The following is a 60948-nucleotide window of genomic DNA, read 5'->3' on the forward strand; positions in this document are numbered from 1 at the left end:
TTGCCAGCGATCCCTTAAGCGCATTGGGAGCGGCTTGAAAGTGCAGGGGATTTACAAGATTATGCATGGGATAGAGAAGGCAGAGAAAGAAGTCCTTTTCTCCCTTTCTCACAACGCAAGAACGCACGGATGCTCAATGAAATTGCTAAGCAGTCGGGGTGGAATGGATAAAGGGATGTGCTTCTTCACCCAAAGGGTGATTAACATGTGGAATTCACTGCCCCAGGAGGTGGTGGCAGTTATAAGCGTAGATGACGTCAAGAGGGGATTGGATAAGCATATGGAGCAGAGGTCCACCAGTGGCTATTAGCCACAGCGTATTGTTGGAACTCTCTGTCTGGGGCAGAGATGCTCTGTATTCTTGGTGCTTGGGGGGGCAAGAGTGGGAGGGCTTCTAGTGTTTTGGCCCCACTCGTGGACCTTCTGAGGGCAGCTGGGTTTTGGCCACTGTGTGACACAAAAGTGTTGGACTTGATCCAACATGGCTTCTCTTGGGTTTTTATGCATGTCTGAAAGGGCCGGACACCACACTGATGGGGAATAGAATACGAGGTTTGTAGGAGAATGAGGGGAATTTGGGATAAAGTCTGAACCACATCTGTTTTTCAATCAGCAGAATTGTATTTCAAAGGTGGAGCTATTACAGAGAACAAGAATTAAGTCTTGTGAGTGATTGTGTCCAATCCCCCTTGAGCTCATCCTGCAGGCAAAAGCTTGTATTATGGGATGTGTGAATTATTTGCTGGAAACCTGTCAACCTGTCTCAGTTGGGATCAGCTACTAACCAGGTTTAATATACTGAAATCCAAGAGAGATTTGTGAAAACAAAGAGCAGCTTACAGTCGGGGTGTGTGTGTGACATAGACACTGGCCTGATCCAACATGGCTTCTCTTATGTTCTTATGTGACAAAGAGTATTGAACTGGATAAGAACGTAAAAACATAAGAGAAGCCATGTTGGATCATGCCAATGGCCCATCCAGTCCAACATTCTGTGTCATACAGTGGCCAAATACACACAAACACACACACACTGTGGCTAATAGCCACTGATGGACCTCTGCTCCTTATTTTTATCTAACCCCCTCTTGAAGCTGTCTATTCTTGTAGCCGCCAGCACCTCCTGTGGCAGTGAATTCCACATGTTAATCACCCTTTGGATGAAGAAGTACTTCCTTTTCTCCGTTTTAACCTGACTGCTCAGCAATTTCATTGAATGCCCACGAGTTCTTGTATGGGCCATTGGCCTGATCCAACATGGCTTCTCTTATGTTCTTATGTGACACAGAGTGTTGGACTGGATGGGCCATTGGCCTGATCCAACGTGGCTTCTCTTATGTTCTTATGTGACACAGAGTGTTGGACTGGATGGGCCATTGGCCTAATCCAACGTGGCTTCTCTTATGTTCTTCTGTGACACAGAGTGTTGGACTGGATGGGCCACTGGCCTGATCCAACATGGCTTCTCTTATGTTCTTCTGTGACACAGAGTGTTGGACTGGATGGGCCATTGGCCTGATCCAACATGGCTTCTCTTATGTTCTTATGTGACAGAGTGTTGGACTGGATGGGCCACTGGCCTGATCCAACATGGCTTCTCTTATGTTCTTCTGTGACACAGAGTGTTGGACTGGATGGGCCACTGGCCTGATCCAACATGGCTTCTCTTATGTTCTTCTGTGACACAGAGTGTTGGACTGGATGGGCCACTGGCCTGATCCAACATGGCTTCTCTTATGTTCTTATGTGACAGAGTGTTGGACTGGTTGGGCCACTGGCCTGATCCAACGTGGCTTCTCTTATGTTCTTCTGCGACACAGAGTGTTGGACTGGATGGGCCACTGGCCTGATCCAACATGGCTTCTCTTATGTTCTTATGTGACACAGAGTGTTGGACTGGAGGGGCCATTGGCCTGATCCAACATGGCTTCTCTTACGTTCTTATGTGGCACAGAGTGTTGGACTGGAGGGGCCATTGGCCTGATACAACATGGCTTCTCTTATGTTCTTATGTGTGTGTGTGTGTGTGTGTGTGTGTGTGTGTGTGTGTGTGAGGGGGTCTCAGGAAAAACTGATAAAGCCAGTCCCGTTACAAGAGAAAAAGAAAAGATACTTACACCTGCTTTTCTCCATGATGGGGACCTAAAGTGACTCACAACGTGGTTCTTCTCTTCTCCATTTTATCTTCACAACAACCCTGTGAGGTAGGTTAGGCCGAGAGAGTGTGACTTGCCCAAGGTCACCCAGTGAGTTGTCACGGCAGAGTAGGGATTTGAACCTGGGTCTCCCAGATCCTAATAATTTATAGTCTTAGTTAAAGCTTCATTGAGTGTCTCCTAGAAATCTGTTGTGAAATCAGATATGAATTAAATTCTTTTAACCGTGTTATTTAAAACGTGAAAATCCTTGTGGTATTTTCATGGGTGGACTCCAGTTTGAAATTATCCTTTCTTTCCCCCTCAGGTCTTTCCCTTTGCACTTCGATGAAAATTCATTGTTTACCGGAAGCCGGAGAGAGGCCGTCAAGTTAAAGGTAAATTTTTCTTCAGAGGCCTTTTTCTGACAAACTGAAAGCATTTTTCCCCATTTGTAGAACAGGCATACCACCTGTCTGGTGTTTTTAGGACAAACGAAATTTTCTTTAGCAATTGGCCAAAGTTTGAAGGATGTTATCAGCGTCCCCAAATGTTCCAGCTGTTCAAGGGTCAAAGCTCGGAAGCATGTTTGTAGTCCGTCTTCTGTGAGGAAAATGGTCAATCTGGCTAGGCTTAAAGCCTCAGGTAGGCCTTACAGAAGGAGGAGCTGTGAGGGGGTAAGCCTGAGGTGTGGAAAGTTGTCCAGGAAAGTAGAAACTGAAATGGCAGAAATCTTCGTGGCAGTGCGGAGGGGCCGGGGTGGTGGTGGTGGTGGTGTTTAAAGTTGGCAGCAGATAAGAAGCAAAAACCCGAAGGAAAGACAAGGCAAAGGAATGAGAGACCTCAGGGAAATTTAGAAATCCAAATGTAGGAGAGACCAGAGGGAAATGCAGGAATCCAAAGAGTGAGGCCAGGCTGTTTAATGAAGCAACCTGAGGTGGTTACCTCAGGTATCAAATTTGGAGGGGAGCAACTTCCTTCCCCATACGTTGCCAGCCATCGGTCCCTATCTATGGCTTTTGCCTGGGACATGGAGGAAATTTTCAATTCTGCTTTTTCCAGACCACTTTAAAAGCTAGTACAGCAATCCGTGTGGGCCAGTTCCCAAGCTAGATTTATTCCTCACAGCCAGATTCCTTCACCACATATAGTTTCCTGTCGCTAGGGCAAGCAAAATGGTGGCCGAGAGGGTGGAATCTGGGGAGAGTTTAGGAAGGCCAGATGCTGCTTGCTGTTCGGTTTCTGAAGAGCAAAAATATCAATACTGTGCACTATAAATACATATAGGGTTGTCCTATAGAGGATGATGTGGAATTGTTTTCTGTGGCCCCGGAAGGTGGGACCAGAACCAGTGGGTTGAAATTAAATCAAAAGAGTTTCCGGCTCAACATTAGGAAGAACTTCCTGACCGTTACAGCGGTTCCTCAGTGGAACAGGCTTCCTCGGGAGGTGGTGGACTCTCCTTCCTTGGAGGTTTTTAAAGAGAGGCTAGATGGCCATCTGACAGCAACGAAGATCCTGTGAATTTAGGGGGAGGTGTCTGTGAGTTTCCTACATTGTGCAGGGGGTTGGATTAGATGACCCTAGAGGTCCCTTACAACTCTATGATTCTATGATATATGACAAAAAGTGACGGACTCTGTGTCAAATGTTAGACCATTCTGAGATACCAAATTACGCAGTAAAAAAGTCTCTTGCACAAGGGGTGGTTCCACTACAGAAAAGAGCAGCCCTTAACGTCCACGTTCCCAAAAAAAAAAAAATCTTAACACATCCAAATATTCTGTGTGGAAATCCAACACTCCTGTTAAATGATAAAGACTCCAAAGGAAGCAGAACTTCTGAAGAAGTATTCTACTTTCCTTTGGAGCCTCCATGACACAGAGTCTATACATTTTTGTTATATATTTATTTCTTGTACGCAGTATTGATATTTTTGCTGTCCACTGTGTAGCCACTTGCTTTTCTTCAGTTTCATGAAGACAGCAGGGTTATCTGTCCCTGGGCCTTGGCAAGAATATATGAGATGATGGATAGTAACAACCGCGACTGATGATTGTGCGCTGTAAACTTGGCTATAAACTTAGCGCTGTGGTTTTTAGGTTAAGGACACAAACATTCATCGCAGCATATAATTGTGGCATGTAATACCATAGAGCCCACCCTCCAAAGCGGCCATGTTGCCCAGGGGAACCAATCTCTTGTCACCTGGAGATCAGTTGTAATCCCAGGAGATCTCCAGCCGGCACCTGTAGGTTGAGCGAAACGTGAGGAGGCTGTGACGCAATATACTTTGTAAACCATAATTACAACTAGTAGTTCACAGCTTAATTTAGAAGAAGAAGAAGATATTGGATATATATCCCGCCCTCCACTCCGAAGAGTCTCAGAGCGGCTCACAATCTCCTTTCCCTTCCTCCCCCACAACAGACACCCTGTGAGGTAGATGAAGATATTGGATTTATATCCCGCCCTCCACTCCGAAGAGTCTCAGAGCGGCTCACAATCTCCTTTCCCTTCCTCCCCCACAACAGACACTCTGTGAGGTAGATGAAGATATTGGATTTATACCCCGCCCTCCACTCCGAAGAGTCTCAGAGCGGCTCACAATCTCCTTTCCCTTCCTCCCCCACAACAGACACCCTGTGAGGTAGATGAAGATATTGGATTTATATCCCGCCCTCCACTCCGAAGAGTCTCAGAGCGGCTCACAATCTCCTTTCTCTTCCTCCCCCACAACAGACACCCTGTGAGGTAGATGAAGATATTGGATTTATATCCCGCCCTCCACTCCGAAGAGTCTCAGAGCGGCTCACAATCTCCTTTCTCTTCCTCCCCCACAACAGACACCCTGTGAGGTAGATGAAGATATTGGATTTATATCCCGCCCTCCACTCCGAAGAGTCTCAGAGCGGCTCACAATCTCCTTTCCCTTCCTCCCCCACAACAGACACCCTGTGAGGTAGATGAAGATATTGGATTTATATCCCGCCCTCCACTCCGAAGAGTCTCAGAGCGGCTCACAATCTCCTTTCTCTTCCTCCCCCACAACAGACACCCTGTGAGGTAGATGAAGATATTGGATATATATCCCGCCCTTCACTCCGAAAAGTCTCAGAGCGGCTCACAATCTCCTTTACCTTCCTTCCCCACAACAGGCACCCTGTGAGGTAGATGAAGATATTGGATTTATATCCCGCCCTCCACTCCAAAGAGTCTCAGAGCGGCTCACAATCTCCTTTCCCTTCCTCCCCCACAACAGACACCCTGTGAGGTAGATGAAGATATTGGATTTATATCCCGCCCTCCACTCCGAAGAGTCTCAGAGCGGCTCACAATCTCCTTTCTCTTCCTCCCCCACAACAGACACCCTGTGAGGTAGATGAAGATATTGGATTTATATCCCGCCCTCCACTCCGAAGAGTCTCAGAGCGGCTCACAATCTCCTTTCCCTTCCTCCCCCACAACAGACACCCTGTGAGGTAGATGAAGATATTGGATTTATATCCCGCCCTCCACTCCGAAGAGTCTCAGAGCGGCTCACAATCTCCTTTCCCTTCCTCCCCCACAACAGACACTCTGTGAGGTAGATGAAGATATTGGATTTATACCCCGCCCTCCACTCCGAAGAGTCTCAGAGCGGCTCACAATCTCCTTTCCCTTCCTCCCCCACAACAGACACTCTGTGAGGTAGATGAAGATATTGGATTTATACCCCGCCCTCCACTCCGAAGAGTCTCAGAGCGGCTCACAATCTCCTTTCCCTTCCTCCCCCACAACAGACACCCTGTGAGGTAGATGAAGATATTGGATTTATATCCCGCCCTCCACTCCGAAGAGTCTCAGAGCGGCTCACAATCTCCTTTCTCTTCCTCCCCCACAACAGACACCCTGTGAAGTAGATGAAGATATTGGATTTATATCCCGCCCTCCACTCCGAAGAGTCTCAGAGCGGCTCACAATCTCCTTTCCCTTCCTCCCCCACAACAGACACCCTGTGAGGTAGATGAAGATATTGGATTTATATCCCGCCCTCCACTCCGAAGAGTCTCAGAGCGGCTCACAATCTCCTTTCCCTTCCTCCCCCACAACAGACACCCTGTGAGGTAGATGAAGATATTGGATTTATATCCCGCCCTCCACTCCGAAGAGTCTCAGAGCGGCTCACAATCTCCTTTCTCTTCCTCCCCCACAACAGACACCCTGTGAGGTAGATGAAGATATTGGATATATATCCCGCCCTTCACTCCGAAAAGTCTCAGAGCGGCTCACAATCTCCTTTACCTTCCTTCCCCACAACAGGCACCCTGTGAGGTAGATGAAGATATTGGATTTATATCCCACCCTCCACTCCGAAGAGTCTCAGAGCGGCTCACAATCTCCTTTCCCTTCCTCCCCCACAACAGACACCCTGTGAGGTAGATGAAGATATTGGATTTATATCCCGCCCTCCACTCCGAAGAGTCTCAGAGCGGCTCACAATCTCCTTTCCCTTCCTCCCCCACAACAGACACCCTGTGAGGTAGATGAAGATATTGGATTTATATCCCGCCCTCCACTCCGAAGAGTCTCAGAGCGGCTCACAATCTCCTTTCTCTTCCTCCCCCACAACAGACACCCTGTGAGGTAGATGAAGATATTGGATATATATCCCGCCCTTCACTCCGAAAAGTCTCAGAGCGGCTCACAATCTCCTTTACCTTCTTTCCCCACAACAGGCACCCTGTGAGGTAGATGAAGATATTGGATTTATATCCCGCCCTCCACTCCAAAGAGTCTCAGAGCTGCTCACAATCTCCTTTCCCTTCCTCCCCCACAACAGACACCCTGTGAGGTAGATGAAGATATTGGATTTATATCCCGCCCTCCACTCCAAAGAGTCTCAGAGCGGCTCACAATCTCCTTTCCCTTCCTCCCCCACAACAGACACCCTGTGAGGTAGATGAAGATATTGGATTTATATCTCGCTCTCCACTCCGAAGAGTCTCAGAGTGGCTCACAATCTCCTTTACCTTCCTTCCCCACAACAGGCACCCTGTGAGGTAGATGAAGATATTGGATTTATATCCCGCCCTCCACTCCAAAGAGTCTCAGAGTGGCCTACAATCTCCTTTTCCTTCCTCCCCCACAACAGGCACCCTGTGAGGTAGATGGATTTATATCCCGCCCTCCACTCTGAAGAGTCTCAGAGTGGCTCAGAATCTCCTTTCCCTTCCTCCCCCACAACAGGCACCCTGTGAGGTGGGTGGGGCTGAGAGAGCTCTCACAGCAGCTGCCCTTTCAAGGACAGAATGTCCGAGTGGTCTGCAATCTCCTTTCCCTTCCTCCCCCACAACAGACACCCTGTGAGGTAGATGAAGATATTGGATTTATATCCCGCCCTCCACTCCGAAGAGTCTCAGAGCGGCTCACAATCTCCTTTTCCTTCCTCCCCCACAACAGACACCCTGTGAGGTGGGTGGGGCTGAGAGGGCTTTCACAGCAGCTGCCCTTTCAAGGACAACCTCTGCCAGAGCTATGGCTGACCCAAGGCCATTCCAGCAGCTGCAAGTGGAGGAGTGGGGAATCAAACCCAGTTCTCCCAGATAAGAGAGCTCTGGCTAATCCAAGGCCATTCCAGCAGGTGCAAGTGGAGGAGGGGGGAATCAAACCCGGTTCTCCCAGATAAGAGTCCACACACTTACCCACTACACCAAACTGACTCTCCTTACACACACACTGAAATTACACACACTCCAAAAGCATTATATCGGTGCTTAACCGCACAATAAACGGCATTTAAAGAGAAAGCGCCGCCATCAGCTTTTTAATAACAATTACTTCTGAGTTCAACATGCAAAGTTTACCGAGTTTTGGACAGCAGTTACTTCTGCGTTCCACAAGCAAGGTTTGCAGTATACGCGACCGACAAAGACAGCAGTTCTTGAATTGAATGTAGTCTTAGAAGAATGAATCAAGTTGTTTTTCTGTCGATTATCATGTGTATATATTTAGAAACGTGGCAATGCACTTCCTAGGTTCCTGCCTTTGTGTGTTTCGAATGTCGTCTTCTTTCACCATGCAATTATGTCTCTGGAACCAAGGTTCATAGCATTATATGGAAATCAGTTCCAGCATTTACACAGGCAAAATGGTTCTGCTTGTAGGTTGGCCGTCCTACTTGGCGACAAGAAGCAGAAAGGGCTGTTGTGGTAAAAAAAAGGCTGCCATCTAAGCAGGGCTGGGAAAATCCAAACTTTCCCAGCCACAGGGCGACCGCTCGGACTTTCCTAAGATCGCCTTCAAAACTTTGGATTGCAGCAGGATTGGGAAAAATTGGAGAAAAGCCAGGGGGGACCCCGGGTCATGAACGAATGCACCACAAATCTGTGAGGAAGCAGGGAAGAAAACCCACACACTTTCTAACAGCATTGAGAATGGGGCAAGTAACCCATGAGGAAACACCCCAAGACACTGCTCTGTAACCTGCTCTATCTCTCGTACATCTCAACAGCCCATTCGTTAGCTTTCAGTAATAAAGAAGCAGTCCTCTTTCTCACGAACTTTTTTCATCCCCCCCCCCTTCCAGGAGGAGTTTAGGCTCCATTTTAAGAACATTTCAAGGATTATGGACTGCGTGGGATGCATAAAATGTCGCCTCTGGGGGAAGCTACAAGTAAGGAAACTGTTTGGTCTTTTCAAGCAGGGAAGTGGCCAAGTTTGCAGATGACACTAAATTGTTCAGGGTGGTGAGAACCAGAGAGGATTGTGAGGCGCTCCAAAGGGATCTGCTGAGGCTGGGTGAGTGGGCGTCAACGTGGCAGATGAGGTTCAATATGGCCAAGTGCAAAGTAATGCACATTGGGGCCAAAAATCCTAGCTACAAATACAAGTTGATGGGGTGTGAACTGGCAGAGACTGACCAAGAGAGAGATCTTGGGGTCGGGATAGATAACTCACTGAATATGTCAAGACAGTGTGCGATTGCAATAAAAAAGGCCAATGCCATGCTGGGAATTATTAGGAAGGGAACTGAAAACAAATCAGCCAGTATCATAATGCCCCTGTATAAATCAATGGTGTGGTCTCATTTGAAGTACTGTGTACAATTCTGGTCACTGCACCTCAAAAAGCATATTATAGCATTAGAAAAAAGGGCAGAAAAGGGTAACTAGAATGATTAAAGGTTTGGAACACTTTCCCTATGAAGAAAGGTTAAAACGCTTGGGGCTCTTTAGCTTGGAGAAACGTCGACTATGGGGTGACATGATAGAGGTTTACAAGATTATGCATGGGATGGAGAAAGTAGAGAAAGAAGTACTTTTCTCCCTTTCTCACAATACAAGAACTCATGGGCATTCAATGAATTTGCTGAGCAGTCAGGTTAAAATGGATAGAAGGAAGTATTTCTTCACCCAAAGGGTGATTAACATGTGGAATTCACTGCCACAGAAGGTGGTGGCAGCTACAAGCATAGCCAGCTTCAAGAGGGGGTTAGATAAAAATATGGAGCAGAAGTCCATCAGTGGCTATTATCCACAGTGTGTGTGTGTGTATATATATATATATTTGGCCACTGTGTAACACAGAGTGTTGGACTGGATGGGCCATTGGCCTGATCCAACATGGCTTCTCTACCATTCTTAAGTGACACAGAGTGTTGGACTGGATGGGCCACTGGCCTGATCCAACATGGCTTCTCTGATGTTCTTATGTGACACAGAGTGTTGGACTGGATGGGCCATTGGCCTGATCCAACATGGCTTCTCTTATGTTCTTATGTGACACAGAGTGTTGGACTGGATGGGCCACTGGCCTGATCCAACATGGCTTCTCTTATGTTCTTATGTGACACAGAGTGTTGGACTGGATGGGCCACTGGCCTGATCCAACAGGGCTTCTCTTATGTTCTTATGTGACACAGAGTGTTGGACTGGAGGGGCCACTGGCCTGATCCAACAGGGCTTCTCTTATGTTCTTATGTGACACAGAGTGTTGGACTGGAGGGGCCATTGGCCTGATCCAACGTGGCTTCTCTTATGTTCTTATGTGACACAGAGTGTTGGACTGGATGGGCCACTGGCCTGATCCAACATGGCTTCTCTGATGTTCTTATGTGACACAGAGTGTTGGACTGGATGGGCCATTGGCCTGATCCAACATGGCTTCTCTTATGTGACACAGAGTGTTGGACTGGAGGGGCCATTGGCCTGATCCAACATGGCTTCTCTTATGTTCTTATGTGACACAGAGTGTGGGACTGGATGGGCCACTGGCCTGATCCAACAGGGCTTCTCTTATGTTCTTATGTGACACAGAGTGTTGGACTGCAGGGGCCACTGGCCTGATCCAACAGGGCTTCTCTTATGTTCTTATGTGACACAGAGTGTTGGACTGGAGGGGCCACTGGCCTGATCCAACATGGCTTCTCTTATGTTCTTATGTGACACAGAGTGTTGGACTGGATGGGCCACTGGCCTGATCCAACATGGCTTCTCTGATGTTCTTATGTGACACAGAGTGTTGTACTGGATGGGCCATTGGCCTGATCCAACATGGCTTCTCTTATGTTCTTATGTGACACAGAGTGTTGGACTGGATGGGCCATTGGCCTGATCCAACAGGGCTTCTCTTATGTTCTTATGTGACACAGAGTGTTGGACTGGATGGGCCATTGGCCTGATCCAACATGGCTTCTCTTATGTTCTTATGTGACACAGAGTGTTGGGCTGGATGGGCCATTGGCCTGATCCAACAGGGCTTCTCTTATGTTCTTATGTGACACAGAGTGTTGGACTGGATGGGCCATTGGCCTGATCCAACAGGGCTTCTCTTATGTTCTTATGTTATCACTGCAAGGATTTTTGTAGAGCTGGCTGTATGTGAGTCTTGAACACTCTTCACCCGAACCTGGTTGATGAAAAAAAATAATGTTTAGCTGTGTAGAAAAAGGCTTGAGTTTATGAATCAATTTGAATGTCTTCCTGGTCTGATATATGAGGGCGCCCCACCACCTCCACTGCAACCCCCCCGCCCACCCCCCCAAGATGCTAGTTAATATGGGGGTTAGTCCACCAGAAAGGTCTACTGCACAGACCTTGGTGAACTGCCGTGCATTTGCTTGTACAGTTCTCAGGCATTTTCAGGAGGTGTTAAAAAGTCCCCCACTGGCAGCTGGGCATGTCATGCAGCATGCTGGTTTGAGAGCCAGTTTCGTGTAGCGGTGAAGTGTGCGGGCTCTTATCTGGGAGAACTGGGTTTGATTCCCCACTCCTCCACTTGCAGCTGCTGTGCAGTTGTCCTTGAAAGGGCAGCTTCTGTCAGAGCTCTCTCAGCCCCACCCACCTCACAAGGGTGTCTGTTGTGGGGGAGGAAGGGAAAGGAGGTTATAAGACACTCTGAGACTCTTCGGAGTGGAGGGCGGGATATAAATCCAATATCTTCATCTACCTCACAGGGTGTCTGTTGTGGGGGAGGAAGGGAAAGGAGATTGTGAGCCGCTCTGAGACTCTTCGGAGTGGAGGGTGGGATATAAATCCAATATCTTCATCTACCTCACAGAGTGTCTGTTGTGGGGGAGGAAGGGAAAGGAGATTGTGAGCCGCTCTGAGACTCTTCGGAGTGCAGGGCAGGATATAAATCCAATATCTTCATCTACCTCACAGGGTGTCTGTTGTGGGGGAGGAAGGTGAAGGAGATTGTGAGCCGGTCTGAGACTCTTCGGAGTGGAGGGTGGGATATAAATCCAATATCTTCATCTACCTCACAGGGTGTCTGTTGTGGGGGAGGAAGGGAAAGGAGATTGTAAGATGCTCTGAGACTCTTGAGTGGAGGGTGAGATATAAATCCAATTTCTTCTTCTTTTGCCTGAGCAAAGAAGAGCTGTAGCTTGGCGCCTCAATGCCAATAGGGTGGGCACTGGGTGGGTCTCAAGGGGAAAAGATGATGATATTGGATTTATATCCCACCCTTCACTCTGAATCTCAGAGCCATCTACAATCTCCTTTGCCTTCCTTCTCCGCAACAGACACCCTGTGAGGTGGGTGTTGCTGAAAGAGCTCTGACACAAGCTGCCCTTTCAAGGACAGCTCTGCGAGAGCTATAGCTAAATCAAGGCCGTTTGAGCAGCTGCAAGTGGAGGAGTGGGGGAATCAAGCCCCAAAGGGCATTCCAAATTCTTTTGGGAATCACCGTGTGCGGGTAGACTTAAAGCTGCATTTTGTCTATGCTGCCTGTAGACCCAGGGTTTGGGAACCGCGCTGAAGATCCTGTTTTCCGAACGCCAAATTGAAAACATGCCTGAGAGAGGCCCTTCTCCCGCGTTCCATCTAACAAGACAGGAAATCGTAGCCCTCTTCAATGCTTTCGGAAGGTGAGTCGTAGTTTTCTCTCTAGTCAGATGTATTTTTAGGCATTGCTTTCCTCCTCATACTTAAGACTCAGTTCAGGCATTAAACCAAACCATAGTTTGTGTTAACTATACACTGGAACTCAAACTGTGGATGCGGCAGAGTTCCCTCTAAGCTGAGTGGGCGGGAGCTAGCTCACAGATTTTTAGCCTCCAGCTCACATATTTTTGTCTTAGCTCAGGAAGGATGACCCCAGAGCACACTAATTTATGCAGGAGTTCAGAACTTTAATGCCAGTATCTCATATGAACATCTGAAGCTGCCTTATACTGAATCAGACCCTGGGTCCATCAAAGTCAGTATTGTCTTCTCAGACTGGCAGCAGCTCTCCAGGGTCTCAAGCTGAGGTTTTTCACACCTATTTGCCTGGACCCTTTTTTTGGAGATGCCAGGGATTGAAGCTGGGACCTTCTGCTTCCCAAGCAGATGCTCTACCACTGAGCCACCGTCCCTCCCAGTAGCAGTCTGATGTCTTCCAGGCCCAGCTTCCAGAGAGAAGAGACCCCTGCTCTTCAGAGCAAGTGCTTTTACTAATCCTTTGACTCCACCCACTTTACATGACTCTCCACCCCTTGTTACCTGGTCCTATTCTCCCCAGGAAGCCTTTCTTCTGGTAGGCATTCTGGGGAACCCCCCAAGCATTTTGGGAAATCTCCAGCTCATTCCTGGAGATAGTCTCTGGGGCTGGTCTGCCATTGCCTCACAACTTTCATGCCAGTAGCTCACAAAATAGAATCTTTGCTCACAAGACTTTGCAGCTTAGAGGGAACCTTGACCACAGGTAAACCTGTGGTGTAGACCGGGGTAGCCGACCTTGTGGGTTGGGAGCCACGTGTGGCTTTTTCGCCCGTTTTGTGGGGCTTTCGAAGCCCCCACGGTCCCATTGGCCGGCTTTGGAAAAGGCATTTGTCTCTAAATCACTGCAGTACGGTGGTCCGAACTCTCTGCTCACGACCTGAGTTCAATTCCGGCGGAAGCTGGATTCAGGTAGCCGGCCCAAGGTTGACTCAGCCTTCCATCCTTCCGAGGTCGGTTAAATGAGTACCCAGCTTGCTGGGGGGGAAAGTGTAAAAAGACTGGGGAAGGCAATGGCAAACCACCCCGTCAAAAGTCTGCCGTTAAAACGTTATGAAAGCAATGGCACCCCAGAGTCGGGAACGACTGGTGCTTGCACAGGGGACCTTTCCTTTTAGCAGCCCCGTGGTGCAGAGTGGTAAAGCTGCAGTAGTGCAGTCCGAACCCCCTGCTCACGACCTGAGTTCGATTCCGTCAGAAACTGGATTCAGGTAGCCGGCTCGAGGTCGACTCATCCTTCCATCCTTCCGAGGTGGGTAAAATGAGTCCCCAGCTTGCTGGGGGGAAAGCGTAGATGACCGGGGAAGGCAATGGCAAACCACCCCGTAAAAAGTCTGCCGTTAAAAGGTTGTGAAAGCAAGGTCACCCCAGAGTCGGAAACGACTGGTGCTTGCACAGGGGACCTTTCCTTTCCTTTTCCTAAGATTAAAAGAGCCCCGTGGCGCAGAGTGGTAAAGCTGCAGTCAGAACTCTCTGCTCACAACCTGAGTTCGATCCCCGGCGGAAGCTGGGTTTTCAGCTCACCAGCTCGAGGTTGACTCAGCCTTCCATCCTTCTGAGGTCGGTAAAATGTGTACTCAGTTTGCTGGGGGTGGTGGTGGAAGCGTAGAGGGCTGGGGAAGGCAATGGCAAACCACCCCGTCAAAAGTCTGCCGTGAAAACGTTGTGAGAGCAACGTCACCCCAGAGTCGGAAACCACTGGGGCTTGCCCAGGGGACCTTTCCTTTTCCTTTCCACTTCTCCAAGCCGAGCCAGCTGGAGGATTGAAAAATACAACTCGCTTAATGTAAGAGCCATATTGAATAAGATGCTTGGGGGCCGCAAGGAAGGAAGGAAGGAAGGCGGGCATATAAATGGGTGGGGAGGGGGGAGAGGTGGAAAGAAAGCAACCACTTGCCTCTCGCAAATCCTCTTTCTGTTTCCTCCCCTACCCCCTTTCCGACGCAGGATTTCAACCAGCGTTAAAGAGCTGGAAAACTTCAGGGATCTCTTGCAAAGCCTGCAGTGAGGATGACGCTCAGGGCGGTTTGTGCTGCTTCAACCACCATGGACACGCAGCAAGATTCGCATTCTGGGACCGCAACGCCTGGCATGGGATGCTGACCTCCGTGTGGGGCGTGGAGATCCCTCCCCCCCCGGAACAGTGTTTGATTCCCAGCCTACAGGAATCCGAGCCCTAGGAGGAAATGGCTGCTTTGGAGGGTGGACTCTGTGCCGTTGGCGGGAACAAGCTTCCTCCCTAAATCTCCCCCCTCCCCCTCCAAATCTGCAGAAATTTTCTACACCAGCCAAGTGCATAGGGGTGTGGGGGGGGGCGGTTTAGGGACTGTCTTCGTGTGCGCACGGCAATGACGTCGCTCACAAGTGACGTCACCGGGGTCGCACGCCGGTCGCTCTAGGTGCTTCCAGGGAAAAAAAAACCTCTATGGTTTTCCCAGACGCGCTTAACAATTTGGGAGGGAAAACTCTACGGTACAATAGGAACCATAGAGTTTCCCCTCCCCAATTGCTAGAGAGGCTGGGGAAACCATAGAGTTTTCCCGGAAGCTCCTAGAGCGGCTGGAGCTTGATGTCGCCGACACGATGCCGTCACTGCGAATGATGTCATCGGGCCAGCGGGTTGGGAACCTCCGGGGCGGGGGAAATCCCGCCCGGCCCAGGAACTTGGCAACCTGGGGGAGGGAGGGGGGTGTTCCATCCTGCTTAATGCCTTTATTGAACTGCAGAAGGGTCTTGCTGGATCCAAACAAGAATGCAAGGAACCAGCAGGTACGAGGGAGGCGGGACCCAGCGGTAGACCACCCTCTGTTCTAGGAGGTGCTGGAGTGTCCTGAAGGGACTGCGGATCAGTTCTTTTGTCAAAGACCAATTGCTTCCCCCCCCCCCCCCCACATTCGTCCCTCCTTGGGAATTGCAACTCAGGTGTGCCTTCAAGGGCAAAGGAAGCCCAGGGATCACAAACAACTCTGAAACATGGACTGGTCTTGGGATTGGTGGTGGCCCCTGCAGAAGGAACATTGGCTCGTGTCCCAGCATTTGAGAACCTTTTTCCAGTTGCCACTCGGGGGACAAGCAATGAGACGGGGCCAGTTCTCTGCCCCGGCCACCCAAGAGTGGCACGGAGAAGATGTTGCTGACATCCTGTAAGAACTCGGTTTGTGCCTGCGGCTCAGGAGGCCATTAGCTTGCCTTTCCAGGCTTGCCGTGGGGCTGCTTTGACCTACCCAGGCCCTTCCGGAAGGGTAGTTTGGCTGCTTTCTTCTGCCGTTCCTTTCAGTTTCCAAATCTGCCTTGACCACTTGTGATTTGTGGCTGCACGGCCCTTTAGTCTGGATTCTTTTTTTGTTGTTCAGTCGCACAGTCGAGTCCGACTCTTTGCGACCCCACGGACAAAGCCATACCAGGCCCTCCTGTCTTCCACCATCCTCCGAAGTCTGCTCAAATTCGTGTTTGTTACATCAGTAACGCTGTCCAGCCATCTACTCTTTTGCTGTCCCCTTCTTCTTTTGCCTTCTGTCTTTCCCAGCATCAGGGTCTTCTCCAGGGAGGGCTCCCTTCTCATTGGGTGGCCAAACCCCTACCACTTTCTGCCTGTTTTTCAGCGATTTATAAGTCTCAGAACCAGTTTGGTGTGGTGGTTAAGTGTGCGGAATCTTATCTGGGAGAACCGGGTTTGATTCCCCACTCCTCCATTTGCAGCTGCTGGAATGGCCTTGGGTCTGCCATAGCTCTGGCAGAGGTTGTCCTTGAAAGGGCAGCTGCTGGGAGAGCCCTCTCCAGCCCCACCCACCTCACAGGGTGTCTGTTGTGGGGGAGGAAGGGAAAGGAGATTGTAGGCCGCTCTGAGACTCTGTCCTTGAAAGGGCAGCTGCTGGGAGAGCCCTCTCCAGCCCCACCCACCTCACAGGGTGTCTGTTGTGGGGGAGGAAGGGAAAGGAGATTGTAGGCCGCTCTGAGCCTCTGTCCTTGAAAGGGCAGCTGCTGGGAGAGCCCTCTCTAGCCCCACCCACCTCACAGGGTGCCTGTTGTGGGGGAGGAAGGGAAAGGAGATTGTAGGCCGCTCTGAGACTCTGTCCTTGAAAGAGCAGCTGCTGTGAGAGCCCTCTCAGCCCCACCCACCTCACAGGGTGTCTGTTGTGGGGGAGGAAGGGAAAGGAGATTGTGAGCCGCTCTGAGTCTCTGATTCAGAGAGAAGGGCACGGTATAAATCTGCAGTCTTCTTCTTGCAGAGATTTAGCCTGCGCACCTGCCATGTCTCAGCATGGGAAGCTTGCAGAGGTATCTTTGAACGACAAAAATTCACACACATGTCTGTAAAAAATCAGATCTCTGTAAGGTCACCAGGAAGGAGCACTGTCCAGACACTGGTTTTGATTTAAACTTGATCTTTCTAAAAAAAAAACACAATTCCAAACATTTGCAATGTTTTCTTCCTCCCTGTCCCCTCCCTTCCCAGTTGAAAGATTCTGGCTTGTGCCCTCCCCCCACAATAGAAACTGAGTCTTTTCTAGCACAAAACCCTTGCATTTCACACAACCAGGGCAAAAAGCTTCTCTTCCTTTCCCAACCTCGTCTTGCCAGAGAGCCAGTTGGTGTCGCGGATTAAGTGTGCGGTCACTTATCTGGGAGAACCGGGTTTGATTCCCCACTCCTCCACTTGCACCTGCTGGAATGGCCTTGGGTCAGCCATTGCTATGGCGGAGGTTATCCTTGAAAGGGCAGCTGCTGGGAGAGCTCTCTCAGCCCCACCCACCTCACAGGGTGTCTGTTGTAGGGGAGGTGGGTAAAGGAGATTGTGAGCCACTCTGAGAATCTGATTCAGAGAGAAGGGTGGGGTATAAATCTACAGTCTTTTCCTGTTGTTCTGAAGGACCAGAAAAGGGGAGGAGCCAGTTTGGTGTGGTGGTTAAGTGTGTGGACTCTTATCTGGGACAACCAGGTTTGATTCCCCACTCCTCCACTTGCAGCTGCTGGAATGGCCTTGGGTCAGCCATAGCTCTGGCAGAGGTTGAAAGGGCAGCTGCTGTGAGAGCCCTCTCCAGCCCCACCCACCTCACAGGGTGTCTGTTGTGGGGGAGGAAGGGAAAGGAGATTGTAGGCTGCTCTGAGACTGTCCTTGAAAGGGCAGCTTCTGGGCAAGCTCTCTCAGCCCCGCCCGCCTCACAGGGTGTCTGTTGTGGGGGAGGAAGGGAAAGGAGATTGTGAGCCGCTCTGAGACTCTGTCCTTGGAAGGGCAGCTGCTGTGAGAGCCCTCTCTGCCCCACCCACCTCACAGGGTGTCTGTTGTGGGGGAGGAAGGGAAAGGAGATTGTGAGCCGCTCTGAGACTCTGTCCTTGGAAGGGCAGCTGCTGGGAGAGCCCTCTGCAGCCCCACCCACCTCACAGGGTGTCTGTTGTGGGGGAGGAAGGGAAAGGAGATTGTAGGCTGCTCTGAGACTCTGTCCTTGGAAGGGCAGCTGCTGTGAGAGCCCTCTCCAGCCCCACCCACCTCACAGGGTGTCTGTTGTGGGGGAGGAAGGGAAGGAGATTGTAGGCCACTCTGAGACTCTGTCCTTGGAAGGGCAGCTGCTGTGAGAGCCCTCTCCAGCCCCACCCACCTCACAGGGTGTCTGTTGTGGGGGAGGAAGGGAAAGGAGATTGTAGGCTGCTCTGAGACTCTGTCCTTGGAAGGGCAGCTGCTGTGAGAGCCCTCTCCAGCCCCACCCACCTCACAGGGTGTCTGTTGTGGGGGAGGAAGGGAAAGGAGATTGTAGGCTGCTCTGAGACTCCGTCCTTGAAAGGGCAGCTTCTGGGAGAGCTCTCTCAGCCCCGCCCGCCTCACAGGGTATCTGTTGTGGAGGAAGAAGATAAAGGAGATTGTGAGCCGTTCTGAGACTCTGATTCAGAGAGAAGGGCGGGATATAAATCTAAGGTCATCATCTTCAGAGCAGCATTTATTGGAAGATCAGTTTTCTGTCCTGTTAGCCAAAAAACATTTTGTCTGTGTTGAAAAACTGGCAAGTTACTTGAGGAATACACATAGGAGGGGGCCCAGGTTAAATCCCACCATTCTGTTGCAAGACATTCTTGTCCAGTGGACGGGAGAAGCCTGTAGGATTTTTGGAAAGCTGAGTTTGTTCAACACTTCGAATATTCTTCAGGGCACCGTTCAGATAGAATTCCAGCAGGGTTCGGAATTAACTTGAGTTATGGACTCAGCGTTGCCAAATACACAAGGGGTACACTTTGGAATCAACCTGTCTCCTTGCAGTTAGGGCTTTTATATGCCACAGTCGTACACAACACGCTTCTCACCTCAGTTACACCTGCCCCTAAGGGGTGGAGTGGAAATTTGCTGACAGGCCGCAGTGGACTTATTTTTCATTTATCTATTTAAAACATTAACTGCGCGTCTCCCTTAAGGATCCCAAGACAGTTTTGCTCTCCCCCTCTCTATATACACAGTATGCCACAGAAGTGAGTACACCCCCTCACATTTTGTAAATATTTAAGTATATTTTTTTCATGTGACAACACTGAAGAAATGACACTTGGCTACAATGTAAAGGAGAGAGTCTATGGCTTGTATAACAGTGTAAATGTGCTGTCCCCTCAAAATTACGCAACACGCAGCCATTGATGTCTAAACTGGCAACAAAAGCGAGCACACCCCTAAGTGATAATGTCCAAATGGGGCCCAAAGCGTCAATATTTTGTGTGGCCATTATTTTCCAGCCCTGCCTTAACCCTCTTGGGCACAGACTTCACAAGAGCTTCACAGATTGTTTTTTTTTTAATTTGATTTATATCCCGCCCTACCGCACCGAAGCAGGCTCAGGGCGGCTCACAGCATAAAAGTTCTAACAATAAAATTCAGAATTAAAATACAATAATAAATTACATAGTTAAAACATTAGTATCCATATTAGTGCTATCTATAGATTTCCTTCAGTGTTTTGGTGCCGGTGAGGATTGTCTTACAGGCCCTGCGGAACTGTCCAATATCCCGCAGGGCCCTGACCTCTTCCGGTAACTGGTTCCACTAGCAAGGGGCTGTGATTGAGAAGGCCCTGTCCCTGCTTGACTTCAACCGGGCCTCCTTTGGCCCGGGGATTACAAGCAGATTTCTAGAGCTAGATCGCAGTACTCTCTGGGGGACATATGGGAAGAGACGGTCCCTAAGGTAGGCAGCTCCTAGGCCATATAGGGCTTTAAAGGTAATAACCAGCACCTTGTACCTGACTGGGTATATTATTGGCATCCAGTGCAGTCCCTGGAGGCCCAGCTGAATGTGCTCCCGTCTAGGAAGCCCTAATAACAGCCGAGCAGCAGCGTTCTGCACTAGCTGCAACTTCCGGGTTCGGCACAGGGGCAGCCCCATGTAGAGGGCATTACAGTAATCCAACCTTGAGGTGACCGTTGCATGGATCACTGTTGCCAGATCGTCCTGCTCCAGGAAGGGAGCCAACTGCCAAAGCCGCCTAAGGTTGCCACTGGAGCCCTGTTTAGTGTAGTGGTTAGGTGTGTGGACTCTTATCTGGGAGAACTGGGTTTGATTCCCCACTCCTCCACTTGCAGCTGCTGGAATGGCCATGGGTCACCCATAGCTCTGGCACAGGTTGTCCTTGAAAGGGCAGCTGCTGTGAGAGCCGTCTCCAGCCCCACCCACCTCACAGGGTGTCTGTTGTGGGGGAGGAAGGGAAAGGAGATTGTAGGCCGCTCTGAGCCTCTGTCCTTGAAAGGGCAGCTGCTGGGAGAGCCCTCTCAGCCCCACCCACCTCACAGGGTGTCTGTTGTGGGGGAGGAGGGTAAAAGGAGATTGTGAGCCGCTCTGAGACTCTTCGGAGTGGAGGGTGGGATATAAATCCAATATCTTCATCTACCTCACAGGGTGTCTGTTGTGGGAGGAGGAAGGGAAAGGAGATTGTGAGCCGCTCTGAGACTGTCCTTGAAAGGGCAGCTGCTGGGAGAGCCCTCTCCAGCCTCACCCACCTCACAGGGTGTCTGTTGTGGGAGAGGAAGGGAAAGGAGATTGTAGGCCGCTCTGAGACTCTGTCCTTGAAAGGGCAGCTGCTGTGAGAGCCCTCTCCAGCCCCACTCACCTCACAGGGTGTCTGTTGTGGGGGAGGAAGGGAAAGGAGATTGTGAGCCACTCTGAGACTCTTCGGAGTGGAGGGTGGGATATAAATCCAATATCTTCATCTACCTCACAGGGTGTCTGTTGTGGGGGAGGAAGGGAAAGGAGATTGTGAGCCGCTCTGAGACTCTTCGGAGTGTAGGGCGGGATATAAATCCAATATCTTCATCTACCTCACAGGGGGTCTGTTGTGGGGGAGGAAGGTAAAAGAGATTGTGAGCTGCTCTGAGACTCTTAGGAGTGGAGGGCGGGATATAAATCCAATATCATCATCTTCCACTCCTCATGATGACGTCACGTAGCTGGTGGATGTTAGAGACCTGCGGACCTCCACCTTCATTTCAGGATGCCCCACACATGCTCAATAGGGTTTAGGTCTGGAAACATGCTTGGCCAGTCCATCACCTTTACCCTCAGCTTCTTTAGCCTGATCCAACATGGATTCTCTTATGTTAAGCTGCTCCCCCTTCACACCTGATACCTTGTGCCACTTACAAGTCACATGACACCAGGGAGGGAAAACGGCTACTTCGGCCCCATTTGGACATTATCACTTAGGGGTGTACTCGCTTTTGTTGCCAGCAGTTTAGACATTAATGGCTGCGTGTTGCGTAATTTTGAGTGGACAGCACATTTACACAGTTATACAAGCTGTAGACGCACTCCTTTACATTGTAGCCAAGTGTCATTTCTTCAGGGTTGTCACATGAAAAGATATACTTAAAATATTTACAAATGCGTGGGGGTGTACTCACTTCTGTGACATACTGTAGGTAAAGGAAGTCCCCTGTGAAAGCATCAGTCACTTCTGACTCTGGGATGACATTGCGCACAAGCGCGCGCACACACACACACACATGCTCTGAAATAATAAAAACAAGAGATTGGATAAGCATCTGGAGCAGAGGTCCATCAGCGGCTATTAGCCACAGCGTATTGTTGGAACTCTCTGGGGTAGGGATGCTCTGTATTCTTGGTGGTTTTTTTTGGGGGGGGGAGCAAAGTGGGAGGGCTTCTAACCTCACTGGTGGACCTCCTGATAGCACTTGGGATTTTTTGGCCTCTGTGACACAGTGTTGTGGGCCATTGGCCTGGTCCATCATGGCTTCTCTTATGTTCTTCTGTGACACAGTGTTGGATCGGATGGGCCATTGGCCTGATCCAACATGGCTTCTCTTATGTTCTTAACAGTCCCTGCTGGCTTGGTGTCAGGGGTGTGTGGTGTAATACACAAACGTATTCCTGCTGGGCTTTTAGGAAAGGAAAGGTCCCCTGTGAAAGCACCAGTCGTTTCCGACTCCGGGGTGACGTTGCTTTCACAATGTTTTCCCGGCAGACTTTTATACGGGGTGGTTTGCCCTTGCCTTCCCCTTTCTCACAATACAAGAACTCGTGGGCATTCGATGAAATTGCTGAGCAGACAGGTTAAAACGGATAAAAGGAAGTACTTCTTCACCCAAAGGGTGATTAACATGTGGAATTCACTGCCACAGGAGGTGGTGGTGGCCACAAGCATAGCCACCTTCAAGAGGGGTTTAGATAAAAATATGGAGCAGAGGTCCATCAGTGGTTATTAGCCACAGTGTGTGTGTATATATATATATAAAATTTTTTGCCACTGTGTGACACAGAATATTGGACTGGATAGGCCATTGGCCTGATCTAACATGGCTTCTCTTATGTTCTTATCTATGCTTTCCCCCCAGCAAGCTGGGGACTCCTTTGACCGACCTCGGAAGGATGGAAGGCTGAGTCAACCTGGAGCTGGCTTTTAAGGACCCCCCCCCCCCCCCGGCTAACTTTATAAGCCCTTTATACTTACTAAGTTCTGGCTGGCAGCCTTACAGAAGGGAGACGGCGAAGGCATCCTTTTCAAAACCAGGTCCCCACAAACTCCCGTCTCGCCAGATAAAAAACAAACCTCTTTTATTTTCAAAGCTTTTAAAAGTCATTTTGTTACAATTCCAGTGAAGGCCGACAACTCGGGTACATTCGGCAATTGAGGCATAGAAAAGCCTTTCAGGTACAAGCCTTTTCAATAAAATACAGGCCTCGGCTGCCTTTAGTACAGCTGGCAGTTTGGAATTCGGTGGCTGCCCAGACGAAGGCAGTGGGGACATTTTGATGCCAGGGGCTCCCTCGCTTGAGGCGATTCCAGAAGCTGCAATCGATTCTGGAGCATCTGGAAGGAACCTGGCGTCCACGCAGGTCAGCGCAACAACGGGACCAGACGCCCCTGCAGCCCTTTTTGCAACACCCCCCCTCCCCCAGCTTCCCCTCCTCAAAAACAAAAACTTAAAGTGCTTCAAGTGCATTGTGGAATATTCATAAGCAAGAAACCAGACAGCCAAAAGTGTGGGGAAGGGGAGGGCGGGGAGGAAGGGAGAGAGAAGAAAAATAAGCTTGTCTTTGGTGCTTTATGGGCAAAAAGGAAGGCAAGGGGTTAAAGGGAGAGGCAGATCATACTAGGAAAGGACTTTGGCAGGGGAGGCCAACGGTAGCTCGCCAGATGTTTTTTGCCTACAACTCCCATCAGCCCCAGCCAGCATGGCCATGCTGGCTGGGGCTGATGGGAGTTGTAGGCAAAAAAAACATCTGGGGAGCTACCGTTGGCCACCCCCGGACTATGGGGGTTGGGCGTCAGCTAATTTTGCAAGGAGTCCAGGAGTGATCTAGGGTGCCAGCCTCCAGGTGGGGCCTGGAGATCTGGCTTCCAGCTGGCGGAGATCAGCTCCTCTGGGGAAAATGGCCGCTTGGAAGGGTGAATTCTGTGGTGTTGCACCACGCTGAAACCCTGCTCCAAACCCCGTTTCCCAGATCCACCTCCAGAGTCTCCCAGGTATTTTGCAACACAGACCTGCCAACCTTAAAGTAATCAAGGCAAATTGGGGAAGGGGAAGGAGGGAGACTGTTCATATGAACAAGAGTGCTTGTTCTAGCTTGGGTGCCAATTAGCTTTGCCAGGAATCCAGGAGTGATCAAGGGAAACGGAGGCAAATCTCACACCATAGCTCCCGCTTGAAAAGGCAAATACACTTTTACAGGTAGATCCAACTGGGCAGCTGTGTTGGTCTGAAGCAGTAGTACAAAGTAGGAGTCAAGTCGCACCTTTAAGACCAACAAATTTTTATTCAGAACGGAAGCTTTCGTGTGCTCAAAGCACGCTTCATTGGACAAGGAATCGGGTCCAGTGAGCAGAGCTACATATAGAAGATGATATTGGATTTATATCCCGCCCTCCACTCCGAAGAGTCTCAGAGCGGCTCACAATCTCCTTTCCCTTCCTCCCCCACAACAGACACCCTGTGAGGTGGGTGGGGCTGAGAGGGCTCTCACAGCAGCTGCCCTTTCAAGAACAACTTCTGCCAGAGCTCTGGCTGACCCAAGGCCATTCCAGCAGGTGCAAGTGGAGGAGTGGGGAATCAAACCCGGTTCTCCCAGATAAGAGTCCGCACACTACACCAAACTGGCTCGTAGGCAGTGGTTTAGGATGCAAAATGGTACAAATTTTAGCTCCATGACAGAATAGTACAATTTAACAGCATAGTAAAATTAACAGAGCAAACCTTTGATCTGGGTAACGTGAGTGTGAGAAACCAATAAAACAGTAACATGTTTTATTCTCAAAATGTGAGAATGTTAATCACTCGATTGTTATAAGAAAGTCTGGGCCAAATGGAGAGCATTCCTTTCTCAGATTTTCTATTTGGCCCAGGCTTGCTTATAGAGTGATTCACATTTTGACAAGTTACTGTTTTATTGGTTTCTCATGCTACCCAGATCAAAGGTTTGCTGAGTTTGTTAATTTTACCATTCTGTCATTGGATCTTAAATTTTGTAACATTTTGCATCCTAGACCACTGCCTACCAGCTATATGCAGCTCGGCTCACTGCACCCGATTCCTCGTCTGGTGAAGTGTGCTTGGAGCACACGAAAGCTTCTGTTCTGAGTATAACTTTGTTGGTCTTGAAGTTGCAACTTGACTCTTACTTGGCTCTACACTTTTATAGGACGCATCCCCGGATTTGGTGATGGCGATTCACACGGAAGCTACCAAAACTCGCAAACGGTCCAAGATGGGTAAGCGAAACCGGTGGGTCTTTGCGCTGACGCATCCTCAGCACCTCTAACATTCACTGTAAATGGATTTGGGACTTAGTACATGCAGGTTGTGTGTGTGTTTCCTTGCCATCTCCGCCTAGCAATCTTGTGGAGGCTGGCTACTGACCGGGGTTGCAGAGGTGAGAACAGCGCACCCCTGTGGCTGAAAAACAGAATTAGCTAGACGCTGCAAAAGGAAACAGCTCCGTAAGCAAGACAGCGTTTGCCTTCTCAATGACCGATTTCGGTGCATCCGGCTTTTGAGAAAAGAGGAGGTATGACCAGAACCAGTGGGAACTCAAATGAGCACAGAAGGAGACCCTTTAAGACATCTACCAAATGGGAGGCCTACAGATGGGGAAATGCTCTCTGTGGCCCCTGAGAAGAGCCCTCCAGCTATAACCCACCACATTACAGGCGTTCCACACCTATACGTGGAAGGAGGTGCATATTTGGGGCCAAAAATCCTAGCTATAAAGACAAGTTGATGGGGTGTGAACTGGCAGAGACTGACCAAGAGAGAGATCTTGGGGTCGTGGTAGATAACTCACTGAAAATGTCAAGGCAGTGTGCGATTGCACTAAAAAAGGCCAACGCCATGCTGGGAATTATTAGGAAGGGAACTGAACACAAATCAGCCAGTATCATAATGCCCTTGTATAAATCGATGGTGTGGTCTCATTTGGAGTATTGTGTATAATTCTGGTCACCGCACCTCAAAAAGGATATTATAGCATTGGGAAAAGGGCAGAAAAGGGCAACTAGAATGATTCAAGGTTGGAGGACTTTCCCTATGAAGAAAGGCTAAAATGCTTGGGGCTCTTTAGCTTGGAGAAATGTTGACTGCTGGGGTGACATGATAGAGCTTTACAAGATTATGCATGGGATAGAGAAGGTAAAGAAAGAAGTCCTTTTCTCCCTTTCTCACAATGCAAGAACTTGTGGACATTCAGTGAAATTGCTAAGCAGTTGCGCTAGAATGGATAAAAGGAAGTACTTCTTCACCCAAAGGGTGATTAACACGTGGAATTCATTGCCAGAAGAGGTGGCGGTGGCTACAAATACAGACAGTTTCAAGAGGGGATTGGATCAGCATCTGGAGCAGAGGTCCATCAGTGGTTATTAGCCACAGCATATTGGGGCAAGTGATGCTCTGTATTCTTGGTGCTTGCGGGGGTGGGGCAGAGTGGGAGGGCTTCTAGTGTCCTGGCCCCACTGCTGGACCTGCTGATGGCATCTGGGTTTTGTTGGGCACTGTGTGACGCAGTGTTGGACTGAATGAGCCATTGGCCTGATCCAACATGGCTTCTCTTATATTCTTAATGTCTGGGACAGTGATGCTCGGTATTCTGGGTGCTTGGGGTGGGGGCACATTGGGAGGGCTTCTAGTGTCCTGGCCCCACTGGTGGACCTCCTGATGGCACTTGGTTTTTTTGGCCACTGTGTGACACAGAGTGTTGGACTGGATGGCCTGATCCAACATGGCTTCCCTTATGTTCTTATGTGACACAGAGTGTTGGACTGGAGGGGCCACTGGCCTGATCCATCATGGCTTCTCTTATGTTCTTCTGTGACACAGAGTGTTGGACTGGATGGGGCATTGGCCTGATCCAACATGGCTCCTCTTATGTTCTTCTGTGACACAGAGTGTTGGACTGGATGAGCTATTGGCCTGATCCAACATGGCTTCTCTTATGTCCTCTTATTTGGAGCTTTGTGTGCGTGTAATACATGTCAGGAGAGGAGGATAGCCGGCATATCAGATGTCTGACAGCCGCAAGAGATGAACATCGGATGTTTTGAGAGCCACAAGGAAGGAAGGAAACAGACGGGAAGGAGAGGTGGAAAGAAAGCAACTTTCAATGTGTTCTCCAAGCCGCCGGCTGGCTTGGAAAAGTGATTTAAAGAGACAAATTGCCTACTCCAAACCAGCGAACAGGGCAGAGGGGGGCTTCGAGAGCCACAGGATGTGTGTGAAAGAGCCACCTGTGGCTCCCAAGCTGCAGTTTGGCCATCCCTGGTCCAGAGGAACAAGAACCTCTGTGGCCACTGACCCGATCAAGCGGTGCTTCATTCCCTCCAGAACATGCCAGTAACTTACCCCTCTGGATGCACTGTCTCCGGAAGATACTACCGGACTGCAGGTCGTCGTTAATAAACCAGAAAACCGGGTGCCAGAAACGGGCCAGGAAAAGAGTCATGCAAGAACTAGGGTTTGTCCCCACCCCCCATGACCACAGAATGAAGTTCTGATGGAGAGCAAGGTTTACCTCGTGGGAATATGGCACTCCAGCGTATCAGCATGTTCTCTCCCCTCCCGCCCCGGTTAAAAGTACAAAGCAAAAAAGCAGAGAGAGACCCGCCCCCCAGCAACTCTGAGAAACGAAGTTCTGCCGTTAAATACGCAGAGGCGATCCAGTCCTTGTGAGGAAGACCAAGCGCCTTTCCCGGCTGCGGGCGTGCAATCGGAAGCGGTCCACCGAACGGCAGGTCCCGTCGCAGAGAAGGAAAAGGCTCGAAGGTGGGGGGGGGGGAGCTTTTTATTCCTTGGAAAGGCTCGGTTTAAAAAGTGCAAAATAGCCATCAGGGAGGCACGGTCCTTCAAAAGCTGTTCAGCCGCCTTTTGCTGTCCCGCTCGGCCCACGCCGACAAGCGGGTCTAGAAACGTCTGCACCGGCACTGCTTTCCAGTACTAGAGGACAGCGACTGACCCGGGTGTTCTCAAGAGCGGAGTCCTCTATCTCTGGTCCCAGATTTTAAAACTTGTGGGCCCCCAAGCAGGGGCTAACTTCCTTCTGCTCCTGCCGGAGTCCCCCGGCGAGAGGCACGTTGGCATCAGTTCTGGGGCGTCAGATGAAAATGGTGCTGGTTCGTCGGCTCCGCGCCTCCGTGTGCGAAGAGGAGGGGGGCCGCATCTGCCGCAGATGTGCTCAAGGGAGGGACCACGGCGCCGTTGTCGCTCTCCATCAGGGAACCGTACCAGCCGGGGTTTTGGGGAGCAGTCAAGCTAGGGAGAGAGAGAGAAGAAAAAAATAAATAAAGTGGGCCACAGTGCTAGAAGCTTTCCCTGGCAAAGGAAACACATCGCTAACGAGGTTCCCCTCTAAGCCAGGCATGTCAAACATGCCCGATCAGGCCTACAAGCGACTGGATGTCGTCTGCTTCCTTCTCCCTCACTCTTGCTTCCTTCTGCATCTTAAGAACATAAGAACGTAAGAGAAGCCATGTTGGATCAGGCCAATGGTCCATCCAGTCCAACACTCTGTGTCACATAAGAACGTAAGAGAAGCCATGTTGGATCAGGCCAATGGCCCATCCAGTTCAACACTCTGTGTCACATAAGAACATAAGACAAGCCATGTTGGATCAGGCCAATGGCCCCTCCAGTCCAACACTCTGTGTCACATAAGAACATAAGAGAAGCCCTGTTGGATCAGGCCAATGGCCCCTCCAGTCCAACACTCTGTGTCACATAAGAACATAAGAGAAGCCATGTTGGATCAGGCCAATGGCCCCTCCAGTCCAACACTCTGTGTCACATAAGAACATAAGAGAAGCCCTGTTGGATCAGGCCAATGGCCCCTCCAGTCCAACACTCTGTGTCACATAAGAACATAAGAGAAGCCCTGTTGGATCAGGCCAATGGCCCCTCCAGTTCAACACTCTGTGTCACATAAGAACATAAGACAAGCCATGTTGGATCAGGCCAATGGCCCCTCCAGTCCAACACTCTGTGTCACATAAGAACATAAGAGAAGCCCTGTTGGATCAGGCCAATGGCCCCTCCAGTCCAACACTCTGTGTCACATAAGAACATAAGAGAAGCCATGTTGGATCAGGCCAATGGCCCCTCCAGTCCAACACTCTGTGTCACATAAGAACATAAGAGAAGCCATGTTGGATCAGGCCAATGGCCCATCCAGTCCAACACTCTGTGTCACATAAGAACATGAGAGGCCCTGCTGGATCAGGCCAATGGCCCATCCAGTCCAACACTCTGTGTCACATAAGAACATGAGAGGCCCTGCTGGATCAGGCCAGTGGCCCCTCCAGTCCAACACTCTGTGTCACATAAGAACATCAGAGAAGCCCTGTTCGATCAGGCCAATGGCCCATCCAGTCCAACACTCTGTGTCACATAAGAACATAAGAGAAGCCATGTTGGATCAGGCCAATGGCCCTTCCAGTCCAACACTCTGTATCACATAAGAACCTAAGAGAAGCCATGTTGGATCAGGCCAATGGTCCATCCAGTCCAACACTCTGTGTCACATAAGAACGTAAGAGAAGCCATGTTGGATCAGGCCAATGGCCAGTCCAGTCCAACACTCTGTGTCACATAAGAACGTAAGAGAAGCCATGTTGGATCAGGCCAATGGCCCCTCCAGTCCAACACTCTGTGTCACATAAGAACATAAGAGAAGCCCTGTTGGATCAGGCCAATGGCCCCTCCAGTCCAACACTCTGTGTCACATAAGAACATAAGAGAAGCCATGTTGGATCAGGCCAATGGCCCCTCCAGTTCAACACTCTGTGTCACATAAGAACATAAGAGAAGCCATGTTGGATCAGGCCAATGGCCCCTCCTCCAGTCCAACACTCTGTGTCACATAAGAACATCAGAGAAGCCCTGTTCGATCAGGCCAATGGCCCATCCAGTCCAACACTCTGTGTCACATAAGAACATAAGAGAAGCCATGTTGGATCAGGCCAATGGCCCTTCCAGTCCAACACTCTGTGTCACATAAGAACATAAGAGAAGCCATGTTGGATCAGGCCAATGGCCCCTCCAGTTCAACACTCTGTGTCACATAAGAACATAAGACAAGCCATGTTGGATCAGGCCAATGGCCCCTCCTCCAGTCCAACACTCTGTGTCACATAAGAACATCAGAGAAGCCCTGTTCGATCAGGCCAATGGCCCCTCCAGTCCAACACTCTGTGTCACATAAGAACATAAGAGAAGCCATGTTGGATCAGGCCAATGGCCCCTCCAGTTCAACACTCTGTGTCACATAAGAACATAAGACAAGCCATGTTGGATCAGGCCAATAGCCCATCCAGTCCAACACTCTGTGTCAAATAAGAGAAGCCATGTTGGATCAGGCCAATGGCCCCTCCAGTCCAACACTCTGTGTCACATAAGAACAGAAGAGAAGCCGTGTTGGATCAGGCCAATAGCCCATCTAGTCCAACACTCTGTGTCACATAAGAACATAAGAGAAGCCATGTTGGGTCAGGCCAATGGCCCATTTAGTCCAACGGCCCATTCAGTCCAACACTGTGTCAAATAAGAGAAGCCATATTGGATCAGGCCAATGGCCCCTCCAGTCCAACACTCTGTGTCACATAAGAACATAAGAGAAGCCCTGTTGGATCAGGCCAATGGCCCCTCCAGTCCAACACTCTGTGTCACATAAGAACATAAGAGAAGTCATGTTGGATCAGGCCAATGGCCCCTCCAGTTCAACACTCTGTGTCACATAAGAACATAAGAGAAGCCATGTTGGATCAGGCCAATGGCCCCTCCTCCAGTCCAACACTCTGTGTCACATAAGAACATCAGAGAAGCCCTGTTCGATCAGGCCAATGGCCCATCCAGTCCAACACTCTGTGTCACATAAGAACATAAGAGAAGCCATGTTGGATCAGGCCAATGGCCCTTCCAGTCCAACACTCTGTGTCACATAAGAACATAAGAGAAGCCATGTTGGATCAGGCCAATGGCCCCTCCAGTTCAACACTCTGTGTCACATAAGAACATAAGACAAGCCATGTTGGATCAGGCCAATGGCCCCTCCTCCAGTCCAACACTCTGTGTCACATAAGAACATCAGAGAAGCCCTGTTCGATCAGGCCAATGGCCCCTCCAGTCCAACACTCTGTGTCACATAAGAACATAAGAGAAGCCATGTTGGATCAGGCCAATGGCCCCTCCAGTTCAACACTCTGTGTCACATAAGAACATAAGACAAGCCATGTTGGATCAGGCCAATAGCCCATCCAGTCCAACACTCTGTGTCAAATAAGAGAAGCCATGTTGGATCAGGCCAATGGCCCCTCCAGTCCAACACTCTGTGTCACATAAGAACAGAAGAGAAGCCGTGTTGGATCAGGCCAATAGCCCATCTAGTCCAACACTCTGTGTCACATAAGAACATAAGAGAAGCCATGTTGGGTCAGGCCAATGGCCCATTTAGTCCAACGGCCCATTCAGTCCAACACTGTGTCAAATAAGAGAAGCCATATTGGATCAGGCCAATGGCCCATCCAATCCAACACTCTGTGTCACACAGTGGACAATATGTGTGTGTGTGTGCACACACACACACATATATATATGCTGTGGACCTCTGCTCCATATTTTTATCTAATCCCCTCTTGAAGCTGGCTATGCTTGTAGCCGCCACCACCTGCTGTGGCAGTGAATTCCACGTGTTAATCACCCTTTGGGTGAAGAAGTGTTTCCTTTATCTTGAATAATTTTCTACTGATGAGTTGGTTGAATTTTTGTATAAACCAAGGCATCGTTGATTAAATTAATAATTGGAATGACTAAAGATCTGAAACATTATTTTTTGTATGGTAAGCATTTGGGAAGAACTTCTATTTCCCTTCTTTGACAAAGGGATTTGAAACGGCGCGGCAAGAGTCAACTCCGTCGGAGGTGGACCTGTGGAGTCTTCTTGAAATGGACTTTTAACAATTATTATACAAGCACTTTTCTGCACTTAGCACTTCATTATGTGAATTGTATTTCTCTTGAAAATATGTGCTCAGTTGCTATGATTGGCTTTATATGGCTTCGTAGGAATTACTGACATTATGAGATTGTATTTATTGTGAAGATATCACCACGTTTAACGATTTTTTGACTTAATTGCTGACAATGACTTCAGTTGTTTTCGTAATTTCATCACGGTGTTTTTTCTGGTTGCTATCTCCCCGTGATTCGCCTTTGTTATACTGTTTTCCTTCTGCATCACAGCTTGCTTGGCTTGGAGTGGGGAAGTGTGCGGACTCTTATCTGGGAGAACCGGGTTTGATTCCCCACTCCTCCACTTGCAGCTGCTGGGATGGCCTTGGGTCAGCCATAGCTCTGGCAGAGGTTGTCCTTGAAAGGGCAGCTGCTGTGAGAGCCCTCTCCAGCCCCACGCACCTCACAGGGTGTCTGTTGTGGGGGGGAGAAGATATAGGAGATTGCAAGCCGCTCTATGTCTCTGATTCAGAGAGAAGGGCGGGGTATAAATCTGCAGTCGTCTTCTTCTTGGCTTGCTCAACTGCACAGGAGCTACAGAGCACAGCCTCTATTTCTCAATTGGCTGAGGCTCCTCCCTTAGGGAGGAAGGAGAGCTCGCTTTGCCAGGCTCTCTCAATCGCACAGCAGAGCTACTGAGCCAAGCCTCTCTTCCTTCTATTGGCTGAGGCTCCTCCTAGTCCCCTGGAGAAGGAAGGAAAGAGCCAGAGCTTCCTTTGCCTAGTTCCCTGGATCACACATGGCTGGACAGTGTTACTGATGTAAATAACATGAATTTGAGCAGACTTCGGAGGATGGTGGAAGACAGGAGGGCCTGGCGTGACTTGGTCCATGGGGTCGCAAAGAGTCGGACTCGACTGCAACTCAACAACAACAAATGGATCGTACGGGAGAGATACAAAGAAAACACCTTTAAGACCGCCACCTGCTGATGTTATTAATCCATGTTTTATTTTAAGTTTTTAAAAAATCTTTCATTGTGTTTGTCTTTGTCCTTTATAAAGTTTATTTCTCTGCTACCCGGCATTGCATTTTATGACACACACAGCCTGGCAAATAATAGAGAAATAATTTTGGTATATACAAAATTATTCAAGATAAAGGAAGCACTTCTTCACCCAAAGGGTGATGAACATGTGGAATTCACTGCCACAGGAGGTGGTGGCGGCTACAAGCATAGACAGCTTCAAGAGGGGATTGGAGAAACATATGGAGCAGAGGTCCATCAGTGGCGGTTAGCCAGTGTTTTGCTGGAACTCTCTGTCTGGGACAGTGATGCTCTGTCTTCTTGGTGCTCGGGGGGGGGGGGCAATAGCGGGAGGGCTTCTAGTGTCCTGGCCCCACTGAAGGATCCCCTGATGGCACGTGGGGTTTTTGGCCACTGTGTGACACAGTGTTGGACTGAATGGGCCATTGGCCTGATCCAACATGGCTTCTCTTATGTTCTTACCTGGTTTTTTGGCCACCGTATGACAGAGTGTTGGACTGGATGGGCCACTGGCCTGATCCAACATGGCTTCTCTTATGTTCTTACCTGGTTTTTTGGCCACCGTATGACAGAGTGTTGGACTGGATGGGCCATTGGCCTGATCCAACATGGCTTCTCTTATGTTGGAAGGAAGGAAGGAAGGAAGGAAGGAAGGAAGGAAGGAAGGAAGGAAGGAAGGAAGGAAGGAAGGAAGGAAGGAAGGAAGGAAGGAAGGAAGGAAGGAAGGAAGGAAGGAAGGAAGGAAGGAAGGAAGGAAGGAAGGAAGGAAGGAAGGAAGGAAGGAAGGAAGGCACTATGACACAGAGTGTTGGGCTGGATGGGACATTGGCCTGATCCAACATGGCTTCTGTTATGCTCTCTTTTGACCACTACAGAAGATGTCCTACCGAACAAGACATCCTTCCCCACCAGCTGCCTACCTTCCTCCTTCTCCTTTTCCTCCTCCTAGCCTGGGCAAATCGTCATCGCTGTCGTACCGCCGGGGATTGTCGAAGAAGTACGCCCGGGAGCTGAAGCTGTGGCTGTTGATCATGCCAGCAGGCGCCTGACAGGTTGAGAGACGGAGAGAGAGGCTGGCTTATTTGAAGAAAGAACACTGAGATCTTTGGGAACGACTGGGCCCTGGGGGGAGCGGGCAGATCTTTCCAATCTCCTCCTCCAGGATGCCACAAACGCCTTCCTCACCCCAGCATAGGGTCCCGCCAACACCTTTCTTGGCACCTGTCAAGCATTTTTAGAAAGTGGGAGGGACCAGTGGGGGGGGCGGGGTTGCCCAGGGCTGTATTTGCAGCAGAAATGCCACTGCATATTAGGCCCCACGTCCCTGGTGTAGAGGGGCTGAAAGAGCTCCGAGAGAACTGCTCTCGAGAGAACTTGTGGTTGACCCCAGGTCACCCAGCAACTGCATCCGGAGGGGGAGTGGGGAATCGAACCCGGTTCTCCCAGATTACAAGTCCTCTGCTCTTAACCGCTACACCGAACTGGGAATTAGATCCCGGATCAAGAAAACGGTCTCCTGCAAGGAGTTCGAGGGGCAACACCCCTGCCCAAAGGCCAGCACCATGGCCACAAGCAGAGAAGCCTCTGGCAGCAGTAGAATGTGCCACCATGGGTAGAAGTCGAAGTCAGGGGTAGAATTCCAGCAGGGGTTCCTTTGCATATTAGGCCACACACCCCTGGTGTAGCCAATCCTCCGAGAGCTTACAAGGCTCTTTTTTTGTAAGCTCTTGGAGGATTGGCTACATCAGGGGGGTGCGGCCTAATATGCAAAGGAGCGTCTGCTAGAATTCCACCTTACAAGGCTCTTTTTTTGTAAGCTCTTGGAGGATTGGCTACATCAGGGGGGTGCGGCCTAATATGCAAAGGAGCGTCTGCTAGAATTCCACCTTACAAGGCTCTTTTTTTGTAAGCTCTTGGAGGATTGGCTACATCAGGGGGGTGCGGCCTAATATGCAAAGGAACTCCTGCTAGAATTCCACCCCTGGTGGTAGTATATAATACAAGATTTTCCATTCATAGACTTGAGTTAGCTGTTTTCCATCTGGCTAGTGGCCATTCCTGTGTAATCATTTCAGAGACACATTTAAGAAGGGGACGACTGCAGGTTTATCAGAGACTCAGAGCAGCTTACAATCTCCTATATCTTCTCCCCCTACAACAGACACCTTGTGAGGTGGGTGGGGCTGAAAGAGCTCTCACAGCAGCTGTCCTTTCAAGGACAGAGTCTCAGAGCAGCCTACAATCTCCTTTCCCTTCCTCCCCCACAACAGACACCCTGTGAGGTGGGTGGGGCTGGAGAGGGCTCTCCCAGCAGCTGCCCTTTCAAGGACAGAGTCTCAGAGCGGCCTACAATCTCCTGTCCCTTTTTCCCCCACAACAGACACCCTGTGAGGTGGGTGGGGCTGAGAGGGCTCTCACAGCAGCTGCCCTTTCAAGGACAGAGGCTCAGACGGCCTACAGTCTCCTACATCGTCTCCCCCCACAACAGACACCCTGTGAGGTGGGTGGGGCTGAGAGGACAACTCCTATGAGAGCTATGGCTGACAAAAGGCCATTCCAGCAGCTGCAAGTGGAGGAGTGGAGAATCAAACCCGGTTCTCTCAGATAAGAGTCCACACACTTAACCACTACACCAAACGGCCTCTCATTTTGTTGCTCAAAGGTAGGGTTGTCAGGTCTGACACAAGAAACATCTGGGGACTTTGGGGGTGGAGCCAGGAGCAAGGGTGTGACATGCATGACTGAACTCCAAAGGAAGTTCTGGCCCTCACATTTAAAGGGACTTCATGCCTTTTAAATGCCTTCCCTCCATTTGGAAATAATTAATGATTGGACCCGAGGCCATTCCAGCAGCTGCAAGTGGAGGAGCGGGGAATCAAACCCTGTTCTCCCAGATAAGAGTCCACGCCCTTAACCACTACACCAAACTGGCTACACCACCTACCTCACAGACACCCTGTGAGGTAGGTGGGGCTGAGAGAGCTCTTACAGCAGCTGCCCTTTCAAGGACAACTCTTATGAGAGCTCTGGCTGACCCAAGGGCATTCCAGCAGCTGCATGTGCAGGAGTGGGGAATCAAACCCGGTTCTCCCAGATAAAGAGTCCGCACACTTCACCACTGCACCAAACTGTCTGGGGCATTTCCCCCCCCCCCCACTCTCCATGTATATCAACAGAAATCTAGTCCACGCACACCGCCTTACCAAGTTCTGTGGCAGCCTCTGGGCCCGGAAGAACAGGACCACAAACACCGTTGGCACAAGCTCCCACACAAAGAGGACGACCCCAAAGACCACATACTCCTCGCTGCTGGCTTCCTCCCCTCGGGCCTGCAGAAACAGAGCACACGTCCAAGCTCAAAGGTTAGGCACGCTGGCGCAAGCAGGCAAGACAGCAAATTCAGTTATAGACTCCCAGAAGCTTGAAGGCAGACATACCACTATCAGGGGCGGCTCTAGGGGGGCCTAGGCAGGTTGCGCCCCCCCTCCCCTGGCGCTCCACTTGCCAGCCTCCCCACTCCGCCTGTCTGGTGGCACTCTGCTCCCTCCTTTCCCCCTGTAGCAGTGAATTCCATGTGCTAATCGCCATTTGGGTGAAGAAGGACTTCCTTCTAATCCAACCGCTCAGCAATTTCATCGAATGCCCACGAGTTCTCGTATTGTGAGAAAGGGAGAAAAGGAATTCTTTCTCTACCTTCTCCGTCCCACGCATAATCTTGTAAACCTCTATCATGTCACCCCTCAGTAGACGTTTCTCCAAGCTAAAGAGGTCTGGTTCAAAGACCCCCCCATTACCTGATCTGAAAGATTGTCCCATCCATAGTTGAAGGGACTGGGCACATGATCTGGGGAGATTGCCACCGTCACCAGGTTATAGAAGGCCCTCGACGAGCACAGGAGGATGACCACAGAACCCACGAGAAGAGCTTGGCAGACTGATGTGCCCTGGAGGGGAGTAAAAGTGCATGCAGAAAAAGAAAGAGGCGCATTAAAAATACAACAGCTTTCTCTCCTTAAGGAAATAGCGCACAGAGAAAGAAATCCAGAACAGCAATGCATCGGAACACCACTTCTGAAATACTTCGCATGCTCCAAGTTCACAAAGCCACGGAGACGCGGATGAAGCTGAAGAGGCCAGAGTTATTCCAGCGGCCTCAAGGATGACAGCCGGATGGCTCTTATCAGAAAGTGGAATGAGCAAGAACGGTTTGCGACTGGAACTCTCGCAAGGGACGTCGGCAACTCCCGCTCGGAAGCACCAAACCCAGCTAGAGGAATACAGGCCTTAAATAAAAACCAGGCAGTCCCCAAAGGAGGACAAGGAAAACACTTCAAACCCTGCCCATTTAGGCTTTCCAAGGATTTGCAACACAGAGAGATCCACGGAATGAAACGCGCAGTTCCACAGGCACAATATACTGGAGAAGTAAATGCTGCTATATGGCAGGGGTGGCCAAACTTGCTTAATGTAAGAGCCACACGGAATAAATGTCAGATAAGAACGTAAGACAAACCATGTTGAATCAGGCCAACACTCTGTGTCACACAGTGGCCAAAAAAACCCAGGTGCCATCTGAAGGTCCACCAGTGGGGCCAGGACACTAGAAGACCTCCCACTGTGCCCCCCCAAGCACCAGGAATACAGAGCATCACTGCCCCAGACATAAGAACATAAGAGAAGCCATGCTGGATCATACTGGGGAGTCCCCTGAAGCTGCCCTGCAGTTTTGGGGCTTCTCCCTCAAACTCCCCTCTGGCCAGAGCCACTTTCCCTACAGGAATTACAGTGGAGGAAGTGACTAATTGGGCTTTCCCCATCATTGTTGGCAATGGGCCTTTTGGGGAACCCAAAGACAGGGACCCCCTGGACCAATCTTTTTGGGACTTGGGGGTTTTGTAGGAAAGAGTCCTTTGCGGGTTCCCTGCAGTTTTTGGGGCTCTCCCTCAAACCCCCTGCCCCCCAGTAGCCTCTAATTATGCCCTATGTTGCCATTGATTTCAATGGCACATAGGGTATAATGGTGGAATAGGACCCCCTGGCCCAATCTTTTTGGGACTTGGGGGGTTTGTAGGGGAGAGTCCCCTGCAAATTTGGGGGCTCTCCCTCAAACCCCCTCCCCCTCCAGGCGGCTTCAAATATACCCTATTTGCCATTGATTTCAATGGCCCATAGGGTATAATGGGGCTGTATATTCGGAAATAGCCGCACATCTACCGTATATGCGGCTATTCCGACTACGGAATTCAGAAATATACAGATTCCGAATTCCCCCCCCCCCCCAATATACTTCCGAATCCGTGTAATTCCAAATTATTTTTTTTTTTTGCATATCCCTATTCTGACTCTCATGAATTGGACACCCTTCCTATAGAAACAAAGACATGAGCCTCTATTGGAAACTGACATGGGAAATTGACAAGATTGTCTTGACGAACTTCAGACTGTTGTTGCTTAATGTATTATCGATGGATTTATTCCGCCTACGATCTTGTGCTTTCTTAAGTGATTCTGGCATTGTATCTTAAATACATTTTTGTTTGTCTCAGCAAATTTGGAAAATGCAACAGTGGCCACACGAATGGAAAGGATCAGTCTGTATTCCAATCCCAAAGAAGGGTAATGCCAAGGAATGTTCAAACTATCGCACCATTGCACTCATTTCACACGCCAGCAAGGTCGTGTTAAAGATCCTACAAACTAGGCTTTAGCAGTATGTAGATCGGGAACTACCAGAAGTTCAAGCTGGGTTTCGGAGAGGTAGAGGAACTAGAGATCAAATTGCCAACAGTCACTGGATTATGGAGAAAAGGACGGGAGTACCAGAAAAACGTCTATTTCTGCTTCATTGATTATGCTAAAGCCTTTGATTGTGTGGATCACAACAAACTGTGGCAAGTCCTTAAAGAGATGGGAGTACAATCATAGAGCTGGAAGGGACCTCTGCACAAAGCAGGAAACTCACAAACACCTCCCCCTAAAGTCACAGGATCTTCATTGCTGTCAGATGGCCATTTAGCCTCTGTTTAAAAACCTCCAAGAAAGGAGAGTCCACCACCTCCCAAGGAAGCCTGTTCCATTGAGGAATCGCTCTAACAGTCAGGAAGTTCTTCCTAATGTAGAGCCGGAAACTCTTTTGATTTAATTTCAACCCACTGGTTCTGGTCCTACCTTCTGGGGCCACAGAAAACAATTCCTCTATAGGACAGCCCTTCAAGTACTTGAAGATGGTGATCCTATCACCTCTCAGCCGCCTCCTCTCCAGGCTAAATATCCCCAGTTCCTTCAACCTTTCTTCATAGGACTTGGTCCCCAGACCCCTCACCATCTTCGTCATCCTCCTCTGGACCTGTACCAGACCACCTCACATGTCTCCTGAGAAACTTGTATAAGGGTCAAGAAGCAACTTTCAGAATGCTCCTTAGGAGGACAGCTATGGCAAACCTGGGCAGTATAATAAAAAGCAGAGACATCACCCCACCAACAGAAGTGCGTATAGTCAAAGCGATGGTATTCCCAGTCGTAATTAGCCTTTTGTTACTGTCCATAGTGAATGTATATTAATGTAATCAGTAATTTTTCCATGGTGACATTCCTTAAGAACATAAGAGAAGCCATGCTGGATCAGGCCAATGGCCCATCAGTCCAACACTCTGTGTCACATAAGAACATAAGAGAAGCCATGTTGGATCAGGCCAATGGCCCATCCAGTCCAGCACTCTGTGTCACATAAGAACATAAGAGAAGCCCTGTTGGATCAGGCCAATGGCCCATCCAGTCCAGCACTCCGTGTCACATAAGAGAAGCCATGTTGGATCAGGCCAATGGCCCATCCAGTCCAGCACTCCGTGTCACATAAGAACATAAGAGAAGCCATGCTGGATCAGGCCAATGGTCCATCAGTCCAGCACTCCGTGTCACATAAGAAGATAAGAGAAGCCATGTTGGACCAGGCCAATGGCCCATCCAGTCCAACACTCTGTGTCACATAAGAGAAGCCCTGCTGGATCAGGCCATTGGCTCATCCAGTCCAACACTCTGTGTCACACAGTGGCCAAAAAAATTATATATATACATATATATACACACACTGTGGCTAATAGCCACTGATGGACCTCTGCTCCATATTTTTATCCAATCCCCTCTTGAAGCTGGCTATGCCTGTAGCCGCCACCACCTCCTGTGGCAGTGAATTCCACATGTTAATCACCCTTTCTCAATTCTGCAGGGCTTTCAAAACTGAATCATATTAATCTGTTCATATTTGCCTGGATTTGGCCTGGCCTATGTTTTCTACTCCTGGCAACTCAATCAAGGACGCCGCGACTCTCAGTTTTTGGAGGTTATTAATTCATAGGGCTGCCACAAGTTAGAGCTAACATACAGCACGTGACACATGGAAAGACAGGCAAAACCCGGCCCTCCTTTACCTTGGACTCGAGGTAGACGTTTGCGGAAGTCATTTTAGACAGCCGGCACATACAGTAGGCCAGCGAGATGGCACAGAGAATGAAGAGGGTGTCGTTGACGATGGCTCGGGTGAACACTGCCCATCTCAGTCGACCTTTTGGGGCATCCTCATGGACCAGTAATGCACACGTTAAGTTCACAAACATGAAGAAGAGACTGGTGACTACGGAGCCCACGTATAAGGCAGTCCTGAAGACAAAGAAGACGCGGTTGAAGGCACCTCAAAAACATTCTATTCCTGGTTAACGCTTTCGTCATTTTTTCCTTCCCGTTAATTTCTTCACTGAAAACAAGCTTCTGTCTTGTCACTAAATGATGGCTTCTCTCTCTCCCCCACACCCCACAAGCCGGCAAGACAGCAAAAGCAACAGAAAGGCTGTGGGTAGCAGAGACACTCAGAGTTAGGTTCAGCACAAATTTATTTCCCACTAGAGATGTAAAATTTCCGGAAATTTTGAAGCTCAGAAAACCCCTCAGTTTTTTCCCGGTTTTTTTTTTTCCTGGGGAAAACACAGAAATTTTTGGAAAGGTTGAAAAAAAAATGCCACATTAGCACTTTTTTTTCTTTTCCACATTGAAAGTTATTCTGTTGCTTTAGGAACATAAAATATGACTATGAACAATTTTACTTGGCATGAAATTATCACGACTAGCATACTAAAAATATAGCGTGTCCCAACAATTATTACAAACAGAATTTACTTTTTAAATAATATTTATTTGTCGTTGTAACAAATGGAGCAACAATCTCCTAAACTGTTTACTAGGTTATGTGGAATGGACAAAAAAAACCTCCACAAAGCAATTTTTATAAATCCAGAAGTAACAATTATTCATATTTCCTTTTCACAGTATTAAATAAAAATAAAAAAACTCATTCTCATAAAAAGAATTGAAGGGGGGGAGTGTATAGAAGGGAGTGTAGGACTAAGTTTCAATGAATGGGCATGACTTAGTGGACGGAAATTAAAATAATCTGATACCATACGTATTTTTTAGAAATAACTTGGAAAATATTTGAACACCTTGTCTTAAAATATATTCATCACATTAAAATAAAACGTTCCATAATCAATTTTTTTCTTTTTCTTTTTTTTAATTTTTCCAATTTTTAGGAGAAAAACAAAAAAGGCTCCAGGAAAAAATGTGGGGAAAACGTCCCCACACCCCAATTTTTTCCGCTTTCCCCCCCCAGGGCCTTCACATCTCTATTTCCCACCTTTCTTCCTTACAGATTTCAAGACAGCTTACAATATTAATAAATACATAAAATAAAGTACATAAAACTACAAAACCCCACAAAATTTAAAAACACAATTTAGGACTGCTTTAAACAAATGCACTCCTAAATAAACTGCCTTTCATAGATTAAAAGTGTGGGGGCCAGGTGCACCTCCCTGGAGACATTGCTCTACTATTGTGGGGCTGCCACCAAAAAGGCTACTTCTCTTGTGCCCACAAGACGAGCAGGTGCAAATTTCCCCAAGATGTTACTTCCTGGGCATGTTATTTGGGTCACTGGAAACATCCTCAGGAGAGTTATTTCCCTGTGCCCGCTGCTCAGATCTCTGAGAAGCCCATGTTAAATACGGAAAGATCCCCTGATAGTATTTCAGGTAGCACTGCGATGCCATGATATACTATGGATGGTGCACTTACCAACAGTGTTACAATAGGAAGGAGAAGGAAGGAAGGAAGGAAGGAAGGAAGGAAGGAAGGAAGGAAGGAAGGAAGGAAGGAAGGAAGGAAGGAAGGAAGGAAGGAAGGAAGGAAGGAAGGAAGGAAGGAAGGAAGGAGGTAGGTAGGAGGTAGGAAGAAAGGAAGGAAGGTAGGTAGGAAGAAAGGTAGGCAGGCAGGCAGGAAGGTACGCAGGTAGGTAGGAAGGCAGGCAGGTAGGAAGGAAGGTAGGAAGGTGGGTAGGTAGAAAGTTAGGTAGGAATGAAGGAGGGTAGGTAGGAAGGAAGGTGGGTAGGTAGAAAGTTAGGTTGGAAGGTAGGTAGGAAGGAAAGAAGGTAGGTAGCAGGTAGGTAGGAAGGAAGGTATGCAGGTAGGAAGGAAAGAAGGTAGTTAGGAAGGTAGACAGGAAGGAAGGTAGGCAGGCAGGCAGGAATACATGGGGAGGGGAGAGGTGTGGAAAGAAAGCAACATTAAATTTAAATGCATTCTCCAAGCCACCAGCCAGCTTGGCTTGAGGAAATCATTTTCCTGCCTACCTGAGGGACCGTCTCTCCCCATATGAGCCCCTGAGAGCGCTGAGGTCAGCTGGAAAAAACCAGCTGAATATCCCTGGGCCAAGGGAGGCCAGATTGAAGGCCACCCGGGATCGGGCCTTCTCTATTGCAGCTCCACTGCTGTGGAATCAACTCCCAGAGGAGGTACGGGCCCTACGATGCTTAGATCAATTCCGTAGGGCCTGTAAGACCCACCTCTTCAAAATAGCCTTCAACTAACGACAAGCTAGGAAGTGCCATTGAAAATGCTTTTAGTCACTGAATTCTATTGAAGATCTAATGTTTATAGCACCATATTGTTAATGTTAACTTTAATATAATCTGTAATTTGTTTTAACCATGATTTTATAAGTATAACTCGATGTATAATGCATTTTTATGCTGTGAGCCGCCCTGAGCCTGCCTTGGCAGGGAGGGCGGGATAGAAATATAAAGTTATTATTATTATTACTTAAAGAGACAAATGCCTTTTTCAAGCCAGCTGACGGGGTGGTGGGGGTTTTGAGAGCCAAACAGTACATATGGAAGAGCCACGTGCGGCTCGTGAGCCACAGTTTGGCTACCCCTGATCTAAAGTATCCGAAGAAGTGAAACCTGATTCTCTGCCACACGTTTGGTGCATCCTGAAGGTGCCCTCGCTCTCTTCTACGGCTAAAAATTAAAGCAAGTATTCCTAGATGGAGTATTTACACCCATTTTCACTCCCACCTAATTGCTTCACCAACCTCATACCTCTGGAAATCACTGTGATTTCGTCTTCAAAACCTCTCTTTTGTTTTATTTTCCCAAGTTAAAGAGACATAAGAACATTAGGGGAGGGACGGTGGCTCAGTGGTAGAGCATCTGCTTGGTAAGCAGAAGTTCCCAGCTTCAATCCCTGGCATCTCCAAAAAAAGGGTCCAGGCAAATAGGTGTGAAAAACCTCAGCTTGAGACCCTGGAGAGCCGCTGCCAGTCTGAGAAGACAATACTGACTTTGATGGACCAAGGGTCTGATTCAGTATTAGGCAGCTTCATATGTTCATATGTTCATCAGAAGAGCCCTGCTGGATCAGAGCAATGGAACCTCTAGGGCAGCATCTCATGTCACTCAGTGAGGTCTAGTGACAGGGTACAAAGACCGAGGCCTTCCCCGGATGTTTCTTCCTGGCTCCGGGATTCAGAGGTTCATGCCACTGAACATGGAGATTCCCTTTTAGTCACCCCAGCTAGCAGGCACCAACAGATCTGTCCTACTGGCCTCATAAAAACATGAGAAGAGCCCTGCCTGATTAGACCAGTGATCCATCTAGTCCAGCATCTGGTCTCACACAGTTGCCAAGCAGTACCTCTGCAGGGCCAGAAACAGGGCATAGATGCCAAAGCCCTCGTAAGAACCTAAGAAGAGCCCTGCTGGATCTGACCAGGGGTCCAGCATCCTGTCTCACATGGTGGTTAACCAGTTCCTCTGGAGGGCCAAGAACGGGGCAGAGAGGCTGAGGCCTTCATAAGAACATCAGAAGAGCCCTGCTGGATCAGACCAGCGAGGGTCCATCTAGTCAAGCCTCTTGACTCACACAGTGGCCAACCAGTTCCTCTGGAGGGCCAACAACAGGGAAGAGAGTTCAAGGCCTTCATAAGAACATCAGAAGAACCTTGCTGGATCAGACCAGTGATCCACCTAGTCCAGCATCCTGTCTCACACAGAGGCCAACCAGTTCCTCTGGACAGCCAATAACAGGGCACAGAGGCAGAGGCCTTCATAAGAACATCAGAAGGGCCCTGTTGGATTAGACCAGTAAAGGTCCATCTAGTCCAGCCTCCTGTCTCACACAGTGGCCAGCCTGTTCCTCTAGAGGGCCAACGAGGCAGAGAGGCCGAGGCCTTCATAAAAACATCAGAAGAGCCCTGCTGGATCAGACCACTGAGGGTCCATCTAGTCCAGCCTCCTGTCTCATGCAGTGCCCACCCAGTTCCTCTGGAGAGCCAACAGCAGGGCAGAAAGGCCGAGGCCTTCATTAGAACAACAGAAGAACCCTGCTGGATCAGACCAGTGAGGGTCCATCTCACACAGTGGCCACCCAGTTCCCCTGGAGGGCCAGCAACAGAGCACAGAACCTCAGGCTTTTCTCTGAGGTTGCCTCCTGGCACAAGTATTCAGAGGCTCACTAGACTGCTTTTGAATGTGGAGGTTTCCCTGTAGACACCTCAGTCTGTCCTCCCTTACCTCTTCCACTTCATCTTTTCCTTTTGTGTCCATTTAGATCATAAGCCTGCTGGTGGGACTGTTAAAAATGTTCCATGTTTTTACGGAAACAAACCAACAGCAATATTAATATTTGACGCAAGGAAGCTCAAAAAGTACCTTCAAGGAGGACGAAGGCCCAGCTTCTCATTTCTCATCTCACTCTGTTTACTTTTTAAAAAGTATCTATATTACTTCTTGTTCGAAAGGTTACTTTGAATCGTGACTCTACCAACACCCCTCAGATCAGAAACCTCAGATCAGAAACCTCAGATGCTCCTTCATGCACCAACAACTCTTGAGTCAAAAAATTTACTTTATTACCTGTGAAGAAATGCATTTTCTAGCGGAAGGGGGTGGGATAGCTCTCTCCAGGAAGGGGCAACTCAGGAGCGAGGGAGGGGGCGGAATGGGGTCTGCGAGTCCAGCAGGCCTCTTCTATCACACCCCCCCAACGGGGACACAAAGAAGTTGGCATTGCCCTCGCCTCTTTTTTTCGCCTCACAACAACCCCGTGAGGTAGGCCAGGCTGAAAGTGTGTGACTCGTCCAGGATCACCTGTGGTCAAACTTGCTTAATGTAAGAGCCACACAGAATAAATGTCAGATGTCCAGGAGCTGGGAGACATGAACATCAGATGTTTGAGAGGAGGGAAGGGAGAGGAGGGAGGGGAGGAGGAGGGAGAGGGAGGAGGAGGAGGGAGGGAGGAAAGGAAAGGAGGAGGGAGGAAAGGAGGGAGGGAAGGAGGGAAGGAAGGAGAGAGGGAGGGAAGGAGAGAGGGAAGGAAGGAGGGGAGGAAAGGAGGGAAGGAAGGAGAGAGGGAGGGAGGGAAGGAGGGAGAGAGGGAAGGAGGGAGAGAGGGAAGGAGGGAGAGAGGGAGGGAAGGAGAGAGGGAGGGAAGGAGAGAGGGAGGGAAGGAGGAGGGGAGGAAGGAGGGAGGGAAGGAAGTTTAAATGCATTCTCCAAGCTACCAGCTGGCTTGGAGACGTTATTAAAAGAGAGAAATGCCTTCTCCAAGCCAGCCAACAGGGCAGTGGGGGCTTCAAAGAACCACACAATATGTGTGAAAGAGCTACATGTGGCTCCTGAGCCACAGTTTGGCCACCCCTGCGCTATGCCCTGCTTTTGGACTTCCAGAGGAGAAGTGCATGTCCACAGTATGAGAAAGGATACTGGACTAATGGACTCATCCAGCAGGGATTCCCCTACGCTCTTATGAGAAGGTTTTGGCCTCTATGTCCCGGGGTGTTGGGACTTCAAAAGGAACTTATTGTCCTCTCTGTGAGATAGGATCCTGGCCTAGATGGATCTCTGGTCTGATCCAGCAGGGCTCTTCTGATGTTCTTATGAAGGCCTCGGCCTCTCTGCTCTGTTGTTGGCCCTCCAGAGGAGCTGGTTGGCCACTGTGTGAAACATGCTGCTGGACTAGATGGACCCTCACTGGTCTGATCCAGCAGGGCTGTTCTGATGTTCTTACGAAGGCCTCGGCCTCTCTGCCTTGTTGTTTGCCCTTCAGAGGAACTGGGTGGCCCCTGTGTGAGACAGGAGGCTGGACTAGATGGACCCTCACAGATCTGATCCAGCAGGCTCTTCTGATGTTCTTATGAAGGCCTCGGTCTCTCTGCCCTGTTTCAGGCCTCCAAAGGAACTGGCTGGCCACTGTGTGAGACAGGAGGCTGGAGTAGATGGACCCTCCCTGGTCTGATCCAGCAGGGCTCTTTTGATGTCCTTATGAAGGCCTCAGCCTCTGTGCCCTGTTGCTGGCCCTTCAGAGGAACTGTCTGGCCACCGTATGAGACGTAATGCTGGACCAGATGGACCACCGGTCTGATTCCGGAGGGTTCTCCTGATGCTTCTAATGTTCTGGAATTCATACAAAACTGAGAACACCATCCCTATGGCAACCCCAGCATGGGTCACTAGTATTCCAACCAATTAATTAGAGGCAGCATTTTAATCCGCAATTAAGACAGCTGATTTATTGAGCTTCAGCCACGGACGCTATTCTTACTTGTATTTGTTGAATTCAGCTGCGCACTTGACTTTGCAGATGACCTGTCAAGACAAACCAGAGAAATGTCATGTTGCAGTTTAAAATCCCGCAATGTTCCGGAAGGCACAGGATGGAACAAAGGAGATTGGATACCAAACGCAGAAACGTCGAACAGTGCAAGCATCACTCCATCCTAATACCTAGCCGGAGTCACCAGTCAAATGCCTTTGGGATGCTCCAAAGCAGGAATGCAAACATGCTTACATAAGAACATAACAGATATATATATAATTTTTTTGGCCACTGTGTGACACAGTGTTGGACTGGATGGGCCATTGGCCTGATCCAACATGGCTTCTCTTATGTTCTTAAGTGTGACACAGAGTGTTGGACTGGATGGACCATTGGCCTGATCCAACATGGCTTCTCTTATGTTCTTAAGTGTGACACAGAGTGTTGGACTGGATGGGCCATTGGCCTGATCCAACATGGCTTCTCTTATGTTCTTATGTGACACAGAGTGTTGGACTGGATGGGCCACTGGCCTGATCCAACATGGCTTCTCTTCTGTTCTTATGTGACACAGAGTGTTGGACTGGATGGGCCACTGGCCTGATCCAACATGGCTTCTCTTATGTTCTTATGTGACAGAGAGTGTTGGACTGAATGGGCCATTGGCCTGATCCAACATGGCTTCTCTTATGTTCTTAGTGTCCTGGCCCCAATGACGAACCTCCTGATGGCACCTTGGGGGAGGGGACCACAGACTGGATGGGCCATTGGCACGATCCAACATGGCTTCTCTTATGTTCTTATGTTTAGCTCAGCCATCTGACCCAAACCTCTTGCATTCAACCCAACCCAAACACAGAAAGAGGGTTGGATCTCTACCCTCATTGCCCTAGAAGCAAACAGGCGGGCATGAGGCCTTGTTTTTTCGTCTGTTGGCAACCGTTTTCTAGCTGCTACACAGGCTTGGAAACGTGTCAGGCTGACCCTGCGGTTCTAACCTGCACACACAAGCAGGGGAGAAGCCAATTTGTAGCTCAAATGCTATTTTACAATTGACTGTTTGTTTATCAAGGGCTCCTTGTTTTCCACCCTAGAGAGCGGTCCCTCGGAGTGTGGAATTTCACACTCAGCAGTTGTTCCCAAGGCCTCATTCTCAGAGAATTCAACATAATTAAATACTTATTTTTAAATGTAATTTCTCCACAATCAGGACTTGAAGCAGTTCATAGTATCTTCCTCCCCTCCATTTCCCCCCCCTCACAACAGCCCTGTGAGAGAAATTAGCCTGAAAGTCTCAAGTGAGGATTCCAACTCAGGCCTCCCAGATACCAGTCCGACACTTCTAACCCACTACACCACATGGCTTTAAGTCTCCCCCCTCCTCACATAATACATTTAAGGTTGCTTTCTTTCCACCTCTCCATCCCCATCTATTTGCCTTCCTGCCTTCCTACATCTGACATTCCTGTCTTGTGGCTCTCTAACATTTGACATTTATTCTGTGTGGTTATGTTAAGCAAGTTTGGCCATCCCTGGCCTACAGTTTGGTGTAGCGGTTAAGTGCATGGACTCTTATCTGGGATAACCGGGTTTGATTCCCCCACTCCTCCACTTGCAGCTGCTGGAATGGCCTCGGGTCAGCCGTAGCTCTCATAGGAGTTGTCCTTTAAAGGGCAGCTGCTGGGAAAGCTCTCTCACCCCCACCCACCTCACAGGGTGTCTGTTGTGGGGGAGGAAGACACGGGAGATTGTGAGCCGCTCTGAGAGTCAGATTCGGAGTGGTGGGCGGGATATAAATCCAATATCATCATCATCTTCCTCCTTATCGATCTCAAAGCAGCTTACAAGTGGAGGGCAGGGTATCTTCTTCTTCTACAGACATCCCTCTGGGAGCCTGTTCATATGAACATATATGAACATATGAAGCTGCCTTAAACTGAATCAGACCCTCAGTCCATCAAAGTCAGTTTTGTCTACTCAGACTGGCAGAGGCTCTCCAGGCTCTCAAGCTGAGGTTTTTCATGCCTATTTGCCTGGACCCTTTTTTAGTGGAGATGCCAGGGACTGAACCTGGGACCTTCTGCTTGCCAAGCAGATGCTCTACCACTGAGCCACCGTCCCTCCCCAACAGATATGAACCTATGAAGCTGCCTTCTACTGAATCAGACCCTCTTTGGTCCATCAAAGTCAGTATTGTCTACTCAGACTGGCAGCAGCTCTCCAGGCTCTCAAGCTGAGGTTTTTCATGCCTATTTGCCTGGACCCTTTTTTAGTGAGAGGCCAGGGATTGAACCTGGGACCTTCTGCTTGCCAAGCAGATGGCTCTACCACTGAGCCACCGTCCCTCCCCGCGGAGACCCGCAGCGGTCTAAATTCCTGCAAGTTTCAGCCTTTTAGGGGTTGCGCAAAACAAGGGAGGCGCACGAGCTCCTCGAAGCATTCCCAGGTCCTTCACACAAGCAGCCCTATTCACAGCCTCTGTCAACAAGCCGCCTTGCCTATGTTGCAACCTTCAGCATCCTCGGGTTAAATTTAGAGCATCTTATTACGGGCAGGAGCCAGACTCCACCCTTAGGGTTGGAACTGGAAAGGAAGGCCTCTGCATCGTGTTCCCTTTGGCGATAAACAGGCTGTTTGGTTCCCCTGCAAAGAAAGGGTTTGTTTGTAAGGGAAAAGATGCTTCTGTACAAAAGCCACATGGATTTGGAGCAGGCCCATGGCTTCCATGGGCGGGGGCGGCTTCTAAGGCGGGGGGAGACACAAACAGTAGCTGGATTTTTCCAAGTGCAACTCCAGGCACGGAAGCAACACCCCCCTCTACCCTCCCCGCTCACCGGCCAAGACTGCATTTATAACAACTCGACCAGGCCTATTCTGTGGGCAACGCTCGGAAACCTACGGCTCAAACCACAGCTTTGTGCCAATGGAATCCCAGCCCTTGAGGACTTTGTAAATTGATCCGTCATGAGAAGAACATAAGAGAAGCCATGCTGGATCAGGCCAATGGTCCATCCAGTCCAACGTTCTGTGTCACATAGTGGCCAAAAAAACAGGTGCCATCAGGAGGTCCATCAGTGGGGCCAAGGCACTAGAAACCTTCCCACTGTGCCCCCCCCAAAGCACCAAGAATAAAGAGCATCACTGCCCCAGACATAAGAACATAAGAGAAGCCATGTTGGATCAGGCCAATGGTCCATCCAGTCCAATGTTCTGTGTCACATAGTGGCCAAAAAACCAGGTGCCATCAGGACGTCCATCAGTGGGGCCAAGCACTAGAAACCTTCCCACTGTTGCCCCCCCCCCAAAAAGCACCAAGAATAAAGAGCATCACTGCCCCAGACATAAGAACATAAAAGAAGTCATGTTGGATCAGGCCAATAGCCCATCCAGTCCAATGTTCTGTGTCACACGGTGGCCAAAAAACCAGGTGCCGTCAGAAGGTCCATCAGTGGGGCCAAGGCACTAGAAACCTTCCCACTGTTGCCCCCCCCCCCCCAAAAGCACCAAGAATAAAGAGCATCACTGCCCCAGACATAACATAAAAGAAGCCATGCTGGATCAGGCCAATAGCCCATCCAGTCCAACGTTCTGTGTCACACTGTGGCCAAAAAAACAGGTGCCATCAGAAGGTCCATCAGTGGGGCCAAGGCACTAGAAGCCCTCCCACTGTTGCCTCCTCAAGCACCAAGGATACAGAGCATCACTTGCTCCAGACATAAGAGAAGCCATGTTGGATCAGGCCAGTGGCCCATTCAGTCCAACGTTCTGTGTTACGCTGGCCAAAAAAACCCAGGTGTCCTCAGGAAGCCCATCAGTGGGGCCAGGACACTAGAAGCCCTCCCACTGTTGCCCCTGCCAAGCACCAAGAATACAGAGCTGTAAAATGATGTAAGATACGGTCTACTGCAGTAAACATGAGTACTAGCATGGTTTGTAGTGCGGTGCACATTATTAGGAAGAGGTGGTTAATAATAATTAATCTGCTTCAGGAAGGTCAAATCTAATGAAGTTTAATTTTAAGTAAATCTCACGCCATGTCCCCATGCAAAAGCAAACAGCTCCCCAGAGCAAGCTGCCCACCTCCTCCTCCTTCCAAAACTTCCCACCCTTTCCGCTACTCCCAAGTATTCACATCATGAAGCCGCCTCATACTGAATCAGACCCTGCGGCCATTAAGGTCAGTATTGCCTGCTCAGACTGGGCAGCTGCTCTCCAGGGTCTCAGGCCGAGGTCTTTCCCATCACCTCTTGCCCGGTCCTTTTCAACTGGAGATGCCGGGGATTGAACCTGGGACCTTCTGCATGCCAAGCAGAGGCTCTTCCACTGAGCCACGCACGGCCCGTCCCAACTGCCTCCTGCGTGGCACATACTCACACCTTGCAGCTGACTGAATTTTTGCTAGAGGACCTCCCTCTGCATATTAGGCCACACCCCCATGATGTAGCCAATCCTTCAAGAGCTTACAGTAGAACCTGGAAGAAGAGCCCTGTAAGCTCATGGGGGATTGGCTACATCGTGGGGGTGTGGCCTAATATGCAAAGGAGCTCCTGCTAGAATTCCAGCCCAGACAAAGAAAGCAAAACCAATAATCGCAAATGTCTAGTTCCAAACTTACATACCAACAGGATTCTAAAAAGCCAATCCAAAGTTTAGCTTAACAAAGTTTGAATCCAGCGGCACCTTTAAAACCAACCAAGTTCACACGTGGCAGCACATTGGATAGATGGAAAAAACCCCATCTCTCCTATAATGACAAGACTCTGGGAATATTTCATAATGACTAAAATTTCTGTTCAAACCCAAACCCCTTTGACAGAAAAGTACGAATCCTTTTTTATAGCTGTATGGTACCCAGCGATAAGTTATCTGTCTGAACAAAATATTTTACCACGCAAAATACTATATAGAAAGATGTACTTTTAGTTCTTTTAAACTTATGACCAATTCTAATCTCAGTTATTTGAAAAAATGGTAATACCCTTCTTGGTTTAGGTTCCTGTTAACTGTAATTTCTTCTCCTCTGTTTATCCCCTTTTTTGAATTCGATACATAACTACCACTAGAGTAATTATTCATAATGAATTTTGTATATGAGCTTTAAAGTTAAAATAAAAATTTGTATTTTCTCTGGGGGGAAAAACAACAATGAAGTTTTATTCTGGGTATAAACTTCCATTGAATGCAAACATCTTTTGATACATGGGTATCTTTCAGTACTCTGCATTGCATGTCTTGACAGACACTTGATCTACTTTCTTGAGTTTTATATGAAAACTTTTTTTTTTAAAAATCCTCCTTGCGGTTATAACAGCATTCCATTTTTTAATTTACTTAAAATACCACAGCCCGTTTCCTACCCAGAGGAGACTCAAAGATGCTCGCCTCCTTCTTCTCTCGTCCCTTTTTATCCTCACAGCAACCGTATGAGGTAGGTTAGCCTGCCAACATGCAACTGACCCAAGGTCACCCAGCAAACTTCCATAATGGAACAGAGATACGAACCCAGGTCATCCAGATGTGATACCGAGTCTGACGCTCTTAACGTCAGAGCCAGTTTGGTGTAGTGGTTAAGTGTGCGGACTCTTATCTGGGAGAACCGGGTTTGATTCCCCACTCCTCCACTTGCACCTGCTGAGATGGCCTTGGGTCAGCCATAGCTCTGGTAGAGGTTGTCCTTGAAAGGGCAGCTGCTGTGAGAGCCCTCTCCAGCCCCACCCAACTCACAGGGTGTCTGTTGCGGGGAGGAAGGGAAAGGAGATTGTAGGCCACTCTGAGACTGTCCTTGAAAGGGCAGCTGCTGTGAGAGCCCTCTCCAGCCCCACCCACCTCACAGGGTGTCTGTTGTGGGGGAGGAAGGGAAAGGAGATTGTAGGCCACTCTGAGACTCTGTCCTTGAAAGGGCAGCTGCTGGGAGAGCCCTCTCCAGCCCCACCCACCTCACAGGGTGTCTGTTGTGGGGGAGGAAGGGAAAGGAGATTGTAGGCCGCTCTGAGACTCTTCGGAGTGGAGGGCGGGATACAAATCCAATATCATTATCATTAACTGCTGCATAACAGCATAAAAATAGTAATAATGTCAGCAATAAAAGCAAATCTAGCAAAACAGTCCACCGCTTGATAAAAGTATGTTTCAATCACACTGAAACATCTTCAGATTGTCAGAGGGAAAGGAAAGGTCCCCTGTGCAAGCAATAGTCGTTTCCGACTCTGGGGTGACGTTGCTTTCAGATTGTCAGAGGAGCAGAACATAAATACATGAAGCCTCATCAGTTAGTCTGGCAGCAGCCTGGGTCCAAACTGTAGAGGCCGTAGGTCAGGGGTCACCAAACTGTGGCTTGGGGCTCTTTGACACGTTTCCGGCTCAACATTAGGAAGAACGTCCTGACAGTTAAAGCGGTTCCTCAGTGGAACAGGCTTCCTCGGGAGGTGGTGGACTCTCCCTCCTTGGAGGTTTTTAAACAGAGGCTAGAGGGCCATCTGACAGCAATGAGGATCCTGTGAATTTAGGGGGAGGTGTTTGTGAGTTTCCTGCATTGTGCAGGGGGTTGGACTAGATGACCCTGGAGGTCCCTTCCAACTCTAGAATTCTTCAGGAGGTGGTGGGCTCTCCTTCCTTGGAGGTTTTTAAACAGAGGCTAGATGGCCCTCTGACAGCAATGAAGATCCTGTGAATTTAGGGGGAGGTGTTTGTGAGTTTCCTGCATTGTGCAGGGGGTTGGACTAGATGACCCTGGAGGTCCCTTCCAACTCTAGAATTCTTCAGGAGGTGGTGGGCTCTCTTTCCTTGGAGGTTTTTCAACAGAGGCTAGATGGCCCTCTGACAGCAATGAAGATCCTGTGAATTTAGGGGGAGGTGTTTGTGAGTTTCCTACATTGTGCAGGGGGTTGGACTAGATGACCCTGGAGGTCCCTTCCAACTCTAGAATTCTTCAGGAGGTGGTGGGCTCTCTTTCCTTGGAGGCTTTTCAACAGAGGCTAGATGGCCCTCTGACAGCAATGAAGATCCTGTGAATTTAGGGGGAGGTGTTTGTGAGTTTCCTGCATTGTGCAGGGGGTTGGACTAGATGACCCTGGAGGTCCCTTCCAACTCTAGAATTCTTCAGGAGGTGGTGGGCTCTCCTTCCTTGGAGGTTTTTAAACAGAGGCTAGATGGCCATCTGACAGCGATGAGGATCCTGTGAATTTAGGGGGAGGCGTTTGTGAGTTTCCTGCATTGTACAGGGGGTTGTCTCTTCCTTTGAGAACACACGCATAGCTGGTCTTGAGGACAAAAGGAGATTGAGGAAGAATCGCACTGCTACAGGACCAACCCTAAATCAGACTTTTCCCTGCAGCCGCTGTGGCTGGACCTGCCTGTCCCACATTGGTCTTGTCAGCCACCAGCGAGCCTGCAGCAAACGTGGACTATTGCACCCTTCTTAAATCTTCGTTCGCGAAGCCAAGCCGAGAGAGACAGGGGGTTGGGCTAGACGACCCTGGAGGTCCCTTCCAACTCTAGGATTCTAGGATTCTTCAGGAGGTGGTGGGCTCTCTTTCCTTGGAGGTTTTTAAACAGAGGCTAGATGGCCCTCTGACAGCAATGAAGATCCTGTGAATTTAGGGGGAGGTGTTTGTGAGTTTCCTGCATTGTGCAGGGGGTTGGACTAGATGACCCTTGAGGTCCGTTCCAACTCTTATGATTCTATGTTGTGCAGTTCTCAAAGCTCCCACTGCTCCATGGGCCAGCTCGGAGAAGAGAAGGCATTTCTCTCTTTAAATCACTCCTCCAAGCCAAGCCAGCTGGTGACTTGGAGAATACCTTTAAAGTTAAAGTGGCTTTCTTTCCACTTCTCCCTCCTCCCTAGTATTTGCCTAACTCCCTTCCCTTCCCACTCGCCTGCCTGGCGACTCCCAAACAGCTGATGCTCAAGTCTCGTGGCTCCCAAAACATCTGACATTTATTCTATGCGGCTCTCATGTTAGGCCACCTCTGCCCTAGGTCCTTCCCTGAAAGGATCTGCTCAAATCCTTCCTGCTTCCTCCACCTGCTGGAGCGCTCAGCCTCCAAGTGCTTCCTCTCCTTTTTTACAGAGGCTATTCCGGGCTTCCCACCTCTCAAGGAAAGGGGAACTAAGAAATAAACCACTGCAATCCTTTGCAAATCGGAAGGGAACAGCCTTTCCTTACACTGAATGAACTGCCTGGGGGAAGCTGAGCACAATCAGGCTGCGGGCCTTTTGTGGCTGTTGTGAAACCATTTGTACAACATTACCAGAATCTTATTACATCTGGAATTGCAGCAGTTGCTGGGAATGGGATGGACTGCTCTTTAGAAAGCTGCCAGCATCCAAGGCGCGTTGGAGAGCCAGTTTGGTGTAGTGGTGAAGTGCGCCGGCTCTTATCTGGGAGAACCTGGGTTTGATTCCCCACTTGCACCTGCTGGAATGGCCTTAGGTCAGCCATAGCTCTGGCAGAGGTTGTCCTTGAAAGGGCAGCTGCTGTGAGAGCCCTCTCAGCCCCACCCACCTCACAGGGTGTCTGTTGTGGGGGAGGAAGGGAAAGGAGATTGTGAGCCGCTCTGAGACGCTGTCCTTGGAAGGGCAGCTGCTGTGAGAGCCCTCTCAGCCCCACCCACCTCACAGGGTGTCTGTTGTGGGGGAGGAAGGGAAAGAAAGTTGTGGGCCGCTCTGAGAATCTGTCCTTGGAAGGGCAGCTGCTGTGAGAGCCCTCTCAGCCCCACCCACCTCACAGGGTGTCTGTTGTGGGGGAGGAAGGGAAAGAAGATTGTAGCCCGCTCTGAGACTCTGCCCTTGAAAAGGCAGCTGCTGTGAGAGCCCTCTCCAGCCCCACCCACCTCACAGGGTGTGTATTGTGGGGGAGGAAGAAGATTGTGGGCCGCTCTGAGACTCTGCCCTTGAAAAGGCAGCTGCTGTGAGAGCCCTCTCAGCCCCACCCACCTTACACAGTGTCTGTTGTGGGGGAGGAAGGTAAAGGAGATTGCAGGCCGCTCTGAGACTGTGTCCTTGAAAGGGCAGCTGCTGTGAGAGCCCTCTCAGCCCCACCCACCTCACACGGTGTCTGTTGTGGGGGAGGGAGATAAGAGGTTGTAAGCCGCTCTGAGTCTCTGATTCAGAGAAAAGGATGGGGTATAAATCTGAAATTCTTCTCCTCCTCCTCCTCTCCAAAGGGGTAACCCCACAACTAAGAGGGCAGAGGACCAAAGCTGCCCCATCGTTCAGAGTCTGCTCATTTGATCCCCCCATCTTTGGGAGTTGCATTTCTAACCCTGAGAGAGATGCCAGCCTCTCTGGCACATCGATCATGTGGATGCCTCTCTCCACCCCCCCTCCCCTCCGTGGGAGAATGAAATCATTGTTGACACCAAAGATCCGAAGTGACAAGACAATTCTGCAGCAGAGAAGGAGGGGGGGGAGGAGAGCAGTAGGGTTGATCCGCAGGTCTGCTATCGACCCGTCGGCCCCCAAAGCTGCGAAAGCAGCCAGACCTTTTAAAAAAGAATAATAATCCAAATCGCAGCTGGGTGAAAAAGCATCAGGCCAGCGAAGAGGGAAGTTGGAAACACTCAGAATCCAGAGAAGCCGGGACTTTCCACATTGCACCGAACGTGCGAGGGGGAGGGGGGGCACTATCTGGCACCCATGCAAGGGGGCACTATCTGGCACCTATCTGGCGCAGAGTGGTAAAGCTGCAGCGCTGCAGCCGGAGCCCTCTGCTCACGACCCGAGTTCGATCCTCGGCAGAAGCCGGTTCAGGTTGCCGGCTCCAGGTTGACTCAGCCTTCCATCCTTCCGAGGTCGGTCAAACGAGTCCCCAGCTTGCTGTGGGGGGGGGGGAGTGTCGATGACCAGGGAAGGCAAGGGCAAACCACCCCATAAAAAAGTCTGCCACCAACGTCACCCCAGAGTCGAAAACGACTGGTGCTTGCCAAGGGGGCTACCTTTACCTGTTTTTTTTTTTAGGCAAAAGCTAACTTCTGGCACCCTCCCTCCACTGATAACGCCAGAGTTGCAAGGAGGACACCCCATATGCCGCCCTCCGGAAGCCGGCACCCTAGACGACTGCCTAGCGACGATGCCGGGGCCCTGGGAAGCGAGTGTAAAGGGCTCAGAAGAGGCGATGGGGGGGGGGCAAAAGCCCCCCCAGGATGGAGGTGGGGGTGAAACCAGCCGTCCCGCAATTCCAGCGCCACCTGCTCAGTGCAATTCTGACCCATGCAAAAAAACAAAAAATCATTTCGGGAAAAAAGGGGCCGGCTGCATTTGCAAGCGGCGAGCGCGAAGTGGGACCCGCCGCCGCAACAATAGGAGGCGGCGGCGCTGCTGCTGCTCCAAAGCGGTGACGTAATGCCAGCCGGCAGCCCCGAGGGCGGCTGTTGCGCGTGCCGCGCGGGGCCGAGCCCAGACCTTTTTTGCAACAACCACCCTGCGCTTAACAACAAGCCCGGTTGCTTTTCCTCCAGAAGACCTGCAAAGGCGAGGCGTGCAAACCTCGCGCGCTGCTCCTTCACACGACGTTCAGGAATGCGTTTTGCAACTGGGTGTTGTTGGGTTTTTTTGCTATGGAGAGCCAGTTTGGTGTCGTGGTGAAGTGTGCGGACTCTTATCTGGGAGAACCGGGTTTGGTTCCCCACTCCTCCACTTGCACCTGCTTGGCATGGTCTTGGGTCTGGCAGAGCTCTGCAGAGGTTGCCTCGAACTCTTCCGGCATGTGTCTTTTCACTCTCTCAGCTCTGGCAGTGGTTGTCCGAAAGGGCAGCTGCTGGGAGAGCCCTCTCCAGCTCCACCCACCTCACAGTGGTGTCTGTTGTGGGGGAGGAAGGGAAAGGAGATTGTGAGCCGCTCTGAGACTCTTCGGAGCGGAGGGCGGGATATAAATGCAATATCTGCTGCTGCTATGCAAGAAGAGCCAAAATCCAGCTTGCAAAACGCATTCCGGAGTGCAGTGTGAACGCACTGCCACCTCGAGGAAAACGGGGCAGGTTTTTTTCTTCCCCCACCTCCACCCCCGGCCGTCTGGAATCTCCAAACCGCGGCAAGGCACACACACAAAACCATTGCAGTGCACACACACGACGACGACACTCTTCCCCCCGCCCGGGAGGGTGGCATGCCCGCCTTACCTCTGCAAAATAGAGGTTGAGGAGGCAGAGGGTGGCGAAGAGGAGGCAGACCGGGCAGCAGAAGAGGAGCCAGTGCGGGAAGGGCGGCAGGCGGCGTCGGGGGGAGCCGCCCCCCTGGAGGGCGCCCTGCAAGTAGAAGGCGAAGAGGACGGTGCGCAGCGCCGCCCAGGCGAGGCAAAGGAAGAGGCAGACGGAGCGGTAGCCCAGCCGCTTCTCCCGCGAGCAGAAGAGCAGCCAGAGCTGCAGGTAGGCAAAGGCGAAGAGGCTGCCGTAGAGGGCGGCGTGCAGCAGGGTGAGCCCCAGCTCCGCCGCGAAGGGGACGCCGCCGGCCTCCCGGAGCACCATGGCAGCCGGCTCGCGCCCCCGCCGCTTGCGAGGCGTCTTACAGCTCCATGCAACTGGGCGCAGGGAGAAGGCCGCCCGCCCGCCTGGTTCCGCCGCCGAGCCCCGCACGAGAAACCAGCGGCCGCGCCGGCCCCGCGCCTTTGAGCGGCTCGCCCCGGGCCGCGCGGCGCTCCCCATTGGCCCGCGCGCCGCGGCGCCCGCGCCGCCCACCCGTTGGCCGCCGGGCCTTGCCAATCAAGGCGCCGGGGCCCGCCTCTTTGTTTTGAGGTTGGCGGCGCCCGCCCGCGTCGGGTTTGCAACGGCCCGTTTCTTTCTTGGCCGCTCGGTGGGTTTTTTCCTCCCCTCTCTCCGCCTGCCGGGTTTTGCTTCTCTTCTCTTCCCCCGCCTCCCTCCTGGATCGGCTGAGCGGCTGGCAACGGGAAGAGGGAGGCCGAGGCGCAATCAGTTTGCAGCAGTGGGCCGCTTTCGCCCGCTTTTCTGCGGCCAAATCCGGATTCAGCGAGCGAATCCGGATTCAGCATTTCTTGCCCCCCCTCCTCCCTCCCGGATCAGCTGAGCGGTTGGCAACAGGGAGGGAGCCGGTTCGGCCTGGCTGCAAGCGGTTTGCAGCGGAGGTCTGCTTTCGCCCGCTTTTCCGCTGCGAATCCGGATTCAGAGCGCCAATCCGGATTCGGCCTTTTTTTTGCAAGGGCGGCCGGCGCGTCGACCGCCTCTTGCTTCGAATTGCAGTCGCGCAAGAAGGAAGGGACGTCCGGCCAGTTGCTTCCACCCTCCCCCCCCCCCCCCCCCCAAGATTGCAAATGGCAGCTGCATAGATTTTTTTTTTTTTTTTTTTGGCTTCGCGAAGGGCTTTTCTTCCCCTCTTCCACCCCTGAATGCATCGATTGCGGCGGAGCCCCCCAATCCCGGATTGCAAGGGGGCTGCTGGGAATGCAGTTGGGGGTGGGGGGTGGGTTGTGCCTTGCAAGACTCGTTAGCTTTTGCAAAAGCCCTTTGCTTTTTTGCAGCTGGAGGGAAACTCCGGCGCTGCACCTCAAGTGCTCCGGGAGAGTAGAAAGGGATTCCCCGGCTCTTTGGATCGTGGCCCGAAGGGGCAAAGGATGGGGCCGGTGTGAAGTAGCCCCTGTGCGAGAGAAGGGAGGGCGGGCATTCTGCGCTTGGGGTGGGCGCATAAGACCCCCCCCCCCCACCAAGTGTCTAGTGGTCCAGAAGAGCCTTGGTCCAGAAGAGATTCGCACCCGCCACTGGGAGAGACACACAACAGGTGAGGAATGAGTTCTTGCTTTGCTAGGGTTGCCAATCCCCAGGTGGGGGCAGGGGATCCCCCGGTTTGGAGGCCCTCCCTCCGCTTCAGGGTCGTCAGAAAGAGGGGGCAGGGGAGGGAAATATCTGCTGGGAACTCTATTATTCCCTATGGAGATTTATTCCCATAGAAAATCATGGAGAATTGATCCGCGGGTATCTGGGGCTCTGGGGGGGCTGTTTTTTGAGGTAGAGGCACCAAAATTTTCAGTACAGCATCTAGTGCCTCTCTCCAAAATATCCCCCAAGTTTCAAAACGATTGGACCAGGGGGTCCAATTCTATGAGCCCCAAAAGAAGGTGCCCCTATCCTTCATTATTTCCTATGGAAGGAAGGCATTGAAAAGGTGTGCCGTCCCTTTAAATGTGATGGCCAGAACTCCCTTTGGAGTTCAGTTATGCTTGTCACAGCCTTGATCTTGGCTCCACCCCAATGTCTCCTGGCTCCTTCCCCAAAGTCTCCTGGCTCCACCCCCAAAGTCCCCAGATATTTCTTAAATTGGACTTGGCAACCCTATGCTTTGCAACTCGTCTTGAGCGGTGATCCCTCGAAGCTGAGTTAGTGTGAGCTAGCTCACGGGTTTTTTAGCCCCTGGCTCACACGTTTTTGTCTTTGCTCACCAAAAAAAAACAATGGCCCCAGAGCAAACTCATTTGTGCAGTCGCTCGCAACTTTCATTGTATTCCTTCTTCCTGTGGCAAACTAGAATTAGGTTTAGATGCGAAAAAGCAAATTGGGTGGACAAGAACGTCACTATCCGGTGTCTTTCTCCTCTAGCTGTACTGACACACTCAAAAAGGGACTTTGGTTGCTTAGCCCATTACAGATATTGAACCCATCTCCCATGGTCGTTGACAGACAATCCCACATTTTGACATACTGCTGTTTTCTTGCTATCGCATGCTCCTGCTACTCAGATCAAAGGGTTGCTCGATTTGTTAGTTTTACTATTCTGCCGTTGTACCATTTCACATTCTAAACCACTGCGTACCAGATAATTTGACTTCACTGTCTTTGGTTCTTAAATCTGTACCATGTTGCATTCTGGGCCACTGCCTACCAGCTCTGTGTGGCTCTGCTCAGCTATGCATGGCTTTGCTCACTGTGCCGGATTCCTCGTCTGAGGAAGTGTACTAGAGCACACGAAAGCTGACGCTCTAAATAAAACTCGGTTGGTCTTAAAGGTGCCACTTGACTCCTGCTTTGTTTAACTGCTTCAGACCAACACGGCTGCCCGCTTGGTTCTTTCTTTGCAGCTTGTCTTGAAGCTGAGTTAGTGTGAGCTAGCTCACAGGGTTTTTTCAGCTCACACATCTTTGTCTCAGCTCACAAAGAATGGCCTCAGAGCAAACTAATTTAGGCAGTCGCTCACAACTTTAATGCTAGTAGCTCACAACTTTAATGCTAGTAGCCAGTGGTGGGATTCAAATAAATTAACAACAGGTTCTATGTCCTAATGACCATTTTAACTATATCAAAAGATATACCGAAAGGTAGTTTAATAATTCACGCATTAAATACTGCAATAAGAACAGTAAAAGAGGTAAAGACAACTAGATTATGTTTAAAGAAAGATTTATTGAAGATATTTCCATATTGGGAGTTCTGGCCCTCACATTTAAAGGGATGGCACACCTTTTCAATGCCTTCCTTTCATAGGAAATAATGAAGGATAAGGGCACCTTCTTTTGGGGCT

General features: G+C 50.0%; 1 protein-coding gene across 2 annotated transcripts; it reads right to left on the minus strand.

Annotated features, from left to right (window-relative positions):
- Positions 1-27338: 27338 nt before the first annotated feature.
- Positions 27339-58061, minus strand: GPR137C (G protein-coupled receptor 137C). 2 transcript variants are annotated; one of them, XM_060262316.1, is made up of 7 exons: positions 57606-58061; positions 46494-46537; positions 39989-40217; positions 36356-36505; positions 35765-35890; positions 33482-33606; positions 27339-27823 (listed from the first exon to the last, which is right to left on the minus strand). In XM_060262316.1, exons 1-7 carry the CDS (start codon positions 57948-57950, stop codon positions 27652-27654), a joined length of 1191 nt encoding a protein of 396 aa, XP_060118299.1. In that variant the 5' UTR covers positions 57951-58061; the 3' UTR covers positions 27339-27651. The 2 variants fall into 2 exon arrangements, with proteins under 2 accessions (XP_060118299.1, XP_060118300.1); XM_060262317.1 differs by lacking the exon at positions 36356-36505 and having other exon boundaries at positions 57606-58060.
- Between the last annotated feature and the right edge of the window lie 2887 nt (positions 58062-60948).

This window comes from Heteronotia binoei, chromosome 21 (assembly GCF_032191835.1).
Source record: "Heteronotia binoei isolate CCM8104 ecotype False Entrance Well chromosome 21, APGP_CSIRO_Hbin_v1, whole genome shotgun sequence".
Lineage (NCBI taxonomy): Eukaryota > Metazoa > Chordata > Lepidosauria > Squamata > Gekkonidae > Heteronotia > Heteronotia binoei.

Bases quoted from the DNA above. Each gene is read 5' to 3' on its own strand.
- GPR137C (XM_060262316.1), bottom strand. From the start codon at position 57,950: ATGGTGCTCCGGGAGGCCGGCGGCGTCCCCTTCGCGGCGGAGCTGGGG. The intron at 46,538-57,605 runs GTAAGGCGGGCA...TTGTCTTGACAG, and splicing joins TCAACCTCTATTTTGCAGAG to GTCATCTGCAAAGTCAAGTG. The intron at 40,218-46,493 runs GTAAGAATAGCG...CTTTGTCTTCAG, and splicing joins GCTGAATTCAACAAATACAA to GACTGCCTTATACGTGGGCT.